The sequence below is a fragment of the Triticum dicoccoides genome, chromosome 1A (assembly GCF_002162155.2).
Source record: "Triticum dicoccoides isolate Atlit2015 ecotype Zavitan chromosome 1A, WEW_v2.0, whole genome shotgun sequence".
NCBI classification, from domain to species: domain Eukaryota; kingdom Viridiplantae; phylum Streptophyta; class Magnoliopsida; order Poales; family Poaceae; genus Triticum; species Triticum dicoccoides.
The window spans coordinates 371,990,462-372,062,550 of record NC_041380.1 but is presented as its reverse complement, the minus strand read 5'-3'; the positions used below and the strand labels follow the sequence as shown (position 1 = coordinate 372,062,550).

Below are 72,089 nucleotides of genomic sequence, written 5' to 3'. Positions count from 1 at the left end.
GTTGCTGCTCCAGCTCTTGCTCGCTTGCTCGCGCTGTTGCTGCTGCTCTCCCCCTCGCTCGTGCTGCTGCTCTGCTCCAATTTAGCTACACTTCAGTTGACTGAATCGACTTTTGGGTCAGTCGATTTTCAGGGGGTGGGGGGTCTAGCCGGAGTTAAGGAAGAACCACCCGCATCGGGGAGGGGGATCACCGGAGAGGTACCCCACTATCTATCATAGGGTTCTGGGCGGGGTGCTGCTCGCCGGCGATGGGGCGCGGTGGTGGGGAGGTGGCGTGGGGATCGCCAGAGAAAGAGCTTGGCGCAGGGGGGGGCTAGAGAGCTGGCCAGGGCGGCGGCAGACCGGTGGTGGGGAGTTGTTTCGGGGCGATGGCGGACCGGCAGTGGGGAATTGTTTCAGGGCGGCGAGGAGCATGGGGTTCGGCCGGTTGTGGCTGGCGGCTCAGGGGGTTGCAGGTTGAAGACGAACTACAGGCCCTCCCTAAACTATCCCATGTGAAGTGCCTCTCTGCTACCATTGCGTTCAGTTTCGACAGTAACATTCAGATTCCACAGTAAATTTCAGTTTCGACAGTTAAGTTCAGAGTCAACAGTTTTTACCTCATCTGTTGTAGTCAAGTGGTTTTTCGTGATATAAATTTTACATATACCACTTTTTGGTAATGCATTTTACATCATGTATTGGAGTGTGAAAGTGCGTTATATCGACTAGAGGGGGGTGAATAGGCGATTTTTATGAAATTCTTCACTGAGGAATTCGCCGGTGAGGAAATTCCTTAGCGAAGAACTACTAGCAGTGGAATAAGTACTCAACAGTAAACACAACAGAATACAAGCATAGTCATCATGATGAAATGAAGACAGGCACAGAGTACAGGAAGCCTAAGCACGGGATAACACGGCATGAAGACAAACAAACTGAAGAAATTGAACTGAGGAAATTGAGAAAGTCTTCAGTCAAAGTCTTCAAACACAGATATGAACAAGTACACAACTCAATTATGAGGAAATGGAAGAGTTGAGGAAATGGAACCAGTAAGCTTGGTGAAGACAATGAATTGGTAGACCAGTTCCAACTGATGTCTCAGTTGTACGTATGGTTGGAGCGGCTGAGTATTTAAACTCGAGGACACACGGTCCCAGACACCGAGTCTTGAACACGCAGCTCAGGACACCCAGTCCTCACCGTATTCTCCTTGAACTAAGGTCACACAGACCTCGTCCAATCACTCGTGGTAAGTCTTCAGGTGACTTCCAAACCTTCACAAACTTGGTCACTCGGCGATCCACAATTCCTCTTGGATGCTCTAGACCATGACGCCTAACCGTCTGGAAGAAGCACAGTCTTCAAAGGTAACAAGCGTCGGATCCACGCAAGATCAATCTCTTCAGTGATGCTCAATCACTTGGGGTTTGTAGGTGTTTGGGTTTTGGGTTTTTCCTCACTTGATGATTTTTGCTCAAAGTCCTCGGAGGATGGGTTGCTCTCAAATGACAAGTGTCAGTTTCTCTCGGAGCAGCCAACCGACTAGTGGTTGTAGGGGGCGGGTATTTATAGCCTAGGGAGCAGCCCGACATGATATGACATAAATGCCCTTCAATGATATGACCGTTGGGTGGATAGATATTTTGGGACAGCTGGCGCATAGCACAACAACGGTCAGAATTTTGAGTAGCAAAATCCTCGAGGCTATCATGTTCCTCACTGTGTAGGAAATCCGCACTGGCGAATTCCTAACTCCTCAGTTAGGACAAATTCCTTAGAGACCAGAAGAACTTCGTCTCTGTCACTGAAGAAATTGACTGAACTGTATGAGATTTCCAATGGCTTCACTCGAAGGGATTGGTAGGTGTAGGATTTTGAGTTGAGCATCACATGGAAATTTTTCCTTAGTATTTCCTCGACCCCCTTCAACAGTACGGTGTTTCCAATGACTCAAGAAAGAGAAAATGAAACTACGAAAACAAAAGTCTTCACGCTTCATGTTCCTCGAATGAATACCAAGTCTTCACGGTCACACCAATTTCTTCACTTTCAAAGTCTTCAGAAAGTCTTCAAAGATCCAAAGTCTTCAGTCGAAGAACTTCATTTTTCGGGGTCGACTTTCTCTGTAAATATCAAACTCCTCATAGACTTATAGTCCTGTGTACGCTCACAAACGCATTAGTCCTTTAACCTATAAGTCTTCAATACACCAAAATCACTAAGGGGCACTAGATGCACTTACAATCTCCCCCTTTTTGGTGATTGATGACAATGTAGGTTAAGTTTTCAAAGGGGATAAACATATGAAGTGTTAGTACTGTTATTGAGGAATTTGATTGCAAGATATAGAAGAACTCCCCCTAAGGATGTGCATAGTGAGGAATTTGCTTTTGAAGCAATGCACACTTGAAGAATTGAATCATGTAGATCTCCCCCTATATCTTGTAATTCATACACGCTTTTGACATATAACAGTGAAGAATTTGAAATGCATGATGAAATATGGCGACTGATGTAATTCAGCATGCGTGCAATAATATTTAACGAGGAATAAGCATGCAGAAAAACGTCTCAAAAGTATCAGAGCACCATCGGGTTTAAGATTACAACTCGATCCAATAAAGTCTCAGAAGAACAAGAGTTGTAACTTAACAAAAAAACGCCCATATAGAAAGACCCGCTTGAAGACTAACTCAAAATTCTCCCCCTTTGTCATCAAATGACCAAAAGGATCGAATATGAGGACTAACGCCCCTGAAGAAATTCAAGTTGATGAAGGAGCGCCAGCGTTGTTGGGGTCGTTTGTTGTAGTAAGGCCTGCCGCGGTGTCATCCAAGTCTTCATGTTCATCAGTGTCGCGTGATGAAGAATATGAGTTGGCCACCAGAGAAGGAACCTTGACCTTCTTGAATTTCTTTGGTGGAGGTTCAGACCAGTCAAAATCTTCTGTTGAGACCCATTTTCTTCAGATCGTCTTCACCATACAGATGTGACAGGATTGCCCAGGTGCGACCGAAGACTTGATGGAGGTAGTAATGGTTTTTCTTCACTGCATTGTGTGTGGCAGTCATGTTGTGAAGAAGTGAACCAAACTGACGCTTAACCCATTTGTGATTTCGATCCACCTTCTGGTGAAGACTAAGCAGAAGTTCACGGTCAGTCATCACGCGCGGAGCAGTGGCTTGAGGAGTGGACTTGGGTGCATTGGCAGAGTCATGTGTGGCAGAGTCATCATTCGTGGAATAAGATGCAGCTTTGCGAAACTGACCATCCAATGGATGAATGCCTTCATCTATTACAGCTGGTGCCTTGCCCTTTCCATGAACTAAGGAATATGTCTGCTTGAGGACTTCAATTGGGGGCAAGTAGCTGAGGTGATTCTGGAAATCAGCTTTGTAGTTGAGTAAAGACCTTGTCCTGACGAATCTCATAATCCAAGGTGCATAAGGCTTCAGCTCAAATGGAGATAGTGCAACATTTGCCATAGTCCTCATGAAGAAATTGTGATAATTGACAGGAATGCCATGAACGATGTTGAATACCAGATTCTTCATGATGCCAACAATTTCCTCATCAGATAAGTCATGGCCTTTGATAGGACTTATTGTCCTCGTAAGAATACGATAGACAGTTCTGGGCACATACAGCAATTCCTTCACGAGGAATTTAGTTCTTGGTGCTTGACCTGGCTTCAAAGGTTTCATCAGCACCTGCATGTAATGATGTGTGAGCTCAGGTTCACTGTAGATGCAGCGAGCTTCTTCAAGGGGAGGACTGAGTGGTAGAGCACGAAGCAATTCAAAGGCTGGTGCAGTGTAGTGAGTGTTTTCAGACATCCAGTCCAACACCCATGAATTCACATCTTCATCATCTCCGGTGATGTGCAGCATTGCATAGAATTGAAGAATCAGTTCTTCATTCCAATCGTAGATGTCAGAGCAAAAGTTTAGCAGTCCAGCGTCGTGAAGAACACTGAGGACTGGTGCGGAGCATGGCAGAGATTCCATATCCACGTGAGGAATATGCTCATGGTAGAAGATTTTCTCCTTGTTGAACAGCACTGAGGAATAGAAATTGGCTTGACTAGCAGTCCAGAAACGCCTCTTCCTAATGCGAGCAGAGTTATATGGGTTGTAATCTTCGAAGAATACGTGCTTGCCGAAGAAATCATCAGCCTTGAACTTTTGCTTACGTGAGAATGGATCCTTTCGCTTCGGTAGAGGAGTGTTAGTGAGTTACATCACGACCTCAGGAATCTCAATCGCAGGTTCTTCAGGCTGAGGAATTTCTAGTTCCTCCTCAGTGGCAGTCTGCATCGTTGGTTGTTCAACAGCACCAGTTTCTTCAGTGCTAGTGGCTGGAATTTCCTCATGGACAGATGCAGTGGGATGAGTTTCTTCAGAGCCCATTTGAACAGTTGGTGCAGGCGACTGAGGTATTTGCTGCAGCGGTGTGAACATTGGAGAGTTTTGATGTTGATTGTCCCAGAATTCATCACTGATTACGGGTGTGGAGCAGCCAACGTCCACATCTTCATCTTCCATTTCTTCAACGCCAGCCTCTTCAGCTGTGAACTGAGGCATGGGCGAGGAGATGATAGGTGTTGAAGGGATAGCATCCACTTCAATTTCTTCATCCAACGGCTCAGACGATGCAGCAGAAGGAGTTTCTTCATCAGATCCGCTGGGGATCACATATTCTTCATCAAAATGAACAAGGTCCTTTGATGGCCTGGTTGAGATGGGAACAGCATCAATGGGATTTGCAAATGAACTTGTCATAGGCTTCATTTTCTTTGGAGCTGAAGAATCTGAAGCAGCTGATGCTTTCCTTTTCTTCACTGCAGCACGCTCTGCAGCCTTGGTCTTCTTCACATCTGATGCAGATGGAAGGATTGGAGTTGAAGTTGGTGCATGAGCAGCTGAGGAATCTGGTTGATTTTCTTTAGGCACAACTGATGCAGTTGCCCTAAGTTCTTCATTTTCTTCAGGCGCACCACTAGTGGGTGCCCTGGCAATTTCTTCAGCAGCTGGAATGCAGTCATCAGCACCGGAACTCACATTTTCTTCAGCAGCCTGATTGTCATCAGCGGTGCTGGCATTTTCTTCAGTAGGCTGAGCAGATGCTTCAGCCTGAGGAATTTCCTGTTGCGTTGGAGCTGCAACATTGGAAGTGAAGTTATCCGCAAGTTTCACAAAACGAACCTTGGCTCCAAGCCAATCAGCGCGATATGTGTCAAAGTCATCACTGAGTTTCTTGATCTTAGTCTGAATAGTGACAAGTTCTTTAGTTGTCATAGAGACAACGTTTTTCTTCAGATAGCGCTCTTTCTTGTACTATGCTTTCTTGATCTGCCTGGCCTTCTCAAATTTCCACTTTTCTTCTTGAATGAAGTGGGTCAGCATGTGACTTTGGCCAGGAGTCAGCTTGAAGTCAGGCATGGGAGTGTTGGGGTCCTTGTGCCAAACATCAATGTAGTCAAGGATCAACTTGGGATCCAAAAGCAGTGGCACCCCTGTTCCTTTGGCTCTAGCGGCCCTGACTTGCCTGTCTCTGATGATTTCTGCAAGTTCATCATCATCAGCTTCGTCTTCTTCATACGGCACTTGGAAAAGCGACTTGTTTCTTCTGAGGAGTTGGGCGAGGACCTCGTCTAGCAGTGGCCTTTGTCTTCAGCAGTGAGGGGCCAGCTGAGGAACTTGGTGCAGCCGAGGAACTAGCTGAGACACCTAAGGCAATGGAGATGCTTGCAGTCTTTTGGCACGAGGCGAGATGCACAGGTGCTGAGGATTTAGTCGGAACAGCTGAGGGCTTTGGCGGAGGAGCTGAGAACTTTGGAGGAGCAGGAGCAGCATGAGGAATTGGCCGTGAGGGCTTTGAGGATTCTGGCCGTGAGGGCATTGCTGAGGAACTTGGCCTTGAGGGCATTGTTGGTGAAGCACTTGGCTTGCGCGCAGGCTTCTTTGACATAGCCTTCTTTGGCTTGACAGCAAAGGCCTCAGCAGAGGCAGCAGCAGCAGCAGAGTCTTTATTGAATTTCCTCACCGCTTCTTTGGCTTGCTTAGCCAACTTGGCTTGGCGTTTGGCCCATTCATCAGGATAGTCCTCACCGCGCTTGAGGCTGGTGGGATCAGCGATTTGGCCAGGTGCCAATGGAGCTCTTGGGCATGGAGGATTGAGTGCGAATTTCTTCATGTACTTTGGAGTTACATACATGTACTCTCTCCACTCTCTTGCCCATCTCCTTTCTATTTTCTGAATGCGCACCTTGCGCTCATTCTTAGTTTCCTCAGTAGGTGTGCAGTACCCAGCATATATTTCATCAGGGATCTCAAATGTTGTATTGACCTCAGGCCTCTTTCCTCCCTTCTGTGGCTTCTTACCGTCAGTCATTTTCTTCAATTGAGGAATTTGGACAGTTGAATTCTCTGAAGAAGTATGCAACTTTTCTTCAAGGAACGCTGCAAATGAGTTAAGTTGATGAGAACCTAGTGATTCAGCAGCTGACATGTGTACCTGTGAACAGAGTATAGTTGCGAGGAATTTGGAGAGGTCATATGCGTTCTCAGAGGGTTTTTCAAAAAGAACAAGTTTGAGGAATTTGGCCAGATGAGTCTTGAAGAATTTCACTAAGCGTTCTTTGTCTTAGGTTCCAGAGTTGTATAAATCAAAGATCCACACAATTGAGGAATCTTTAAGAAAAATGATGCTTAGAGAAACGAATCAAGAACAGATGACTTGTGAGGTGTTTAGTGTGTGAAGCTATGAAGAAAAACACCTTTGAAGATTTTGAAGATAATCATTCGAATCAATGAGGGCAGTAAAAGTAACTTTTAATTACCCTGGACGAAGAACACGACGAACTGGAGTGAGGAGATGTGAAGTTCGTCTGTGCAGATCTTCCACGCCCTAACTTGGCGGAGGAAGACGGCTATAGCGGCGGCGGAGTGAACATTTCCGCGGTCGGCGCAAGTACGTCGGCGACGAGGTAGAGGCAGTGAAGCTCTTCCTCACCGGCGGCGATGTAGTAGCAGCGGCGCTAGGGTTTGAGAAGCTCGAGCTGGAGAGAGAGATCGAGCGGAGTAAAAGAAGTGAGGAAGGGACGGAGGGGTATTTATAGCCACGGTGAAAAACTGCTCGCCCGAAGAAATTGACAGAACGTGCCCCTGACCCTTCTCATTCGCTTGACATGTGTCACCCACGTACTGAGAGGTGGAGATCGTGTTAGATCGTGGGTGAGTGGATAAGTATAACGTGGTATGCGGAACGGTTTGAGCGGCAAAGCCGAAAATTTCGAGAAGATAGGTTTTAAAGTTCTGTTCGCAATTTCTTCAGCTGACAAGGACACAGTGAAGATTTTGAATGAGTTTCAAATAGAACGCACATGAAGAATTTTTGAATAGATTGGGTTGAGTATAGCATAGAGGGGGAAGGGTCCGATCACACCAATTTCTTCACTTTCAAAGTCTTCAGAAAGTCTTCCGAGATCCGAAGTCTTCAGTCGAAGAACTTCATTTTTAGGGGTCGACTTTCTCTGTAAATATCAAACTCCTCATAGACTTATAGTCCTGTGTACACTCACAAAAGCATTAGTCCTTTAACCTATAAGTCTTCAATACACCAAAATCACTAAGGGGCACTAGATGAACTTACAAGATGCTATTAGAATCTCACTTGAGATTAACGATGTCTGTCTTGTGCTGCTTCAACCTTGACGTCTTATGGCTCACCGGAGCTGCTCCAACGACGGAACGATCCATCACAACAGAGCAGTGCCCTAGATGCCGTCTACAGATTCCTTAGACCTTCCTCCACACCTCCGACAGCCACCTATGCCTCAACTTCTTCAGCAACCAACCCAATGATGCTGAGGTCGACACGGCTACGACAAAGAGGTTGTACACTTGTCGCATCACTTATTACTCTAAATTCATGTCAAGTTTAGAGCCACCTCTGCCTCAACTTCTTCAGCGACCAATCCTATGCATGAAAACAAGTCCAAGTGCATTAGTGGCAGAATAACATTCTAACTATACACGCTTTCATATGGTTTCACTTTATTTTGGCCATGTTTCTTTGCATTCCTCTGCTCCTCCAATTCCTGTGAACCAAACACCCAAGTTGACAGAAATCCTGTGTTCACAAATGCTCTGTTTCCCATGTGCATTCCTATTCTATTCTGGTGTTTTTCCTCCTATCCCTGCGTTTTTAGAATCATGCAAGCCAAATGAGCCCTTACAGAGTTACTTCAGTTACAGGTAGGTGTCGAAGAAAACTTTGTGTGGTTTGTCCTGCTCCTGCCACGACGTCGTCCACCTCACCTGAGCTGCTCCATCGACAGAAGCATCCACCAAACCAGACATCACGACTCCTAACCGTCTTTCGCCACCTCAGATCTCCTTCCCTGTCGCCGGCATCCACCGTAACAACATCACCATCATCGACTCGGCAGATGAACCTAAGGAGTACACGGGTCCAGAAGAGAGGTCGCACTCTTTTGTTTCTTCTTATGTTATGCATTGCTTAATATTACCTGCTACTTTATTGTCCTGTTCACCTCTTAGACTCCAAGTTAGGTCCAAATTGATGTTCAAACTTGAGTTCTAAATTAGTTGTGGGGCACATACCGAGGCAGCAATGAATAGTATCTCTGTCTAATATCTGGTTCACCTAGGGTATGCCTATATTGTTCATCTTGGGTGGGAAACAAATAGTAAAGTAATCATCATCTATTTTTTTATTAAATTAAAGCAATCATCAGCTTGCTATCATTATTTTTGGATCCATCCACTGGTTGTTACCATTACTCTAGATTTCTGCATGCTCTCCTTACATAATCTCACTATTTTTTTTGTATGCATGTCAGATATTGTACACACTCATACACACTCATGCTGAATATGTAGAGAAAAAGAGAAGAGTTTTGCGCGGTAATACAATGTCATGTAGACATCGCTCCATGGTGGGTTCAATGGCAAACCCTCCCCCTCTCTCCAGATTGTAATCCAGAGGAAGATATATGTTTTGAGGCGGATTCAGACGCAGCTGACCACTCCTATTTACCCCCCAAGGTGTTTGCTCTTAAGTGCATATGTTGCCTTTAAGTGCCTACTTTTGACATCATATATGTCATCTACTTTGTTTAGACATGTTCTGTAATGCCACATGTTTAGTTCCAATATCATATATGAGAATTATGCAGTCTCATGTCTTTTAGCCAGCCATAATATATGTGAAATGTGCAATGCCATCCTGTTTAACCAGGCATCATATATTTGAATGATATCTAGCCCATCCTTTTCTTCATTAAATTTCCATTTGTCAACAATGTTTGTACATTAAAATACTCTTCTTGTGAATCAGCCATTTGAGTGGGTGACGGAAAAATCTGGAGTGAAAACAAAGCCTTCAGAGCAGACAGTGCTACCTGTCGAAGCAGATCTCTTGTTGGGTCCCGATAGCTCCTCAGACATGGATTCAGAGACAGATGACCAGTCCTATTCCCCCACCGAGGTATGTGCTCTAACTTGGCACGGTTCTACTGCTCATATCATGCATATGGTGTCTTGCATTGCATAGTTTAGACATCATATACATAATATTCAACACCATGTTCTTAGTTTAGACATCATATATGCGAATGCCCTCTGCTTAGCATATAAATCACATATGTGAATTAAATCATGCGATCCTGGTTACTTGGATAACATGTATGTGAATTATGTCATGCAATCCTGTTTAGTTAGTCATCATATCTTTGAATTATGTTATGCTATGCTATCCAGTTTAGATAGACATCATATATGTGAAATTATGTCATGCTATCCGTTTTAGTTAAACAATATACATGTCAATTATTTAATGCCCTCTTTTTTCCACACTATCTATTGCATCTATCTCTCATACAATGCCTGTACATTCAACAATGTTTCCTGTTTATCAGCCATTTGAATTAGAGCGGGTGATGGCAGTATCTAGCGGAGTAAAAACACGGTTTTCAAATAAAACAGTGCTACCTCTTGGTGGAGATAGCACCCCGGTTGTACATGCATGAGAACCAGCCCTACCACACATAATCCAGACTCTCGTAGGTTTTACCCCTACTGCGATGGACAGTGTCGGAGTAATGGGCCATGGGTAGGCCGACCCGAGGCCCAGAACCTTTCAAGACATCGGGGCAGGCTGCGCCCCTCAAGACCCCAAGACGAAGAGCCGCCTTCTAAGGAGCCGACGGCAAGACGGTCGACTGACCACTCGCGGCCGAGTCCCAGGGACGAGTGCAGGGTAAGCCGACTCCTGACTGGCGACTTCCAGAGAAGCCGGCTTTGGGGAGTCGGCCTGCGACTCCAACAAACCCCATGACCTCATCAAGAGGGACGGGGCAGGGGAGTGGCTACAGTGAAGCCCACTCCCGCCCCTTACCAAGGGCGGGCATGGCCACAGCACGCCGTACCCCGGAAGATCTCCGTGCGGCGTGGCACTGTTGCGATACCGGCCCTGACATCAGCACCACAGGATCGAATCATGTACCCACAGCGGCTTGTCTGTACGACCCAGAGGCGGTGGGTCCCACCAGTCAGTGAGACCCCAGGAGACGGCAAGAGGACCACCAGTCGAACCCGTCGGGAGTCGGCCCCAGGGAGTCGGCCGAGCCCTCCCCCGAGGCCCACGCACCATTAATCAAGATGTGATGGAGAGTGGCAATAGTGATCGCCCGCCAGGCGGTGGGGTTGTTGCCATGACCCCATGATCAAGCCCGCATCATTAGAAGCACGGCTACAGTAATTAGCAGCCGGCAAGACCTGCCCATGGCGGGCACGGCCTGTCGGCTCCGCACCAGGCCAGTCGGCGGGACCCACCAATCGGCGGGCCCCAGCAGTCGGCGGAGAAGACGGAGGCCAGAGGCGCTGGCAGCTGGGCCCGCGTCCAGCCGGATTACCATTGTACCCCTGGGGGGTAGGCCTATATAAACCCCCCAGGGCACCCATGCAAAGGGTTGGAACCCATTAGCTCTAGACCAGATCATATAAACCCCCCAGGGCACCTCTAGACCAAAGGGTTGGCATATGTCGCACCCAACCCCCGACATTTGGCGCCCACCGTGGGGCCTGGTGCACCGCCCTCCGGAGACCTGTTCTGGACGGGAACCCTTTTTCTCCCTGGCGAGCACAGCCAGCCAAGCACGCCAGACGGAGTTTGCGCCGACGCACTGCGCGGCGTTGAGATCGCCTGCGCAGCCAGCTGCCTGGCCGAACTTGTCAGCGAGGTTCGCCTCTCCGACGAACCTGCATCCAACGCAGGCACGGGCGGCTCCGAGAGCCTCCTCGCGGGCCTCCTCGATCAACTCCATGTTTCCGGCGAGCCTGCGTAGACTTGGAGTCTGTAGGCTCCACCGACCCGATGCTAGTCGACTCCGACACCGCGTCGCTCGATGCGTTCCCCACTAATGTGGTGGTCTACGACGAACCTTTCCCTTGCGTGGAGAGCGACGGAAGCACCGTCACCGAGGTGCTCGTCATCAGTCATGACGAGCTCCCCGATGGAGGAGCGCACGACTCACTCGGCGCGGCGCTACAAGACCTAACTGCGCCCATTCCGGAAGACGCTGACGCAGAGACGTTGGAGGCGCGCCGCCTTCAGCTCGTCGAAGGCGTGAAGAAGCTGGCCAGCATGAGATGCTTGTCAGAAGCCTACCAGCGGGAGATGGATCGCGCTGTTGGCGGCTCGCCGACCCCAGCAGGGCCCAGCCGCCTTGGCGCGGTCCAGCAACGCGGCATAGCCATCGCCAAGCTGTTCGGGGCCGGCTGCCCTGTGTACGCTACACGAGCGGAGAACATCCGAGCCGCCCAGGCGGCGGCGGACGAGCTGGACAATTTCGAGAGCGAAGAACGCCGCGTGATGATGGAGCGAGTCCAGCGGCTCCTCGACGCAACTGCAGCGCAGAACGAGGCCGGCTGCCGCACGGAGGCGCCGCAGCGGCAAAATGACGACCTTTGCCGAGATCAAGGCGCGATGTCTCGGACGCCGACTGGCGGCGCCCGAGGAAGAAGAGACAAGGATCCGGCTGTCAGCCACAGTCGGACTCACATTACCATAGAGCGCGACCGAGACGGCCGCCCGAGAGCAGTGGAACGACGGGACGACTGTCCGCCTCCCCCTCCTCGCAAGGAGAGGCGAGTCTCCCCGCCGCCTGTTGACCATCCGACTCTCGGTGACCGCCTTGGCCGCCGAGAGGGAGTTGGAGAAAATGACGCCCACCACCGGATCGACCGCCTTCACCGGTCCTTAGCACTGGAAGAAGAATACGAGCTGGGTCCGCCTTGTTTCGGGCCCCGCATTCGAGACGAGCCCTTTCCCAGAGGGTTCACGCTCCCAAGAGACACGCCCAAGTATACCGGCTCCGTGAAGCCGGAAGACTGGCTAGTCGACTACTACACGGCTGTCAGCATAGCAAATGGCAACAAGCTTGTCGCTATAAAGTACGTTCCGCTCATGCTCCAGGGCACGGCCCGGACATGGCTGAACATCCTGAAGCCCCGCAGCATCAACAGCTGGATCGACTTCACCAGCACGTACAAGCGTCCTCCCAAGCCTCGTCGGCTCTCCTTGTGCGTGCAAGGCCCCAACGAGTCGACTCGCGATTACCTCACGCGTTGGGCCGAGCTTCCGAACTCCTGTGAGGGCATGCACGAGGTGCAGGCCATCGAGTACTTCACAGCCGAGTGCAGAGAAGGCACCCTCCTCAAGCACAAGCTCCTCTGCGACGAGCCAGAAACCCTCGACGAGCTGCTAATCATAGCGGACAAGTACGCCACGGCCGACTCCTGCATGAAGGCGGAGAGTCAAATCAGCACAACTGGCAAAGTGGCTCTCAAGCTCCAAGGACTCCGGCGGGAGACGCCAATCGGCGACAACAGCAGGGCGACCACAAGCGCAAGGCCCCGCTGCCGGCTTCTAGCAGCCGGCAGGTCGCGACCGTCGAAGCCCAGCAGCCGGACGGGCAGCCTCCGCCCAAGCGACAGAAAGGCGGCAAGCCCAACTGGTTGTCGGCGTTCTCCTACGAGCAGACTTTGGATGGACCTTGCAAGTTCCATAGCGGCGCGAAGCCGTCGAACCACACCACCCGGAAGTGCCACTGGCTCACCAGGATCGCCAAAGGAGACGGCCTCCTACCTCCCCCGCCTGCTGGGCAACCGCCTCCGCCTCCGCCCCAGCAGCCGGCTGTCAGGCTAGTCGGAGCAGTACAAGACGAATACCCTGAAGAACATGGAGCCTACATGGTGTTTACCAGTATGGCTGATGATCGATGCAGTAGGTAGTGACACGAGGTGAATGCGGTAGCATCAGAGACGCCAGAGTTCATGCACTGGTCCGAGAAGCCCATCAGCTGGAGCAGGGCTGACCACCCAGAGGTGATGCCAAGTCCGGGCTCCTATGCCTTGGTCTTGGACGCCACCTTTGCTACGGATAGACGAGCCGCGCGTTTCTCGCGAGTTCTGATAGACGGAGGAAGCAACATCAATATCCTGTACAAGGACACCATGGAGAAGTTAGGAATCAAGCAAATACAGCTTCAGAACAGCCGGACTGTGTTCCACGGCATTGTTCCTGGGCTTTCCTGCTCACCAATCGGCAAGATCCTGATGGACGTCCTCTTTGGAGACAAAGATCACTTCCACCGAGAGTCCGTTTGGTTTGAGGTGGTGGACCTCGAGAGCCCATACCATGCGCTACTCGGCCGACCTGCTTTGGCCAAGTTCATGGCGGTCCCACACTACGCCTACCTCAAGATAAAGATGCCCAATTCCAGGGGAATTCTGACTGTGGCCGGCGACTACCGGAAGTCGTCTACCTGCGCGGCTGAGAGCAGTCGGCTGGCCGAGTCCCTAGTAATCGCGGCCGAGAAGCGGCTCCTCGAGCGAGTTGTGGCGATGGCCGGCAAGCAGCCAGAGGTATCACCCAACCCGAAGGAGTCGGAGGCTGAAGGTTCGTTCAAACTGGCCAAAGAGACAAAGACGATACCCTTGGATCCGGAGCACCCAGAGAGGTACCCTCTCGTAGGTGCAAACCTCGACAGTAAATAGGAAGGCGAGCTCGTCGATTTCCTCCGTGAGAATCGGGACATCTTTGCATGGTCCCCCAAAGACATGCCAGGTGTACCGATGGAATTCGCCGAGCACAAGTTACATGTCCGATCTGATGCAAAGCCGGTCAGGCAGCCCCTGCGCCGCCTATCAGAAGAGAAGAGAAGAGTTGTTGGAGAAGAGATAGCCCGACTCCTAGCAGCCGGCTTTATTATGGAAGTGTTCTTTCCAGAATGGCTAGCAAATCCGGTCCTGGTACTGAAGAAGAACAAGCAGTGGCGAATGTGTATTGACTACACGAGCCTTAACAAGGCCTGCCCCAAGGACCCATTTGCTCTACTGAGAATTGATCAGGTGATAGACTCCACAGCCGGATGCGAGTTGTTGAGTTTTTTGGATGCATACTCAGGATACCACCAGATCAAGCTGAACCCGGCGGACAGACTGAAGACCGCCTTCATCACGCCGTTTGGAGCCTTCTGCTACCTCACCATGACGTTCGGCTTAAGGAACGCCGGTGCCACCTTTCAGCGCTGCATGCAGAAGTGCCTCCTCAAGCAGCTCGGCAGGAACGCCCACGTCTACGTGGACGACGTGGTAGTGAAGACGGAAAAGCGTGGAACACTGCGGGAAGACCTCAAGGAGACCTTTGAGAACCTGCGCCGATTCCAGATCAAGCTCAATCCCGAGAAGTGTGTCTTCGGAGTACCAGCCGGCCAGCTCCTTGGCTTCCTGGTCTCTGAACGCGGCATAGAATGCAACCCAGTAAAGATCAAGGCCATTGAGAGAATGGAGGTACCCAGTCGACTGCTGGATGTGCAAAAGTTCACCGGCTGCTTGGCATCCATCAGCCGATTCATTAGTCGGCTGGGCGAGAAAGCTCTCCCCTTATACCAACTCATGAAGAAGACCACTTTTTTCGAGTGGAACCATAAGGCAGACGAAGCTTTTCTCCAGTTGATGAAGATGTTGACTACTCCACCCGTCCTGGCGGCTCTGACTCCCAAGGAACCTATGCTCCTGTACATCGCCGCCACCAGCCGGGTAGTCAGCACGGTCATTGTAGTGGAACGCAAGGAGGAAGGCAAGGCACTACCTATCCAGAGACTGGTATATTACCTGAGCGAAGTACTATCGACCTCCAAGCAGAACTACCCCCACTACCAGAAGATGTGCTATGGCGTACACTTTACTGCCAAGAAATTGAAGCCTTACTTTCAAGAGCATCCAATCATGGTGGTCTGCACGGCCCCGCTTGCCGAGATCATTGGTAGCCGAGATGATTCTGGCCGAGTGGCCAAGTGGGCCATAGAGCTGGCTCCCTACACCATCCACTACCAGCCCCGCACCGCTATCAAGTCACAAGCACTGGCCGACTTCCTCATCGACTGGGCCGAGACCCAGTACCTACCTCCAGTGCCTGACTCCACCCATTGGCGGATGCATTTCGACGGCTCCAAGATGCGCACCGGCTAGGGAGCCGGCATTGTCCTCACCTCTCCTAAAGGCGACAAGCTCAAATACGCACTGCAAATCCATTTTGCCGCCTCCAACAACATCGCTGAGTACGAGGCGCTCATTCACGGGCTCCGGCTTGCCAAAGAACTTGGCATCCGCCGGATCTTGTGTTATGACGACTTGGACTTAGTGGTCCAGCAATCATCTGGCGACTGGGACGCGAAAGATGCAAACATGGCGAGTTACCATTTCCTCGTGCAGCAACTCAGCGGGTATTTCGAAGGGTGCGAGTTCCTCCATGTGCCAAGAAACGACAATGACCAAGCAGACGCCTTGGCACGAATCGGCTCTACCCGCCAAGCAATACCATCCGGCACCGCCCTTCAACGCCTCCTCAAGACGTCTGTCAAACCTTCACCAGAATCAGACTCCATTTTTGTGCCGGCTCCTCCCAACGACGTCGGACCCGACTCCAGAGCCCCGGCAGTCGGTACGGGGATTTTGGCAGATGGCTCCAAAGCCGCCACAGTCGAACCCGGCCCGGGGACTGCGGCGGCGGACTCGAAGACTCTAGAACTCGACCCAAGGGTCGCGCCAGTCGGCCTGGAGACTTCATCAGCCCAGCAAGCGGTTGTTGACTCCAACCCGCCGCCTCCCAGCCCAACCGCCCTCATCCAAATCGCAGTTCTGGCAGTCGAAGAAATAGCAGCACCCTCATGGGCCCAGCCCATCCTCAAATTCCTGGTAAGCAAAGAGCTGCCGACTGATGAGACCTCAGCTCGGCAAGTACAACGCCGGGCGGCAGCCTACACCATAGTCAACAGAGAGCTGGTCAGGCGCAGCGTCACTGGTGTCTACCAGCATTGCGTAGAGCCAGAGCAAGGCCAAGCAATTCTCAAAGACATCCATCAAGGCGAGTGCGGCCACCATGCGGCTTCAAGAGCACTCGTCAGAAAAGCCTTTTGACACGGTTTCTTCTGGCCAACTGCCTTAGAAGAGGCCAAGGAATTGGTCCAAAAATGCAAAGGGTGCCAGAAGTTCAGCTCCAAGCCGCACCAGCCGGCTTCTGCACTCAAGACCATCCCCATTGCCTGGCCTTTCGCAGTTTGGGGTCTAGACATGGTGGGACCATTCAAGACAGCACGAGGTGGCTTAACTCACTTACTTGTCGCAGTGGACAAGTTCACCAAGTGGATAGAAGCGAAGCCAATCAAGAAACTGGATGGTCCGACTGCCATGACTTTCATCGCCGATATCACAACTCGGTACGGCATACCACACAGCATCATCACTGACAATGGCACAAATTTTTCCAAAGGCTCCTTGGCCCGTTTTTGCGCAACACAGGGCATCCGACTGGACCTAGAATCCATCGCCCATCCACAGTCAAACGGCCAGGTGGAGCGGGCAAACGGCCTCATCCTGTCCGGCATCAAACTCCGGCTGATCGAGCCCCTGGAGCGCTCGGCTGGCTGCTGGCTCGACGAGCTACCAGCCGTCCTCTAGAGTCTGCGCACGACTCCAAACAAGTCAACCGGCTTCACGCCTTTCTTCCTCATCTACAGTGCGGAAGCGGTCATCCCAACAGACATAGAGTTCGACTCCCCATGAGTCACCATGTACACCGAGGAGGAAGTAGAAGAAGCACGACAAGACGGCGTCGATCTGCTGGAAGAGGGCCTGCTGTTGGCACTCAGCCGGTCCAGCATCTACCAGCAGAGCCTGCGCCGATACCACAACAGGAAGGTCAGGCCAAGATCTTTCCAAGAAGGCGACCTTGTGCTAGGGTTGATCCAGCGAACAGCCAGCCAGCACAAGCTGTCGGCGCCTTGGGAAGGCCCTTTCATCATCAGCAAAGTACTGGGCAATGACTCCTACTACCTGATTGACGCCCAGAAGCCCCGAGCACACAAGAGGGATGACTCCGGCAAGGAGACAGAGCAGCCATGGAATGCAAATCTCCTCCGAAGATTTTACAGTTGATGCAGTATGTACCATGCTACCTTTTGTATTAAAGTACCAAGACTTCGGGCCCCCCGAGACGAGCTCAGGGACTGCCCTCTTTTATCTGTATGATAAAAATTATGCCTACAAGTATGTTACTCTTTTTTATGCCATTTGGCACCGGGCTCGACAAGTCGGCCCGGGGACTTGCCGCCTTGCACTATGAAATGCTTCCTGCAGTCGGACAAGTAGTGTGTAAATGCCTAAACCGTCTCCTGTCAGAAGCCACAGCTCGCAGAGCGATTGTACGGTGGGCAGAAGTAAGGTAGAATGGGCATTCGCATGAAAAATGGCTAAGGACTCAAAGCATAAAGCATAGTTCAAGATGGCTTCCAGCCTTTTTGCAAACCGACCCTCAAGTAGTCGGATTACCGCCTTCTATTCAACTTGCTCAAAAACTCTTAAAAATGGCTAAGTACTTGCCTTCCCAAAGTAGCCAAGCATTTGATCCAGCGGCAGTTCGCAGAGCGGCTGTCCGATTGGCAAGGCAGGCAACTAAGAGAAAGCGGCAAAGGAAAAAAGCCAAAAGAGCAATGAGCAAGAAAAGATAGAACTCGGATAAATATATTTACATAGCATAGGCCCTTGGCCGAATCTTCGAGCAGAAGTTCAAAATACACCCCGCGGGTGGAATTGTGTGAATTAACAAGTTCTTCAAAGACTACTGAAGCAGATAAAATAAAGGTAAAGCGGCAGCTTAGGAAGCAGCAGACGGATTCGGAGGGTCGGAGGAGGCGGCAGCATCAGGCGTCGGGGCGGCCGGCTGGGTAGTCTTGGCTTGATCGCCTCCGGCGGCAGTCGGGTCGGTCGCACGCGCCTCATTGCTGGAGGCGCGGTCGAGCTGAGGCTGGCCGTCTGCTCCGTCTTCTGGTGCCGTCTCGCCTCCGTCCTCCGCCTCGCCTTCCTCCTCGACACTGGAGCCAATCACCTCCGCCGAGTCCTCGCCGTAGTCTGGGTTCATCCCAAACCACTCTGGCGGTACCTCCTCGCCGTCTTCAGACCGCTCGGGAACGAAGATGCTGGTGTCGGTGTACTCGGCGATCGCCGCACCACGGTTGACGAGGGCGTCTTCCACAGCTGCCAGCTCCGGCTGGTCCTCCGACCGAAGTGTGGCCAGCCGGTCTAGATCCAGCCCCGGATACCATGCCTTGACGAACTCCAAGGCCCGGCGCGCTCCAGCTCGGGCCGAAGAACCCTTCCAGGCCTCAAGACGACCAGCCGCGACCTCTAGCCAGTCGGCCATCAGGCTGGGGGTGCGCGGAGCCTGCATATCCGGCCACAGGGCGGCAATCGCCTGGGCACCGACACATTAAAGCCTGCGCAGCATCCGGTGAGTCGGCCGAAGGCGAGCCTCGATGCTCAGGATGTGCTCGTCAAGGGTTCGGGGAGCGTCGGCGGCGATCTCTGCGCCTTCCGCCCTCCAACCTTCACGGTCAGCCTCGATGGCTTGGATGGCGGCCTGCGAGTGCCCAGGAAAGAAGTCTGCCAAGACGGAAGAAACAAAGAAGCAAGTCAAAAACCAGGAGTCGGCACGACTTATAATCAGCAGCTCTAAGAAAGAAAGTAAAGAAACTCACCATCAACGATGTCTTCAATCTCATGGAAGCCGGAGGCCAGCATCGCCTCCTTGTCAGGCCAGGAGGAGCGCTCGCTCGCGAACTCGGCCAGGAGGGCGGTCTCCGTCTCTTCCACCTCCCTCTGCGTCTTCACAAGCAGCTCCTTCTGCTCTACCAATTGAGTGGCCAGCCGATCGCGCTCCGTGGCGAGCTTGCTGCACTCCTCCCCTTTGGCGCGCAATGCGGAGTTGGCTTCGCTCAGCTGCTATTGAAGAGCAGCGTTGGCTCCTGAAAAGAAGGAAGAAAGAAGGTGTTAAGTCATCAATAAAGAAGATCGCCGGAGAGATCTGGCCCGACTGCTCAGTAGTCGGCCCGAATCTCGGGGACTATAGCCCGCGGGTGCGCCAGCGCACCCCCGCAAAGAAGAAAAAGGACTTACTCCGGCTCTCTGACAAATCGGCGGTCCGCTTGCCCAGCTCTTCAATGTTACGGTTGAAGGCAGTGACGCGGAGGTTGTGGTAATCCTGCATCAAGCATTTCAGACAAAAAGTCAATACCCAGAGTTCATCAATTGGAGTTCCAGGCTGCCTGCTCAGCAGGCAGCCCGAAACTCGGGGACTACACCCAGTGGGTGCGCTGGCGCGCCCCCATAAAGAGGAACAAGGAAACAAGGACCAAAGGAAAAAACATACCCGGACGGCTGCCCGCGATGCTAGGTATGCCTTGGTGCAATTCTGGAGAGCGTCGCCCTCAGCACGAAGCTTCGCCTGGACGTCCAGAAGCGCCTGGTTCAGCGGCCCCGTGCCCCTCCTCGCACCCACCCAATGGGCGCGGCGCTCATCGCTTCGGTGTCTGGGACCGCCGAGCTGGCGGTGCCGGCCTCCAGGGGGCGGGGTGCTGAAGTCGCCTTCTCCAGATGGCGGCGCGTTGGCGAGCCGACTTGGAGGAGTAACCTCGCCACGGCCTCGTCTTCGGTCGGCGGCACCAGAGGGTCCGCTGGCTGCTTGCCTTGCGCACTCTCAGATGGCGGCGGAGGCGGCGGCGGAACGATCACGTCCGGCATAGAGGGGTCGCCGCCTTCCCTCCCCACGATGGGGTTCTCGCAACCGGCTTCCCCAGTCTGCCCCGTGAACTCCGGAGGCGGCGGCGCGGAGTTCAGCGGGGTGACGAACACCACCGAACACCGCCGGCTTCCTCAGCCTGCCGCTTCGTCGCGGCGGCGGCTTCGGCCTCCGCCAGTTTTTTCTTGGCGGAGGCCTCCGCCCTATCGGCCTCCGCCTTCTCCAGGCGAACGGCTTCCTCTTCGTTGCGCTTCTCCTACGCATTCCGCTCTGTCGCCTCCTAGAGGTCAGCAGCGGGGTCAATCCGCCGAGTGGTGGCGGACGTCTCTGCTGACCCCATGACGGAGGCGGCGGTGACCCTCTCAAGAGTGAGGGGAGCCCTGAAGAAGGGAAGCAAGAAAAAGACTCAGGCAAAGCCACAAAGAAAGAATAAAGCATTGAGACAGAATACTCACGCGGAGACCAATGGCGGCTTCTTCACTTCCTTACGGAAGTGGATGGCCTTCACAGCCGCCTCGTCCCGCCGGGTCGCCGCAGCCGAACCCTTGGGCTTCTTCGGCCGACTGCCGAACAAGGTCGGCATGGCCCTGTGCTTCTTCCCGCCGCCTGGAGCACCCGGCGCGACAGAAGAGCCCGCGCGAGGCTGGCTGGCTCCTGACCGATGGCGGGGGGCGACTTCTCCCTCGGCGTCGTCGTCAGGCCAGTCGGCGAAAGTGGCTCAAGGCCTGAAGTCGCCTGCTCCTCCTCCTCCTCCCTCGGTGTCGTCCTCCAGAGCCGCCGCCCCCAGATCGGGGTTGTCGACGTTGCTCTCCACCCGGTCGGCGAGGAAATCGTGGGGCGGCCCCGAGGTGCCGGCTGGCGGGTGGAGGAGGGGATTCTGACCAAAGCCGACTGGTCAAAACAAACTCGGCAAGAAAGAAGACAATCCAAAGAAAGAAAGGAAAGGCAACTCACCACAGGCGGGGGGTTGGCGCGGGAGTACGGCTCCTTGCCGAACTGCCAATCCTCCAGGAGCTTGCTATCCGAGAGGTAGTTCACCATGAAGGCCACCTCCTCGTGAGGCATGTCCTTGGTGCACATCCGACTCGGGTCGCGGTGCCCGCTCATTTGGCATATCATATGGGGGCGGCCTTGGAGCGGGAGAACTCGGCGCGCCACGAAGGCGGCCAGCAGGTCTGGACCAGTCAAGCCCTCTGACTGCATCAGCACTCGGAGTCGCACGATGGCGCCGGCTCCCGCAGGCGTCAGCGACTTGGCCCGGTACGACCAGTTGGGCAGTCTCCCAGCTGGCGGGCCGGCTTCGAAAGCCGGCAGGTTGACCCAGTCGCCCCTCGTGGAGACGCTCCTGATGTAGAAGTACGATCTCTGCCACATCTTCACCGACTTTATCAGCGAGATGGGGGGAAGGGGTTGTCGGCCCCCGACCTTCGCACGGCGATGAAAGCGCCGCATTGAGCAGGCACGCCTGCAGCCTGGGTGCCGAGCTTGGAGAAGAAGAACTCCCCCCAGAGCTCGAGGGTGGGGAGGACTCCGAGGAAGCCTTCGCACAAGGCCACGAAGGCGGACAGCAACCCCATCGTGTTGGGGGTGAGGTGGTGCGGCTGGCGGCCGTAGAACTCCAGGAAGGATCAGAAGAAACTGCTCGCCGGCAGCCCCAACCCGCGCAAGCAGTGCGAGCGGAAAATGACCCACTCGCCCTCCTGCGGCGCGGGGGAAATCTCCCCCTTCGGCGCGAGATGCACCCGCACGTGATCCTCGCCGGGGAGCCGACGAGTCCGGCGGAGGAACTCGATGTGGTCGTCGTGAACTTCGGAGCTGACCCAGGTGCCGGAGTGCACCGGGGGAGGCGCGGCGGCAGAGGAAGAGCTCATCGCGAGCTGATCGCCGCGGCGTTCGCCGAAGCTTGGGCGCACGGCGGCGCAAAGAAGAAGAAGAAGAAGGAGGAGGAGGAGAGCGAGGAGCATTGAGAAGGAGGAGAGCGAGGAGTGGTGGGAAGGAGGAGCGCGCGTGCCCCCGTCTTTCCACTACTTATAGCCTTGTGGGCTGCGAAGCCGAGGGGGCGGTCGTGGGATTTACTGCGCCCACGGCCCCACGACCCCCACGTTCCACGACAAAGTTACTGCGCGCAGTAACTCCATGGGAATCCCAACCATCCGTCGAGGCCGCGGTGGATCCGCTCGAGCGCCGAGGCGCGGTAGTGGCGGGCCCCGTCTATGGGCCTGTCCCGTCGCACGTGTAGGCTGACAGAATGGCCCAGCCACGTGTCATCGCATGACAGGCCTAGAACGGGCGGCGGCCCGGAGGCTTAGCAAGCACGCTACTTGGATCCCGCCGCGATGTTCAAAATATTGTGCGAGTCAGAGTTGGGTGAGTCCGACTCCTTCTAGCCGGCCCGGCGGGAGTCAACCAAGAGCCATGTGTTGAGCAGCCGAAGAGAGAAACTGCTGAGGCTTCTCGGCCGAGCATCCGCGACGCCTCACCAGTTTCGGGGACTACTGTTGGAGTAATGGGCCACGGGTAGGCCGACCCGAGGCCCAGAACCTTTCAAGACATCGGGGCAGGCTGCGCCCCTCAAGACCCCAACACGAAGAGCCGCCTTCTAAGGAGCCGACGACAAGATGGCCGACTGACCACTCGCGGCCGAGTCCCAGGGACGATTGCAGGGTAAGCCGACTCCTGACTGGCGACTTCCAGAGAAGCCTGCTTTGGGGAGTCGGCATGCGACTCCAACAAACCCCATGACCTCATCAAGAGGGACGGGGCAGGGGAGTGGCTACAGTGAAGCCCACTCCCGCCCCTTACCAAGGGCGGGCATGGCCACAGCACGTCGTACCCCGGAAGATCTCCGTGCGGCGTGGCACTGTTGCCATACTGGCCCTGACATCAGCACCATAGGATCGAATCCTGTACCCACGACGGCTTGTCTATACGGCCCAGAGGCAACGGGTCCCACCAGTCAGTGACACCCCAGGAGACAGCAAGAGGACCACCAGTCGGACCCGTCGGGAGTCGGCCACGGGGAGTCGGCCGAGCCCTCCCCCGGGGCCCACACACCATTAATCAAGATGTGATGGAGAGTGGCAATAGTGATCGCCCGCCAGGCGGCGGGGCTGTTGCCACGACCCCATGATCAAGCCCGCGTCATCAGAAGCATGGCTACAGTAATCCGCACCAGGCCAGTCGGCAGGGCCCACCAGTCGGCGGGGCCCACCAATCAGCGGGCCCCAGCAGTCGGCGAAGAAGACGGAGGCCAGAGGCGCTAGCAGTTGGGCCCGCATCCAGCCGGATTACCATTGTACCCCTGGGGGGTAGGCCTATATAAACCCCCAGGGCACCCATGCAAAGGGTTGGAACCCATTAGCTCTAGACCAGATCATATAGGAGGGAGAGAGCTAGCCTTGCCCTCTCCTACCTCCAGGAAACAGCTCAAGGAGCAATCGTGTAAACACTTTGCCATAGTGATCATGCGGAGACCCCGCAGAGCAGCAGTAGGGGTATTATCTCCCTAGAGAGCCCTGAAGCTGGGTAAGATTCGCCGACGTGCATGTCTTCGCCTCATCCCGTTTCCAGGCACCGACGATGTTCTACTCGCCCCCACCATGATAAGCCATCCTTTGGCATATGTCGCACCCAACCCCCGACAGACAGAGAACCAGCTTCACCCAATCTAACCCCAACCCCAGCAGATAGTAATCCAGCTCCTGTTGACACAACACCATCTCCATCACAGAGCTCCCAAACAAGAGCAGTTACTAAGGCATCTCTAGTGCCCAAAGCGCCAGTACTACCACGGTGAACCCCAACTCCACCAGTTAGTACACCTATTCCTGTGGAGATTGCACAACCAGCCATTCATAGTTTAGCATCTATCGCATTTGATGCTGTTAAATCCTATGTGCGTATCTTCCCATCATGGAAATATTATACTGAAGATGAAGAAAAATGCCAGTTGCAGGTGTTTGTCCAGGAGTTATGTGTAAGTAATGTTATTCATGGCCATTACTTACTTTGTCCCATACATTCTACCTCCATGATGGTTATAATACAGTAAATTTTCCCATTTTTCTCTATAGATAAGGGCCAATTTGGAAACTCAGGATGAGGTAACCTGTGCTAATACCTCTGCTATCTTCAAGAATGCTTGGTGGTAGTATCGGAATTACCTGAAGAAAACGCACTTCATTGGCAAAGAAACTCATCAAATTCCCTTACGTTCTCCTGAGACACATTTATTGGACGATGACTGGGAACGCCTTGTTTTTGCTGGTCCCGAACCAAGAATGTGGTAAGGTCTATGAGCTTATTTTATTTTAGGTACTATATGCTTGCGTCTTACTGTACTCTGTTCATGTAGAACAAGTGCTTAAACCTGAAGAACAACTGTTCTCATTTAAGATTCCATTGCTATCGTGCATACTGCTTTGCTCTTGTATCACTGTATTTACTCATACAAACTTACTTTTAAATTGAACTATCCAATGGAAACTCCAATGGCACAACAGGCATATTTACGCATGTTTCTTTAACAGGTTTGCTCTTATAAATAGCTATGTTGATTTCAATTTCAATTGTGTATACAGTTGACTTCTCATATCATGCACATTACTAGCATCATAACAGGGCCAATAGTGTTGTTGTACATGTGGACTCGTGGTACCCATCTGAAATCTTGTTGTGTCGTTTAGTTTCCCATGCTTTGTATTCTTTTAGTGTTGCTTTCTTTTGAACTGGTATGATTTGAACCGTGTCTCTATTTTGATTTGGCAAGACAATGCAGTGACCATAGGACATAGATATATGTTTGTTTGATGCTTTTATAATGTACTACTTGGTAATAGAAGACTTGGTAGTTTAACCTTGTCCACCTTACTAATGAACGGGTTCACCGAAATGAGTTTCATATACTAGTACATGCTAAACCTGTTATGTGTCTGCTTGTTTCTTCTTTTAGAATGCTGACAAAATATTGGGGAAGAGTGCCTTATTAAGCAATGATAACGGAAGTAATGCAGATAAGGTTCAGGATCGTGAGACATCCTTGTTGGTCTCCAACAAAGCTGATAAAACAGCTAAGGAAAACTATCTTGAAGACAGTGAGGCAACCCCAAAGTCTTGTCTTGGTTTACTGTTCGAGTTACTGGCCACTACCGCTTGCACAAGCTATTCAAACTCACTGTCTGAATCAGTTCGGTTTCTTGAGTCTCAACTACAAGCTGAAAGACATTGATCAGCTATGCTGCGACAAGAAGCAAAAGGACCACGGAAGTCCCTGGAGCATTCAGATGCATACTTTTTGGTGCAACAGCAAGCGTTGGAGGATTTTAGTGCCAAACAGGACAAAGCTAATAAGCTTACTAAGCTTATTGCTAGCATGGTGGATACCCAGGATAACGTTTCTTGAGCTCTTCTGAAGTTGTTTCAGTTATGGACTTGTTTTGCTTCCGCGTTTATTTGCACTAGTGGCCAATTTTGACGGCCAGTGTATGTAATATGCTGTTTTGTTCCCCATATTTGCACTGGTGGCGAACTTTGATGCCCAGTGGATGTAATATGTGTAATAGCTATAATAGGCTAGCGTTAGTTGCTTGTTTTATTTCCTTATTGTCTTGTTTAGTTGTTTGCTTGTAGTCACTGCAGTTCTTTTTCTTCGTTTTTCTAGTGGCCACAATAACCTATTTTTGGTAACTAGGCCACAACAATCATGGCAACACACGGACTGTTGTAATCATGGGCCTCCTGCAGGCCGTAGGATCCATGGGCCTTCTACAGGCCGTAGGATCCATGGACTTTCTATGAGCATTATGATCCATGGGCCTTCTACGGGCCGTAGGGTCCATTGGTCTTCTACAGGGCGTATAATCATTTCGCCAAACATGGGTCGTACTATTCATGGACCATAACGGGCCGATAATAGGCCGTATTTGATAATGCTATGAAAACAGCCCAACGGGTTAACGGGCCACAAACGGGCCCAATGTAAACACGGGCTGAATTTGGCCCACAAACGGAACAGGCCAGTAACGGACCATAACTGACCGAATTCTCGAAATGAGCCCAAGAATAAATGGGCCCTTAGAAGGCCAAAAGTTAACACGGGCTGGAAACGGCTAACGGAATAATGGGTCGTTAATGGGTATAAAGTGATACACTGTTCATTATGGGCCAGTTTCATCTCGGGCCTTCATTGGGCCCATAGTTACGAAGGGCCTCATATGGGCCGAAAGACATCATGGGCCATACATGGGACGGAAGTAACAACATGCTGGAATCATATTGGACGGCCCAGATGAAGCTACCGGGCTTAATTCCGATAGGTCGTAACGGGCCGGGAAATAGCGAGCCGTAAATGGGCGATATACGAACAGGCCGTTGACAGGCTTTCCCTGGGCCGGCCCATTACCTTTTGAGCAAGTCAAACGGGTCGGCCTTTGCACCGAAATGGGCCTCTATTGGGTCGTGCCACGTGTCAACGTATCATAGGTGCCTCATGTCCAATGAATGGATGACATATGTCCCAACGGTGAGCCAACACGTGTTTCCTCTAGCCAATGACAATTTTACACGTGGAAAATCCTGATTGATCCGGGCTGTTAACGAGTTATTGGATCAAAAACCGGACCTGATAGCGTAACGGCGACCCGTTACGGTGGATGCCACGTGTCGGTCACCCTTGACGAAAGCACTTCTATGACACGTGATTTATCGTCATGGAAGTTGACACTTCCGTGATGATAATTTTGGTAATGTCATGGAACACTTCTACGACAACACAGGTATGACTATCTTGATTCTTTCATAAAATTGTCATGGATTTACATGCATGACAGAAAACGTGGCCTAATGTGACAAACACGTATCATCACGGAAGTGTCTTTTTTGTAGTGATCACGGAGGGGTTCATCATCCTCATTGGTGCCTCTCCGATGATGTGTGAGTAGTTCATTGTAGACCTACGGGTCCGTAGTTAGTAGCATCTTCATCTCTGTCTTTTGATTCTCAATACAATTGTTCTTGGAGATCTATTTGATGTAATTCTTTTTGCGGTGTGTTTGTGGGGATCCGATGAACTTTGAGTTGATGATCAGATCTATTTATCCATGAAAGTTATTTGAGTTTCTTTGATCTCTTATATGCATGATTACTTATAGCCTCATATTTCTTCTTCGAATCTTTGGTTTAGTTAGGCCAACTAAATCGATTTTTCTTGCCATGGGAAGAGGTGCTTTGTGATGGGTTCGGTCGTGCAGTGTTCTTTCCTAGTGACAGAAGGGGTAGCAAGACACGTATTGATCGTTGTTATTAAGGATAACAAGATGGTGTCTATTCCTACATGAATAGATCTTGTCTACATCATGTCATCGTTCTTATTGCATTTACTCCGTTTCTCCATGAACTTAATACACTATATGCATGCTGGATAGCGGGCAATGTGTGGAGTAATAGTATTAGATGCAGGAAGGAGTCGGTCTACTAATCTTGGACGTGATGTCTATATAATGATCATTGCCTAGATATCGTCATAATTATTCGAAGTTGTATCAATTGCCGAACAGTAATTTGTTTACCCGTCGTATGCTATTTTTCTCGAGAGAAGCCACTAGTGAAATCTACGGCCCCCGGGTCTAATCTTTATCATATTTTCTTTGAGATCTATTTTTATTTGCTTTTGTTTTCAGATTTATTATTCTATAAACCCAAAAATACCTTGCTGCACTTTTTTATTTATTTATTTTATTTTGTTTTATCGCAAGATCTATTTATCCAAAATCATACAAACCAATCTATCTTTTACCCGAGAGGGATTGACAACCCCTCTTACGCGTCGGGTTTGCAAGTATTTGTTCTTTGTGTGTAGATACCGTTTACATAGTGTTGCTTGGTTCTCTTACTGGTTCTATAACCTTGATTTCATAACTGAGGGAAATACCTACCATAGTTGTGCTGCATCATCCCTTCCTCTTCGGGGAAATACTAACGCGGACACAAGCCATCACGGTCCAAATCCGATCTTGCAAAGCTAACCATGCAAAGAATTTGATTTTTGGGGGGCGCCCAAACCTTCCAGACCATGAAATTCATGGGGGGGAGTCAACCCAAGGAACTAATCCTTGTAAGCAGTGTTCGCCGAGTAGATCCCATCATTCGAGTGCTTCCAAACAATTTCATCCTCAATATGTGCCTCAAGGCGGAAGTCATGAACGAGCATCTAGAGAGTGAAGAATTCCCTTGATGTGGGCGCCAGTGATGATGGCTGGGAGATTGATCTTAAGGATCCAAGCACTCCCATAGAAGGCCTCCCGCACCTTCCAATTTTTTCTCCTTGATGCTTCGTGAATTAGTGGGGCGATGTCCTTGGGTTTGCACCCAAGCAGCTAGGGGGCATCCTAGAAAGGAGTTTTGGCGCCATTCCCAATGGTGATTGTGGTGGAGGAATAGATGAAATCGAGGTCCTCCTCGGTGCATGGGTTACCAAGCCCTACCCAAAGTTTGTTTGGCTCTTTCCACTCGTACCAAGGCCATCTTAGCCGCAACGCCCCTGCAAACTTATCGGTGTTAAGCACCCAAGACCATGGTATTCGCGTGGTCGACACACTGTCTCCCAATTGGCCTTGCACTTGGCACCGGTCGTTTTTCCGATCCAGACCAAGGAAAAGCCCTCTCAATCTTGTTAAGGTTTTGCAAAGAGCTCGGTGGAACGATGAGAGGCATGATGGAGTACACTGCTTGAGAGAAGATGACTGATTTAACAAGAGTTGTGTGCCTGATAGTGGTGATGTTTTGCCCCTCCCAAGTGACCAATTTTCCCGCCACTTTTTCTTTAAGGTATTGGAAGTCGACCTTCTTAAGTTGCCACACAGAGAGTGGGAGACCCAAATATTTCATAGGGAATGAAGCTCTAGTTGTCGACATGCCATGAAGGATGTGTCCCAGGTTGAGATGATTGCATCGAATGGGCACCACCGAGCTCTTACAAAAGTTTGTACACAGGCTAGTGACCTCTCTGAAGCCCTTGAGGATGACATAGAAGTTTATAATATCCCTTTTAATAGGGGCCAGGAATACTGCCGCATCATCCGCATAGAGTGAGGTTCTCATCGTGGCACCCCGACCACGAATCTTGTGAAGGATGCCTTTACGGGTGGCCAGGTCGAGGACATGTTGAAGGGGGTCAATCACAAGGACGAAAAGTAGGGGAGGCATCAGATCCCTTTGTCGAAAGCCTCGTCCATGTTTGATGGGCAGGCCAGGTAACCCGTTGAGAAGAATGCACGAGGATGATGAGGAAAACACGCCGCCACCCACGTTCGGAACTTGTTTGGGAATCCCTTACGTTGCAACAGATCAAGGACATATTCCCACTTGACCGAGTCAAAAGCCTTTTTGATGTCGAGCTTGAAGAGTAAGGCGTGGGTCTTGCATTTGTGAAGCCGGCGGGCAAAGTTCCAAACATACACAAAGTTGTCATGAATGCTTCTCCTTTTTATGAATGCACTCTGGGTGTTGGAAACAAGCGCATCCATGTGAGGGGCAAGCCTTAAAGAGAGGACCTTCGCAATGATTTTGGCGACGACGCGGCTGAGGCTAATGGGCATGTAGTCGGAAATGCCTTCCGCACCCTCCTTTTTTGGTAATAGCACGACATTGGTGGAGTTTAGCCATTGAAGATTGGAGCTGTTGAGGGAGTCAAAACCCTGGATGGCCCTCATGATATCACGCTTGATAAAACCCCAACACTTCCTGAAAAAGATGTCGGTGAATCCATCCGGTCTGAGAGCCTTGTCACTAGGCATTTCCTTAATTGTGTTCCAAACCTCGTCCTCGGTGATGGGCGCATCAAGGTCATGTAAGTCATGTTGCTCACAAGGGAGCTCATCCCAATTAAAATCCTTGTTGCTCGAGGCCCCTCTTCCCATAACCTCCGTGAAGTGGTGAAGTATAATCTTCTCTTTTTCCCGTGTTCGGTTATCCAACCATGCCCATGCTTGATCCTATGAATGTGATTTTTTTTCTTCTCCATGCATTGATGCGGCGGCGGAATTTTTTTGTGTCTACGTCGCCATCTTTCAACTTTGCAATCCTCACACATCGGCTTTTCCTAGACCTTTCTAGCAACACCATGCTGACCACTCTCCACTTAAGGCGGGAGCGGAGGTCAATCTCGTCGGGGGAGAGTGGACGCAATTCTTACGCAATGTCAAGGCAAAGAATGACGAGCAGAGCCGCATGAAGATGAACTTTTGCCTTCGAGAAGAGCTTCTTGCTCCACTCGGCGTCATGGCAAAGAATGACGAGCAGAGCCGCATGAAGGTGAACTTTTGCCTTCGAGAAGAGCTTCTTACTCCACTCGGTGAGATGGAGCACGGTTTTCTTCAACTTGTGGTGCAAGACTTGAAAGGGCTCTGAATGGTTCGCTCGCTCATTCCACGCCTTCCGCGCCACGTCAATAAACCCAGGCAATGAGACCCATAAGTTCTCAAACTTGAAAGACCGCGGCCCCTTGTCATCGATGAGCAGGAGAGGGCAGTGGTCAGAATGACGACAAGGCATGTAGAACATGTGTATCGGATGTTGTATCCCATTCAACATTACAAAAGAAGTCTAGCTTGCATAGAGTCGGGTTCACCCTCTCATTACTCCAGGTGAAACATCTATTTTAAAGGACTGCAAAGCGGCACGGAACCAGTTAATTCTGCTCCGGTTGATGTTTCTTTTGTTCTTGTCCCTAGCCCGATAGATCTGGTTGAAGTCTCCGGAGGCCAACCAAGCCACCCCACGCAGCGGTTTATGGCTAATCAACTGGGCAAAGAAGGCATCTTTACAAGTAGAGACGGTAAGTCCATAGATGTGACCTTAAAGCAGACATTTGTTTTGCGGATCCGAACCATGGCTGAGGGACAGTAGGTCAAGGCGACAATGTTCGTCACATCCAGGAGGTTTGCGTCCCATAGCATAAGAATTGTTTTGAATCAGAATGATCGAATCCTTTGATCGATGGTTACAGGCCCCCTTTTATATGTCCCGAAGAGACACGACGATCCCTCGAGGAGGCGTCGGTTCCAGGAGATCGAAGGGAGACGTCGGTTGCGGGACAAACCACAACGACGGTTTTGGGCAAGGGGAGATTTTCCCCTAATTACAGAATTATTTTTAACACTCCCCCTAATCTATGCTTGACCATGTAGATCATCTTCACGATTGTCCGGGAAGCTCTATCATCTTAAAAGATTCTCCTTCAAAAGTTCTTCATAAAATCTTTGATGAGATCCTGAAACATATACTCACAAAGAAAGATAGCATAATGTGATGTCATTAAAACGAGGATATCTCAAGAAGAGACTCCCCCTGACACCTGCAAGTCCCTAAGTCTTCGCATACCAATTCCATGAACACATTTCTGGAATGTAGAATTTGGTAGAGACTTGGTAAATAAATCAGCAAGGTTGTCGCATGATTTGACTTGCAGAATGCTTATTTCCCCGCTTTTCTGAAGATTATGGGGAAAAACCATTTAGGAGAAATATGCTTTGTGATATTACTCTTGATGTATCCTGTTTGCATCTGCGCAACACAGGCCGCATTATCTTCGTAGATAATGGTAGGTGATTTTATCGAACCCATTCCACATGACTGTTGTATGTGGTTTATCATTCTGCGAAGCCATACACATTCGCATGTTGCTTCAAATAATGAAATTATTTCAGAATGATTGGTAGATGTTGCCACCAGAGTCTGTTTCGAAGACTTCCATGATATAGCAGCGCCACCATGTAGGAAAACGAAGCCGGTCTGAGATCTGGCATTATGGGGATCAGACAAATAGTCAGCATCTGCATATCCAATCACATTAGAGTCCTGATTTTTCTAGAACTGGAAAAATAGGCCAAGATCCTTTGTGCCTTGGAGATATCGAAAGATATTCTTCACTCCAGACCAATGATGTTTGGTAGGAGCTGCGCTATGTCTAGCAACTAGATTCACTGCAAATGCAATATCAGGTCTTGTGCAATTTGCAAGATACATAAGCGCTCCAACAGCACTAAGGTATGGAACTTCAGGTCCCAACACCTCTTCTCCATCATCCCTTGGTCTGAATGGATCTTTCTCTACGTCTAGAGATCGAACCACCATGGGAGTTTTAGATGGATAGGATTTGTCCATATTGAATTTCTCCAATATTTTCTGGATATAGGCAGATTGGTGTACCATGATTCCTGAGGGAAGATGCTCAAGTTGAATACCTAAGCAAAATTTGGTTTTACCCAAATCCTTCATCTCAAATTCCATCTTTAGTTGATTGCATGCTTCATCAATGTCTGGTGTGCTGCCAATGATGTTGAGATCATCAACATACACAGAAATGATGCAAAATCCTGTAGAGGACTTCTTGATGAAAACACATGGGCAATCAGCACTATTGGAGTAACCTTTCCGAAGAAGGAACTCGCTGAGTCGGTTGTACCACATCCGTCTCGACTGCCTTAAGCCATATAGTGACTTATTTAGCTTTACACAATACATGTTGCGTTTTGCATTTTTATTCGGGACAGAGATTCCATCAGGAACCTTCATATATATGTCCGAATCTAGTGACCCATAAAGATATGCGGTCACGACGTCCATCAACTGCATAGATAGACGATTTTGCACTGCCAAAGCTATAAGATATCGGAAAGTGGTTGCACTCATTACTGGAGAATATGTTTCAGTGAAATCACTGTCGGGTTTCTGCGTGAAACCATGTGCTACGAACCTTGCTTTATATCTCACCACCTCATTGTTCTCATTCCGTTTCCGGAGAAAAACCCATTTGAATCCCGCAGGGAAAACACTGGGAGGTGTAGGTATTGCTTCAGTGAATACCTTTCTTTTGTTAAGCGAGGCAATTTCTGCTTGGACTGCATCCTTCCATTTAGGCCAGTCGGAGCGCTTTTGGCACTCAACGATAGACCTTGGATCATGATTAGTGAGAAGGGTATCTACAATCTTTTCAGCAAAATATATGTCGACAGTCGTAGTCTTACGGTCAAATAATTCTCCAGAATCAACATAGTTGATGGAAATTTCCTGCACCCCTAAGGACTCTTCGTGATTTCCCAATACGATCGAGTCTCGGTGTTCCGATGTCCCAGTCAGTTTTTGCACACTGGAACTGGGTTGTGGAGGTTGCCCTTCCACTGGGTGTATACTACCCATCAGGTGTTTGTCAACGTTGAGTTGACCTGCATTTAATGACTCCGAGGTTTTTCTCCTCGATTTCCTTTGCTGCTTGCTAGAAACATGCTCCGGGTCAGAGGCCGTACTACTCCCCCTCTTTTTAGGGATAGGGAGTTGAGTGGTTTTTATTGATACCTCCACTCTTTCCGGCGCGTTTCTGGCCGGGTTTAAGGATTTTGTAACACCTTTCAAATCAGTAAATGAATCTGGCAGATTATTTGCAAGATGTTGCAAATTAATGATCTTTCGAACTTGAAGTTCGGTCTCATGGGTACGTGGATCAGAGGATGAAATGGAATGAGCATTCCAATCAATTTCCGAGCATTCTTTCTGGTACTTGAAATCTCCCCCTAATGCCGGAAAATGTTCCTCATTAAATATGCAATCAGCGTGACGGGCTGTGAACATATCCCCGGTCAGGGGTTCCAGGTACTTAATAATCGACGGCGATTTGTACCCCACATAGATCCCCAACTTCCTGTGTGGGCCCATAGATGTCCGCTGTGGTGGTGAGATCGGGATGTATACAGCACATCCGAACTTACGCAGATGGGAAATGCTTGGAGGATTTCCACGTACCAATTCCAGAGGGAAAGAACTGTGATATGCAGTTGGCCTCAATTGTATCAAGTCAGCAGCGTGCAAAACAGCATGACCCCAACAAGAGATTGGCAAGTTGCAATTCATCAACAAAGGTCTTGCAACTTAATGACTTGCCTCATTATCTTGGCAAATGCATGATTTCGTGTGGATAGAAGACACACATATGACCATCGTGTATATGCGTCAATCAGAACCATGAAATACCATAAAGGTCCAGACATGTGGATAGAAGATACACATGTGACCATCGTGCTGATAACATGTTTTGAATCAGAATGATCAAATCCTTTGATCGATGGTTACAGGCCCCCTTTTATATGTCCCGAAGAGACACGACGATCCCTCGAGGAGACGTCGGTTCCAGGAGATCAAAGGGAGACGTCGGTTGCGGGACAAACTGCAACGACGGTTTTGGGCAAGGGGAGATTTTACCCTAATTACAGAATTGTTTTTAACAAGAATGCCTCCCCTAGTTCCATTTGCCGGCCGTTGCGCAAGAAACAATTGGTGTACTGGCGTTTCACCTTCAGTCGTCAGAGGTTCTCTGCAGGTTTGACATCGTCGCAGCCGCTAATTTAGCTTTGCAAGAGATTATAGATTCTGTCTAAATATAGAGAATAACAGAAATGGTGGACTACTGATTGGCCACTTCATGCATCTGTAGAGAGTTTATTTGTGTGAGGCTCAACCTTCCGGCTGATTAGCTATTTGGCTTGACCTGACCGCCGGTTGGAGCAGCGAACCCCGGGCAACCCAATGTAGAGCTCCGTCTCCACGTCCTCGTCGCTCGGTACCGGTTCCTGCTCTGGTGCCAGCTGGCCACGTGGCTGCAGGGGCGTGACGCAGTTCAGGGCAGGAACCACCAGCGAAGCCTCAAGGTCGCGCTGCTGCAGCGACAAGATCGACGTCAGTGACTTGGTAGAATTCCATACATAATACATGATGGGTGCGAGACTAATTTGCTATGTTCTCTGTCTCTTGCATATAAGATATCAGGTACTCTGCAGTTTTACTTGCAAACAAAGTATAAGAAGTCATCACCTTTCCACGCAAGTCTTCGTTGTCTTTGAGAAGCGTCCTCTCCTGAACATAGTACAAGAAGCATGCAGAATTAGTTGGCGTGTGTACTGTGAGTTATTTATGTATATAGGCTGCTGTAAGAAAAGAAAAAGGCCATAAGTTAGTCTGGCCTTTGGGGTTATGCATCAGTTGGGGCCTTGGGGGTATACCTTTTCTTTCAGGTTAGCTATCTGCTGTTCGAGCACCTGGGTCTGATGGCAGTGGAGTCAACACATACACAGATTCAGGTTAGTTTGCGTAAAATTGAGCAGCTCACCTGTTTTATAGCAATTCAAGAGTTTTTGGCTAGCCAACCTTCTTTCCTCTGATGATGCGGAGACTCTTCTCAATATTTACTTCCAGACAGTTCAGTTCTTCAGCAGAGCACCCTCCTAAATTCTCACCCAAGATCTTTCTGCACCTCATATAATTAAGCATTATTTTTGGCTGTTTACGTATAATCTAGGCTTCAGAAAGTGACAAGATTGCTTACAGCTTCGAAACTTCAAGAGCTTCAAGTTTCTTTGCCAAGCTTACAGTATCGGCTTTGACTTGCTACAGTTCAGAATCCAGATGATTCAGCATAAGAATGTGTGTCGTCACATCACATGCCATACTATAATGCCCAGAGCTAACATTTAAGTCCTTATTATACTGAAAACTAATGGGCAGTATATAACTACATATCATGTTTTTGCTATTAGCATGTGTCCATGTGATATTGCAATAGTGAGCTGGCATAAGTTAGTTGCAACAACAGCTATAGCTCCTGATTTTTAATTGGTTAAATGAAGAATTGCACAATCTTTGAGGGTTTAGATGCACGACCATTCTATTAACATTTGTTTTGCTGTATTCATTGAAGGTGTAGAAGAGTATCCAGTCATTGGTCAACATGACAAATACAGTATTAAAGAGAGCATATTGTGATCATGTTCCTACATTATATACATTATAAGGGTCGTGCAGGTTTTAATTTAGCTATTACGTATCAATTGAATATACAGTGGCGTGTATCAATATATTTAGTTGTCACGCAGGTCATTGACAAATTAATATACTGATGTAAGATACAAGCAAATTGCATCACTGCTATACTGTGTTATGGCTATATTCTGAAAAAGAAGGCCTTAATATATACAAAATGGAGATGTACTATAACTTGATATCACTTGCCAGATATTCACATGATTGTAATGGATTATTCAAGTCTTAATCAACAAAAAAGTTGACATATTAGGATCTTCACCTGTATATCTGGCTGTACTGTCTTGTTATTAACATTATTATCCTTCCTATAAGCCTTATAGCGGTCAATCGATTTCTGCAAGCTGAATCACACATATAATAAGAAAACTAAAGTTAGAACTTAAAAATTATTTTTCTGACAAAAGAAATAAAGATGTTACACATATTTTCTTGAGCGCCAAGAATGCAATCTTTTGTCAGAGGGATCAAGGACATCAAGATATATGTTGGAAATGATAAATACTTCTGAAGGACAAATAAAAACGATAATGAGATATTGAATATAAAACGCCAAGAATGCAGTGTCTTGTCAGAGAGTTCATGAACATCAAGATATGCAAACAATATTGGAAATGATATTTAGTTTTCAAGAAAAAATAAGGTCAATAATGAGATGCTAAAGAGTGTAACATCTGGCTTAAGCTATCCTTCTTATGACGTGTGTCACTTTCATGTTGATGTTTTAAGCCATACAAATTACTCCATAATCAACACTGGTACTCTCTCCGTTCCAAATTACTCGTCGCAGAAATGGATGTATCTGGAACTAAAATACATCTAGATACATCCATACCTGCGACAAGTAATTCGGAACGGAGAGAGTACATGCTAACTCTCAAAATGGTGTTGGTGATTGTCACAACCTAGATTACGGTGGGGATAATCGTGGGATGTTGGAGGGCGGGGGAGAGGCTGTTTGGGCTCTGGCTTATTTCTTACTCCCTCCGTTTCGAATTACTCGTCCAAGAAATGAATGTATCTAGATATATTTTAGTTGTAGATACATCTATTTGTGTGACAAGTCCGAACGGAGCGAGTAGATACCAGATTACTTGGCATAGCTGCTCGCAACTACAGTATGTAGGAAGGAACGATCCAATCTAGTAAAGAAAAAGGAATGACCCTAACAGAATCCAAACTAACCAAATTAACAAGACTTGAAGCTCTAGATAACATTAATCTTAGGATTTAGCTCTTGATGATGGTTTGGCAGGTCCTGGACTTTGTAGTGGTGGTAGTGATATAGTTACCGGATTAGAAGAGGCGTCGAACTCCGAATCTCCGATCCCCATCGACCTATCCAGATCGGGGTTCGAATTCGCCCCGACCGTCCTGTGCTCGCTCGCCGATTCGCCGAATCCACAATCGATCCGAAATAGAGCGCTCACTCCTCTGCCCATCGGTGTACGAGGAACACGCGATGGGGCGGGGGATACTCGTTGGCCGGCGCGAGGCAGCGGCTGAAGCATCGGTGCTGGAGACCTGCGCACAGATGGGTAGGTACGTCCGGTGGTTCTCGCGGAGTGAGGGGTGGCCAGGAACTTGAAGTTGGAGGAAGAGGTGGCGGAAAACGGGAGACGGATGTTTGTGTCATGGTGGCGGCCATGGCGCTGTAACTGCGCGTAGCGAGAGTGCAGGGGTTAAATCTCATTTTCCCCATTTTTTGGTACTCCCTCCGTAAGACTAGCCACAATGAAAAGTAACATACACTAGTAACATATATATATCCCTAGACTATATTACTACCTTCATAGTGGGTAGTAACATAAGTGTGGTAACATGTAAATCTTTATTTATTATGTTATAGACTCATATTGTATTGAGACATGTGATGTTATAGTAACTAGCTAAGTTACTACTACTACCTCTTTCCTCATTAACTAATTGCCACATAAGCAAATTTGCTGAGTTGGACTCGATGTTACTACTGAAGTTACTCCCACTATGGATAGTCTAAGAAAACATATGTACTACCTTGGTCTTGATTTATTGGTTCTCTTAATAATTTGTGCCAAACTTTAATCTTAGATTTAACTAACAAAATGTTAATGCATATCTAAAAAATGATATCATTGAAAACTATATTCAAATACGATAATTTTTGTGACATGCATTAAAATTTTGTTAGTTAAATCTATGATCAAAATTTAGTACAAAATACGAAGGAGACGGATAAATCAGGATGGGGATAGTAGTACGATTTAGACATAGGATCTGTCCCGCTCCCCTCAAAAAATTTAGGCATATGATTTTCCTTTTATCGAGTTTAGGATCTTCCATTGTTGTTAACCATGTGTTCTATATAGCTATAACCGTGTTGCCAATCGAAAACCGTAAAATCGCCAACCCAATCTCTTATTTGCAAATCAGAGATGTATAACCCCTAAGAAATCCCATTTGTATGAGGTAGCGAATTACGAACCACGAGCTCGAATCGTGAATAGAGCGAATCACGAATCTGGTAACTACCGCGATACTGCTTGCCCGCACATGGCACTACTCCTCCCTTCAACAAGTTGCTCGTCCTCAAGCTTGAAAGTGATCAACATTGAAATTCTACCATGTTTTCCCAATTAGCTTCAGAAGCAGCAGCTCCTTCCCAATGACTAGGAGGTGATGGAATGACCCTTCCATGATCTATCGCGGGTCGAGGAGGTATACGTTGTGATTCACCATGGTAAACCTTTAGGGCATTTCTAGCCGCGCCCCCAGAAAGGCCTCCCCAGGAGATTTTTCCGCGCCGGCGCCGAAAAAACGGCCCAGTCGCGCCCCAGGAGCCCGATTTTCGCCGGCTTGGGCCGAAAACAGCGCCGGCGGACCCAAGGCGAACCCGGCGCGTTGGGGAGCGCCCGGGGGCGCCGGGGCAAGCTGTTTTGGCGCAAAAAAGACGTGGGCCAGCCGCGTCAGCGACTCGGCGCCTCGTCTTCCCCCAACGGCCTCGGTTCCCGCGGGGAATCCATGGCAAGGCTGCCGCCGGTCAGCCTTGCCATTGATTCCTCACGTGCGGCGCGTCACGGGACGGCGCGCCGACGCCTCCCCTCCCTCGCACGCGTACACACGGGCGCGACCCGGCTATATAAGCCGGCGGCCTCCACTCGCCTGTGCCCACACCAGCCCCGCCCCTCGCCGCCGTCCAGCCCCTTCCTCTTCCTACCTCTCCCGAGCGCCGCCGCCCAGCCCCTCCCTCTACCTCTCCCGAGCCCGCCCAGCCCTGCCGTCGCCATGGAAGAACGCTTCCCCGGAGACGAGGCGGCGGCCAACGGCTTCGGCCGCCGTTCGCTCCGCGAACAGGAGTCCTGACTCCTGTTCCAGGCGAACATCCCAGCGCCGCCGGACATGCGCGCCGGGCCAACAGGGTGGAGACTCAGCGCCGGGGGAGTGCCCATTCCCCCGTTGCCCGACGGCGTGGCGAAGCCGAAGTACTTCGCCGAGGAGGTCGAGATCGTGCGCGCGTCCCTCACCGACGCCGAACTCTCCCTCCCCCAGTACGCCGCTGACAACCACGCGGCCTGGGCGGCGTATTTCGAGCACCGCCAGCAGCAGCGCTTGGCGTCCACCAACGGCGCGCCGGTGGTCGGCGGCCGGCAGAACAGCGAGGGACGCCACCTCTGGTGGGGCGTCCCCGGCCGCACACTCGAGGGCGTGCTCACGTACCTCGAGGGCGGCAACGACCCGCCGTTGGCGTACCCCCCGGCGAGGGTGGCAGCCCCGGCGCAGCACCGACGCGCCGGGCCATGGGCGCCAGGGAGGTTCGGCGCCTCCTCTTCTTCCTCCTCATCACGCTCTTCTTCACACTCCTCCGGCTCTCCGGCGCTGCTCGGCGTCAAGGCCAAGCCCGCGGCGGAGATGCCGCTCAGCCGGCGCACTCGCAGCGCCGGCATCGTCATCAACGAGGGCGGCCGGCGCGCCTCCTCCTCGCCGGCTCCCCCACGCTTCGTCAAGCCAAAGACGGAGCCGGGGCTGGCGCCGGTGAAGGCGGAGTTCGCCGACGACGACGCGGCCCTCGAATGGGCGCGCCAGGACTCCATTGCGATGGAGAAGGCGCGCCGCGAGAAGGAGAAGGAGCGCCAGTGCGCCGCCCTACGCCGCTTCAAGGAGCGCCGACGCGGCCGCGAGGAAGGCGGGGACGTCGTCTTATGCGACAGCGACGACGACGACACGCCGCCGCCTGTTCGCCATGGCGACGCCGGGCAGGGGTCCAGCAGGGGCACCTGCGTCAAGGAGGAGAAGGCCGACGACGACGATGGTGGCGACGGCGGCGACGACTTCAGCCCCTTTCTTTTTTCAGATTAGATTAATGTAATGTTTGGCCGAATTTCGCTAAAATTTGCCATGTTTGGCCGAAATTTAACTAGTTTATATCATAACTTCGCCGAACGGTTCTTTTTTTAGTACGCGCCTGGGGGCGGCCCTGGGGGCCGACGGCTGGGGACCGACTCGCCCCCAGGGCCATTTTTTGCGCCGGCTCACCCCCAGGCGGTGCTTTTAGACGCCCCCTGGGGGGCCAACGGCTGGAGATGCCCTTAGCAAGGTAACTTGAAACATGTAGTGGAGACAGACCATAAGGGCAGCTGTAATTTGTAAGGCACTGAGCCAACTCTAACCATCGGAGTTATTTCCAGCAGATCCCTCAACAACGTATCTCAGCTAGACGAGTAGACTAGAGGGGAACAAAAGACGGGTTACCTAGGTTCAGGCCCTCAAGGTCGAGGTAAAACCCTACTTCTTGCTCATGTATATTGATTGATGTAGGTGTACAATGGTGATTGAGGGATTGAGAATAATCTCTAGGTTCTCTCTACCAACTAGCCTAGCCCATCTGAATGGATGGCAAATCTCGTGTTGAATTGTTGGTGTAGACAACCAAACTCCTTGGAAATCTCTTCCCGCTAAGATGATTTCCACGGGTCAATTTCCCAAGGAACAGTTACCAACATTTCAAATGGAGGTCCAACCTAGGAGGAGGACAAGATCAGGCTTTGGTCTAGCTGCTTGAGATAGATAACCTTGGTAGCGCTGGCCATTGGTCAACCAGGCGTGCAAAGGACCATGGGCCCCATTAAGGCCACGCCCCATCGGTCATTACAACTTGACCAGACAGAATGTCTCATGCGCTAGCGTCATTGACGACACACCTTGATTCCTGCATGCCTTAACCATGCGTTAGTGGGAAATGGGTAGAGTTAACTTCCCGCATGACATGGTGTGCCCACTGCCGTTTCCCCTTCGTTAGAGCTTTATGAGGGAAAGATCCTGAGGAGCACAACATAGGCCCATTTCTCTCCATCTTCTTCTTCTCGCACCCTAGTCTCTATTGTTCTTCTCCAAAGTTCTCCCTCCCTCTCTCTCTCTCTCCCTCCCTCCCTCCATCCCAACGACAATTGATGGCTCCTAAGCTGACCAAGGTCCAACCGACAAAGTGCGGAGCCGTGGGCAAGGAGGCCACTGCCAATGGTAATGGGAACTTGAAGGTCATATCCAACATCAAAGGGAAGTGGATGGCCTCCACCACCATAACCATGCAGCTCCAACATCTCTTCGAGCAAGGGTATCTGCCACCGTCAGGGGTTGCTAACTGCCGCTCATCGGTGCTGATGACTGCCTAGGGAGAGGTCAAGGAAGTTATCCCAAAATCCATAGGAGGATGAGTGGGTATGCTTCATACCATTCCTCCTCCGTGGCCTCAGTTTTTCTAGCACATCATTTCTTCTGACAACTCCTACATTTTTAGGTTCTTCGGCTTCACCACCTCACCCCGACCAGCGTCCTGCACATTGCCCGCTTTATGGCTTTCTGCAAGTGCTGCCATGGCATCGAGCCCATTTCGTCCTCTCGTAGTGGTACTTCCAAGTGAAGATCGAGAACAACATCATCGAGATCAGCGAGTGTGGCGGAGCTGCCATTACAAAGAAGTCTGGATCCAGGTAACTCAAAGGACCCGAGGAGGAGTCCAACAAGAAGTGGCAGGAGGGATGGGTCTACATCCCCGATCTCAAGGTTGAAAATCCTCCACAGACCGGCTTCGTCGAGGCCTTCACCTCGGTTCCACCCATCCAACACAACTCCTGGAGCCCAAAGCTCGCCAAGGACGGTTTGACGATGGTTGAAGTGATGATGGCAGTTATGGAGCGGGGCATCCAACCACTTAAGGCCAGGGAACACCTAATGTACATGCACATCGATGAAGGTGACATCATTGGAAGCCTCCGGGACAACTACTTCAAGGGGAAGTCGAGATGATCTTGATGATGTTTAAGGGGATACTGCAGATTTCTCAGAGGAGATCCAGTTCCTCGGCTTCCTGACCAACGACCAGCCATGGTGCCTATTGTAGGTGCCATGATTGAGGGTCCTTCTGCCAGCTCTACAACGGGAGATGATGAAGACGAAGATCCGGACCATGAGGCCAGGGATAATAAGCCAGCCTTCGGGGATCCACTTGCGCCAAGAGTACCACAGGAGTCGGTCATGCCCCGAGCGACGTAGGCCCTTTCAGCTCTTCCAGTAGTTTCATTAACAAGGCCAACCGTTGAAGCCAGAGCCATGGTGGTTGTGCAAGCCTGGCGAGCCATCCCATTCCCCTCTGCTAGTGCCGCCTTTGGGCGCATCCCATTGGACATGTTGAGTGACTCCTTGGAGGCAAGGACAGTGCTTCGCCAGTGTGCGGCCAAGAGAAGGGAGGGAGAGGGAAAAGTGGATTCGTGGTGGGGTCCGAGACTGAGTTGGCGGTGTCCGTGGCCATCCGGATCTACCCTAACCCCTTGCCCCGCCCCAAGTTTTGGGATGGGTTGTGGGATTTCAGACGTTCTTACCAATCCGTAGATATTTGGTGAATATCATTGGATGGCTAAAACTGCCTGGATTGTCCAGTCCGTACATATGTGGAAAGATTTGGTGACCCAATTGGAGATACCCTAACTATCTCTAGGGGTATGCAAGCTACATGTAGTTTTGGCGTACCATATGGATGTGGTGACAACTTGCCATGATGTATCAAAGAAACTACTGAATTGTGTGTAGGCCAAGCCAACCTATTGACCGACATTCAAGGATAGTGTTCACAATGCTTGGCATCATAATATTACTGATCATGATGTTGGGCCTGGGCAAGACGATCTTAAGCATTAGCAATGAACCCATCTCGATTCATGAAGTAATTAAGAAATCAACTACTCGTATGCAGGCTGCAGCAGTATCATAGAACCATAGAGTTAGGGGGCATGCGTAAACACAATCTTGAAGGAGTAGGCCTTAGAGCAATATGAAAGGATGTATAGCATAATTCTACCAAAGGAAGCCATTCGAGCCAAGTGTGAGGATGATCGCTCATCATACAACGTAGATACATCGCAGTTACATGTTTGACAAACATTTTTTGGTCTCCAAACTGACAAATGGAAGGCAGAGTTCGTGTGGAACTGAACCATAGCGAGGCGGGAGTGTTCTAACCAAAATTGACTTGTAAAGACAAGGTCTCGATCAGATATTATCGTCTCTGGTAGGTTATGAAGCCAAACAATGTCGGTGAAGAAAGCATGTGCGACTTTTACTGTCTGGTAGGGGATGAACAAGAAGAATGAAGTGTGCCATCATTGAGAAACGATCCACCATTGAAAGAATGACTAGTTTTCCGCACTCCCATGAAAGGCCATGCACAAAATCCATAGAAATATCAACCCATATATGGTATTGGTTTGGCAGTGACTGTAAGAGGCTTCTTAGGTGCATATACTCAGATTTATTGTGTTGGAGAATGGGAAAGCATGCACAAAGTTCTCCATAGCACATTGAACACTCATGGCCAGTGTCATGCGCCAAGCCAAATATGGTGGGAATGGCGGAGAGGATGGCGGGATGTAGATTGTCCACCATATCTTAGAAGGCCATCAATGCAATCCCAAGGATCCCTGAGGTTACCCGCCTCTTTCTATTGTTGCCACTCAAATAAGTGTCGGTTACGTTATCATAGTTGCGCACAAGTGACAAGAACACGAAGGAAATGCTAGACAAGCTGTCAACAATCTTTGGTGTTCCTTCCAACGGAACAAGGCCCCAACCACAATGTTTAACTTTCCCATGCATTGAATAAAGAAATAATAACCGAGGAGTTTTCTAAACGGTGGTGTTGAGGGATGGTGGATAAGCATTGATCGAGGAGGTACTTCAAGCAGTCACGACCTAGATTACAGAGGGGATAATCGTGGGATGTTGGAGGATGGGGTGAGGTTATTTGGGTTTTGGCGTCATGGCACCAAAAATTCGATCTAGAGGTAAACCATCCCCTTTTCTGTTATTTCTTCGAAGCCAGTTTACACGAGGATTGCCTTGCTTTAAAGCATAGCTACGAACTAGGACGGAGTACCCAAACACAATCCAAACTAACAAAACTAACACGACTTGAAAACCATGAGAACTCTAATCTCAGGATTTATCTACAATGGTTCAGTTGGCTCCAGGACTTTGTGTTGATGGCGGTATTGCTTGCACCCACCACATGACATCGTAGACGAGGCCGGTTGATAATTTTGATTATTGCCAAGCACCCACATTTCTAACCCCTCGTTAAATGGGCTTACGAAGAAAAATAAAATGAACTACCTAACTTTCCGGCTGGCACAATTAATCAGAACATATTTTCTTATAGTTGAATGGTTACCGAACGGTTACCAGAATTTAAATTACTTAGAGAATTGATGTAACTTTTCCGTGTATTCCTCCTTGAGTAAAGAGAAGTTCATTTGTTGGCCAAAATTTGCTAGTAGTATGCCCGTTCTTCAAATTACAATATCGAAGAAGGCTTTCGCCCCGCTTTATATATAAAGCATCGACCCTCGTACAACCGAACCATACAACACATCACCCAAACACACACACACACACACACACACACACACACACGCACACACACACACACACACACACACACACACACACAACAAGATACAAAGGTGCCGGAGATCGGCTAAGCCAACTCGAAGCGAACAACGGATGTACAACAAGCATCGCTACGAAGATGACGGAGCCCTCCACCGAGAACAAGATGTACAACAAACATCACTACAATGGATGCATGAAACTACTTTAGTGGTGATTTATCAATTTAAACCCATTTTTAGATGTTATTTTGCTAACTTAGTTCAGCCGTTGTATATCATTTGATGAAGCAGATTCGAAAGTAATGTGACCATGTGAGATCGCATGGCCAAAGTAACACATCCAAGAATAAATAAGGACTTGTTTAGCTCAAAGCTGACTTTGCCATAATGAATAGTACCACGTGAGAAATCCCATGCAACGTTCCTTAGTTTGTACTCGCTTAGGCAATGACATAGCAAAACAGGAAGCAGAATAGAAGCAAGTATATGTGTGCATGAATCCAGATTAATACATTTATAAGCCAAACCAGTTTCATGAATGAATGCCATAGCTAGCTTTGATTGGTTAAACTATCAACAACACTGAATATTCAATTGCATGTTCAAAGTTACATAAAAATTACCCCGAAAAAAAAGTTACATGAAAATTATAGTGTTAGATTGTGAAATGTAATTTAATAATGGTTTTTTACGGGAATAATTTAGGCGTCAGTTAGGACAAGCAATCTGCCAACAGTGCAAGGAAAATCGGAAAGGCGGGGTAATATTTATTAAATAATACCCACTATTACAATGTACCTTACATTTTTTTGAATATAAATGTTGATAAGAATAAATTAAATATTAGCCTACCAAGCTAAGACCAGATAAGATGAGGAACAAATGATTATTATTTAAGGAAACAAATAATCATATTCAATGAAAAAGATAACTTCGTTTGGATATATAATCATCATAACTAATGCTCAAAGTTTAGTCCAATACTATAGTACCATTGGCACAATATAATTTTCATTCAAAGTGGACAGGAACACTAATTTTTGAATGTGATATTGATTAAAATAGAAAATAATATACGAAATAAACATTTTATATTCTTATAAATATTTTCATTAATAATTTTCCATATTGAATAAAAAACGTAGTATAGTGAAGTAAGTTCATTCAGTGTGTAACTGTTCAAGACCTATCATTAACTTATTGGTAAGCATATTGTAGGGAAATCAATACTTGATCTTACGAAATATAGTCTAATTTGTCCATAGACTACTGTGAGTAAACATCTGAAACTATATTTGTGAATTAAAAGAATAGTCCAATCACATGAAATTTTAGCAAGACATAGGCAACACTCAATTTTAGGGTAATATTATTGGATTCATTTATCAGTAGAGTTGCCTAACAGATAACATGTCTGTTTCGATGTGTGTGAAACCTATGACGGATCGTCTTGCGCAATCTAGAAATTATACTTGCCATGCCAAATGATTTATGCATATACAACCCTAATATTACTACTTAGTTCTTTGAATATATATTTTTCATGGTTGCCTGCTATATATCGAGTTATTAATTTGAGAGGTATCTTTAATAAGATTTAAAGAAAAGCAAGAATTAGAAAATTAATAGTAACTGCATAAAAAGGGAGTTTCATGTTTTCCATGGAACTTTTCATATTAATGAATCTCGTTGTTAAAACAGTTGCTTTTTTATTTCTAACAACGACGGGTTATTTTAAATTACTCCATATTTACAACGGAGTGATAATCAATTACGTGGTACTAATTAATGAATCTTAAGGAAAACAAAGAAAGTATATCATATAACCCTCAGTGAATAAAAGTGCCCACAAAGTTGAATAACTCTAGAATCAATTCACTCCGCTCTACTCTCTCTCTCTCTCTAGTACTAACTACTAACACATACACACATAGAAAAGATATGCTTATCCATACACACTTCATATTTACTTCTACTACTCTTTTTTGTGCGGGTATCTACTACTCTTTCTTACCAACATGAAACATCTAACTATATGTCGAATGCGTGCATACATCCCTAACTTGCACATACTATTTGGCCAGTAAGGCTGTAGAAAATATCCTTACCCTCATCATAGTCTCCAAGCCGACATGCATTATTGCTAGCTATTTCCTAACATGCATGCATATATAACTATACGAGAAGATTACTAATTTACTACTAACAAAAGGGATGCACTGTTATTCTCGCATTTACAAATTGGATATGTATGAAGCTATCTGAAAGCCTGTCTGGTATGTTTGAACACATTGTTTGGTTCACTCACACTATAGCCAAATATTAAGACATGCCTACATACTCCCTCCGTCCGGGTTTATTAGGCCTAAAGACAACTTCTCTTAGACCAAGACACATAGTAATTTGCTCACATTAATTATTCCATTTCACTCCCAATGCACTCTCTCACATGCATGCAGCCAATGAAAAAGCACACATGAAGTGTATTAACTTTTCAGCCATGGCACCAACAACAATAGCTTTCAATACAACCAATGAAATGGTTGCATGCATGCACCTTTCCAATGCGGGGCCTTATAAAAGGGGACATGCTTGTGATGCTGAGAGGCCTAATAAACCCGGACGGAGGGAGTACTTGGTTGTGAGAAGTGATGTGTTTGACCGTCTTGACAGAAAAATTCTACCAACATAGAGACAGGAAGTTAACCAAATATGACTAGATCATATGTACTGAACGATTGTGCCCAATCACAAGACAGAAGTTTAAGGTTGATTAGCCTACAGTGTACCAAAGTAAGCACTAAATCATACACCTAAATGAAACCAAAACAGCCGATGAGAGTGAACTCATAAATTTCTCCAAACCCAGGAGAAACATGCAGTTTTCATGCTCACGATTAAACTACAACTCGTCAAATGCGAAGGACACCCGGCCCTGATCAGAAAGCACGCCGAAACAGTATCGCATGTACTACCACACAACCTGACCAACAGTGCGGACCCCAATAAAACAAGCAAGAGATCTACTGTGACAAAGGTCACACAGCCGAATCACAGGCCATACCTCGAACAGAACTGACGCGATTAAAAAATAACCAGCAGGCGCTCTTCCTCTTCATCAAGTAGGAATTTTGGAGTGACTTATTTGGAATATTTTAGTGCATCAAAATGTCCCCGTTCTGCTCAACTTATCAGTTCAAATTTCTTGGATATTAATTAGCTCAATGTTCGTACTCCTTCCGTTTCTTTTAACTCCGTTAGATTTGTCTGAAATCAAACATTGCAAAATTGACAAAACTTATATTAAAAATTATCAACACCAACAATATCTAATAAATATAATATGAAAGTACATTCCCTCATGGATCCAATGATATTGATATTGTATTGCAAATGTATAATTTTTTATATAAACCTGGTCAAACTTTGAAGAATTTGACTTCAGACAAACCTAATATGTGGAGGGGAAAAAACAAAAGGAGTACTTGGATTATCTTGTCAACTTATTTCATTGGGTTAGTCAGTCTGTTTTCCTGGCATCTATTTTTAATAAATTGGCTGTATCTTTCTGATTGTTCTTTTGCAGTACAATATTTCTACCGCACAGAATAAAATCACGACAGTAGGAAAGAGGAAACAAAGTACATATGACCCTTTTTTTTTGCGGGGTCCTAGAGGTTGCGTCTATATCCACCTCAGTCATAAACAACATGTACTCCATGCTATCAAGATGTGCTGTGAACCTCAATAACAGGATAACTATCGCTGTCCAACCTCCACCCCCACCCCTCCTCAACAGTTTCTTCTTTTATTTCTGAAACACTGACGAGTTATTTTAAATCGCTCCTTAGTTACAACGGAGTGATAATCGATTACACAGTACTACTAAAGAATCTTGGAAGGTAAAAAGAAGAAGGTACATCATATGGTGCTTATAATTCCCAACGAATAAAAGTGCGGACAAAGTTGAACGACTCTAGAATCAATTCAGTCGGATCTACTATCTCTCTCTCTCTCTATCTATCTAGTACTCACACATACACATATAGATAAGATATACACACTTCAACTTGACTTCTAATACTCTTTCTTACCAACACGAAACATCTAACTATGTTGAATGCATGCATACATACCCCTAATTTGCACATATTATTTCGCTGGTAAGGCTGCAGAAAATATCCTTACCCTCATCCCAGTCTCCAAAGTCTTCTAAAAAAAACCTTTTTGAAAAATCCTAGTCTCCAAGCTGATCGACATTCATTGTTAGCTAATTTCCTAACATGCATGCATATATAACTACCCCCTTTGTCCCAAATAAGTGTTGTTGATTTAGTACAACATTGTACTAAAGTATGTACAATTTGTTAGTACAATGTTATACTAACTTTGTACTAAATGAGCGACACTTATTTTGGGACGGAGGAAGTATCTGACAAGGTTAATAGTAACAAGAGGGATGCACTGTTATTATCGCATTAACAAATTGGATATGATGAACCTATCAGCTGAAAGCCTGTCTGGTATGTTTTTACATAGTTTGGTTCACTCACACTATAGTCAAACATTAAGACATGCCTACATACTTGGTGGGGAGAAGTGATGTGTTTGACCCCGTTGACAGAAAAATTCTACCAACATAGAAATAGAAAATTAACCAAATATGACTAGATCATATGTACTGAACGACTGTGCCCAAACATAGAGATACATGCGATCAACCTGTCATAATATATAGTATAGTAAAGATCGAAACATAATACTAGGATTTCGTACAGAAGTTTAAGGTTGATTAGCCCACGCTGTACTAAAGTAAGCACTACATCGTACACCTAAATGAAGCCAAAACAGCTGAGGAGAATGAACGCATAAAATCCTCCAGGCCCAGGAGAAACATGCAGTTTTCCTGCTCACGATGAAACTAAAACTCGTCAAATGTGAAGGACGCTCGAATCAGGAAGCTCGTCGAAACTACAGTATCGCATGTACCACAAAGCGTGACCAAGGAGTGCGGATCCTAATAAAAATCAAGCAAGACATCTGCGTACGTACGGTGGCTATTGTACTGACAAGGGTCACACAGCCGAATCACAGGCCATACCTCGAACAGAACTGATGCTATTAAAAAAAACGGAACAGACGCGATTGGAGAGGGGAAGAGAAAGCATATCAAATCAGCGGTACTGCGAAGTGCACACAAGAGAAATTATTACGAGTACTTTGCTTTTATGGGTGAAGCTCACTGTCCTAGTCCGGACATCACATGAAATTTTTTCTCCATTTGTAGCCGTAGCCTTCCTTCCCCTGCCGCACCGTAATTGCTGGGCACGCCTGCACATTAATTTCGGCATTGGGCTCCAGGTACTACCAGCTGGCTATTATGTGTGTCCTTCATTTTTCAGGACCTCTTTGAATCGCTACCGCCTCTGATCGAACGGAAAGAACGGAGAAGAGGCAAGAGAGAAGGCAGCGAGGCTCCATGAGATAATGCGGGGGGAGTGAGAGGGAACTGGAGAAATCGAGGGGGAAAGAAAAAGCAAAGGCCAAAAGGTGTGTGTGGCGTGTGTGAGAGACGGAGACAAAAGGAAGAGCAAGCTAGCAAGAATGTGCTTTTCGATTAGCCGTGTGCATCGAGTCCGTACGGATACATTGGGGTAGAATGGGCAGCAGCTACAAGAGTTCTCGACCTCCAATAATAGTAAATGGCAACCACAGCATTGCAAACGCCCATGAACCCAAATACCCAAGCAGTAACCAGATTTCAAGCAGCAGTAGCAGCAGCAGCAGCAGGGAAACTAGATTTAAAGATTTGCCATTCGCGTGGGGTTACCTGGTGGCGCTGGAGAACTCGTAGAGCCTGCCACGAGGGCAGAAGACGGCGAGCGCGACCTCGACGTCGCAGAGCACGGAGAGCTCGAAGGCCTTCTTGAGCAGCCCGTTCCTGCGCTTGGAGAAGGTCACCTGCCGGCTCGTCTCGTTCTCTATCCGCTTCATCTCCGTCTTCCCCCGCACCATCCTTCCTGCCTGTGGCGGAGCTCGATCGATCCCCTCTCCTCCCGAAAACAGACCAATCAACAACTACACAGCGCGGTGAAAAACGAAGGAATTAAGTGAGTAAATTCGAGCCAGAGGAGATCAAAAGCGACCAAAGTTGATAGATCTGAGAGGGCAGTGCACTCACCAGAAATGGCTAAGCGAGGAGAAGGAGGGACCGCGCGGCCGCGACTGCGTCCCTGCCCGCGTCGCGTAGCCCGGAGTGGAAAGGGCGTGGTGTGAGGTGGGTGCGGCCAGTGTGCACTGGATTTATAAGAGCATCTCCACTCGGCCCCTCAACAGGCCCTAGGGCGTCCTTTTTAGTATGGGCAACGAAAAAACGGCTCAGCGCGTCTCACATCCTCGTTTATCGCTGGTTTAGACCGAAAGTACAACGTGTGAACTCAAGCCAAACCCGGCGCACCGGGGGCATGGGCCTGCACTGTCGGCGACACCGGCCGATTTCCCGACGTTTTCTTCCCGCTTTCCCTTCATTTCCTCATTGTCCCCCCTTCTTCCCCGCCGCTCCCGCCATTCTCTCCCCAGATCCGCTCGCCATGCCACCGAACAAATATGCGGCTCCTCGCCTAGCTACAACGACGGCCAAGAGTTCAAGTTCCTTCATGTGTTCACCAGGATCGAGTCGTGCGAGAAATGGATAGAGGTCCGGCTCGCTCTTGCCAAGGCGAAGGGCACCTACAACCCGGACGCGCCTGCCCCGACAGCGGCAGAAGGGCGCCCTGATGGCAACAAACGAGCCAAGGCGGCGAGGGACGCGGCACCCTCCACCGAACGGCTGCAATCCTCGATCGAGCAGTGCATCACCGACACCAAGAGCAACGCCGCAAGGAGGGAGGAGAAATCCGATGCGAGGTGGTCGGCATTGATGACGAAGCAGGACGCCAAGCTCGACCTTCTCAGGACCAACGTCGCCGCAAAGAAGAGGAACACCGACCTGGTGTTCTTGATGGGGGGAGACACGTCGACAATGGACAAGCAGGTGAAGGCGTGGTACCTGGCGGAGCGCGGCCTCATCTTGAACCAGATGTCGGGACCGGCGGCAACCATCGCTCCTACGCCCACGCCGACGCCGATCCCGAACACTGAAGCTATGCCCACGCCGACCCCGAGCCTGACACTGAAGCTGCGCCCACGCCGACCCCGAGCTCGAGCACTGCTGAAGCTGCGCCGTCGTTGACGCCGACGCCGACCTCGGCCTGCCCTACGGCAGAGAAACCTGTTGTTTGATGAGCTCCATGTCTATTGTTCCTACCATTTGATCGCCGGATTTTGACTATGATGATCACTGACCTGTGGTATGATGATCGCCGAACAGTGTCGTTTTTGGTAGCCGGAAAACTGAACTTTGAATTTGTATGCGTTTGGGGCCGAAACCTGGGGGCGCGACTGGGAACTCGATCGCCCCCAAGGCCAAAATATCGCCAGCACAAACGCCAAAAACCCTTCGTCGGGTGCGCTGGGGAACCAAACGGCTGGAGATGCTCTAAGACTGCCCATAGTGTGGGGAGTAATTTAGACCAGTAACATGCATATGTTACTACTCATAGTGGGGAGTATGCTACTATCTTTATAGTGGGGAGTAAGGCCAACTCCAATGCGCAACCTAAACGAACGTCCGTTTTGTCAAGATTCATCCGTTTGGTTCGGCAAAACGGACACTGGTACGTCTTCGACGTATCTATTTTTCCAAACACTTTTGCCCTTGTTTTGGACTCTAACTTGCATGATTTGAATGGAGCTAACCTGGACTGACGCTGTTTTCAGCAGAATTGCCATGGTGTTATTTTTGTGCACAAATAAAAGTTCTCGGAATGACCTGAAAATCAACGGAGAATATTTTTGGAATATATAAAAAATACTGGCGAAAGAATCAAGGCCAGGGGCCCACACCCTGTCCACGAGGGTAGGGGCGTGCCTCCCCCCTGGGTGCACCCCCTGCCTCGTGGGCCCCCTGGTGCTCCACCGACCTTAACTTCAACTCCATATATTCGTGTTCGGGGAGAAAAAAATCAAAGAGAAGGATTCATCGTGTTTTACGATACGGAGCCGCTGCCAAGCCCTAAACTCTCTCGGGAGGGCTGATCTGGAGTCCGTTCGGGGCTCCGGAGAGGGGAATCCGTCGCCATCGTCATCATCAACCATCCTCCATCACCAATTTCATGATGTTCACCGCCGTGCGTGAGTAATTCCATCGTAGGCTTGCTGGACGGTGATGAGTTGGATGAGATTTATCATGTAATCGAGTTAGTTTTGTTAGGGTTTGATCCCTAGTATCCATTATGTTCTGAGATTGATGTTTCTATGACTTTGCTATGCTTAATACTTGTCACTAGGGCCCGAGTGCCATGATTTCAGATCTGAACCTATTATATTTTTATGAATATATCTGAGTTCTTGATCCTATCTTGCAAGTCTATAGTCACCTATTATGTATTATGATCCGTTAACCCCGAAGTGACAATAATCGAGATACTTACTGGTGATGACCGTAGTTTGAGGAGTTCATGTATTCACCATGTGTTAATGCTTTGGTCTGGTACTCAATTAAAAGGAGGCCTTAATATCCCTTAGTTTCCAATAGGACCCCGCTGCCACGGGAGGGTAGAACAAAAGATGTCATGCAAGTTCTTTTCCATAAGCACATATGACTATATTCGGAATACATGCCTACATTACATTGATGAACTGGAGCTAGTTCTGTGTCACCCTATGTTATAACTATTGCATGAGGAATCGCATCCGACATAATTATTCATCACTGATCCATGGCCTACGAGCATTTCATATATTGTTCTTCGCTTATTTACTTTTCCGTTACTACTGTTACAATCACTATAAAACCAAAACTGCTACCGTTACTTTTGTCACCATTACCACTACTATCATATTACTTTGCTACTAAATACTTTGCTGCAGATATTAAGTTTCCAGGTGTGGTTGAATTGACAACTCAGCTGCTAATACTTGATAATATTCTTTGGCTCCCCTTGTGTCGAATCAATAAATTTGGGTTGAATACTCTACCCTCGAAAACTGTTGCGATCCCCTATACTTGTGGGTTATCAAGACTATTTTCTGGCGCCGTTGCCGGGGAGCATAGCTCTATTCTTTGAGTCACTTGGGATTTATATCTGCTTTTCACTATGAAGAACTTGAAAGATAAAAGAACCAAGATTTTTTCCTCAACTACGAGGGGAGGTAAGGAACTACCATCTAGCTCTACACTTGATTCACCTTCTGTTTTGAGTAAACTTGCGACTCCTACTCCTGCTATTCATTCTGATATGTCGCATGTTATTGATGATGCCACTTCTGCTTTGCATGATACTTATGATGAAACTACTTCTATGCTTGATAATACTGTGCCACTAGGTGAATTTCTTGATGAACAACTTGCTAGGGTTAGAGAGAATGAAATTATTGAAACTGATAATATTGATGAAAATGATGATGAAGATTCTCCCCCTAGATATGAATTGCCTATTGTGCCTGAGGGTTATGTTATGGATGAAGAAACTGCTAGAGACTTCTTAGCTTGCAAGGATATATCTGATCTTAAGAAATTATTAGCTTAGCTGAAAGAAAAGTCTTTGAATGCTAGAATGAAATATGACCTTGCTTTTGCTACTTCAACTATCTTTATTTCCGATAAGGACTATGATTTCTCTGTCGATCCTGAGTTTAATTACTTTGGTTGAATCTGATCCTTTCTATGGTTATGAATCTGAAACTGTTGTGGCACATCTTACTAAATTAAATGATATAGCCACCCTGTTCACTAATGATGAGAAAACTCGCTATTATTATATACTTAAGTTGTTTCCGTTCTCATTAAAGTGTGATGCTAAAACATGGTTTAATTCTCTTGATCCTGGTTGTGTGCGTAGTCCCCAGGATATGATTTATTACTTCTCTGCTAAATATTTTCCATCTCATAAGAAACAAGCTGCCTTAAGGGAAATATATAATTTTGTGCAAATTGAAGAAGAGAGTCTCCCACAAGCTTGGGGAGGCTTCTCCAATTACCTAATGCTTTGCCTGATCATCCTCTCAAGAAAAATGAAATACTTGATATCTTTTATAATGGACTAACCGATGCTTCCAGAGACCACCTGGACAGTTGTGCTGGTTGTGTTTTCAGGGAAAGAGAAGTTGATCAAGCTGAATTGCTATTGAATAATATGTTTACTAATGAAAATAATTGGACACTTCCTAAACCAACTCCTAAGCCAACTCCGAAGAAAAGGGGTATTCTATTTCTCAGTCCTGAAGATATGCAAGAGGCAAAGAAATCAATGAAAGAACAAGGTATTAAAGCTGAAGATGTTAAGAATTTACCACCTATTGAAGAAATACATGGTCTTGATAACCCGACACAGGTAGTAAAGGTAAATTCTCTCTATAGATATGATAAAGTTGAAATCCCGCCCACTAAGTTTGCTAGTCAATGATTAGATGAGTTTGATAATTTTATGGTTAACCAAGAAGACTTCAATGGTTATGTTGGTAGACAATTGAAACGTAATGCTTATATGATTGAACACTTGAGTGATTATATGGCTAGTGTTAAAGGTGAACTTAAACTTATTAGTAAACATGCTTCTATGGTAATCACTCAAGTAGAACAAGTACTTAAGGCTCAGAATGATTTTCTCAATGAATTCAATAATAAGAAAAATGTAATGCTGCTAGAGTTATGACTAGAGGGGGTAAGATGACTCAGGAACCTTTGTATCCTGAGGGCCATCCTAAGAGAATTGAGTAAGATTCTCAGAGAACAGATGTAGATGCAGCTAGTCCTTCTAAAAGGAAGAAAAAGAAAAATGATAGGACTTTGCATGCTTCTAGGGAACCAGTTGTTGCCTCACATGAGAATCCCAATGGTATTTCTATTTCTGATGCTGAAACACAATCTGGTAATGAACATGAACCAAGTGATAATGTTAATGATGATGTTCATGTTGATGCTCAACCTAGCAACAATAATGATGTACATATTGAACCTGCTGTTGATCTTGATAACCCACAATCAAAGAATCAACGTTATGATAAGAGAGATTTTGTTGCTAGGAAGCACGGTAAGAAAAGAGAACCATGGGTTCAGAAACCCATGCCTTTTCCTCCTAAACCATCCAAGAAAAAGCATGATGAGGATTTTGAGCGCTTTTCTGAAATGATTAGACCTATCTTTTTGCGTATGCGTTTGACTGATATGCTTAAAATGAATCCTTATGCTAAGTATATGAAAGAAATTGTTACAAATAAGAGAAAGATACCGGAAGCTAAAATTTCCACCATGCTTGCTAATTATACTTTTAAGGGTGGAATACCAAAGAAACTTGGAGATCCCGGAGTACCAACTATACCTTGCTCCATTAAAAGAAACCATGTTAAATCTGCTTTATGTGATCTTGGAGCCGGTGTTAGTGTTATGCCTCTCTCTTTATATCGTAGACTTGATTTGAATAAGTTGACACCTACTGAAATATCTTTGCAAATGGCTGATAAATCAACTGCTACACCTGTCGGTATTTGTGAGGATGTGCCTATTGTGGTTGCAAACATTACTACTTTAACGGACTTTGTTATTCTTGATATTCCTTTGTACGATAGTATGTCCATTATCCTTGGTAGACCCTTTTTGACTACTGCAGGGGCTGTTATTGATTGCAACAAAGGCAATGTCACTTTTCATGTTAATGGTAATGAGCATACGATACACTTTCCGAGGAAACAACCTCAAGTCCAAAGTATCAATTCTATTGGAAAATTTTCAACAATTACTATTGGAGGTTTTGAATTTCCTCTTCCTACTGTTAAGAAGAAATATGATATTCTTATTGTTGGGGACATGCATATCCCCGTTGAGGTAACCTAGTGTTATTCGAAATTTCTCCGGTTTCATGCAATTCGGAATGAGTTTGTTAACAAGATTTGATCAACCTTGTTAGTGGATTCCTTTTGATGAGCATGAGACAGATGAAGTTAGAAAGCACAACCTTCTGTACCCTCTTTTTACTTTCTGTTATTTATATTAAATAAAACAAAAATAGTATTTTCTGTCTGTTTTCTGAATTATCCTTGCAATAAAAAATACTCCGAAAATAAAAGTTCTCCAAATTGCCTGGAAATTTAATATGATTTTTTCCAGAATATTTAAGAATTATTGGCACTGAGAACATATTAGGGGGACCCACCATGTGCCCATGAGGGTGGAGGGCGCGCCCTACCCCCTGGGCGCGCCCCCTTGCCTCGTGGACCCCACGTGGGTCCCCTCCACTTATTCTTGCACCCACACACTTTGTCTTGCTCCAGAAAAAAATCCCCACCTAGCTCAAACCCGTGTTCTAGCTCATCTTGCTGCCATTTTCGATCTCCTTGCTCAAAGCTCCATTCACAAAACCGCGTTGGGGGATTGTTCTTCGGTATGTGACTCCTCCAATGTCCAATTAGTTTTTGTTCTAGTGCTTTATTTATTGCAATTTTTTTGCTGCTTAGGTGACCCTGTTCTTGAGCTTGCATGTCAAATTTATGTGGTCAAAAGTAGTTTTAATGCATGATATGGCCTCTAGGCACTTGTAGGAGCAGTTGCTATCAATCTTATTGAGTTTGGTTCACTTTTATTTTGAGTCACTAAAAAATTTCAGAAATTTTTTAGAGGAAGAAATATGTTTAGGAAAATGTACCAAGGTGGTTCCTCAAGGAAGCAAGGACCAAGGCCCGCGATACATGAGTCGGACCATGAACTACCAAGAGAAGCTCAAGTGCGGCCTTGTGAATGGCCGTCAAAAAATTTCATGGTTCAGGCAGGAATTAAGGAGGAATTTGAAGCATATGTGCGTAATGCTGAACTCGAGGACTTCATGTCAGATAAGTTCCCCCAACATTACTACCTAACCGACTCCTTTGTCAGAAGGTTTAAATTCACATCATCACGCAATTCTCACATGGTCCTGTTTGATCTTTATGATAAATCTTATACCATGGATTTAGAGGATTTTAATACTGCTTGTAAACTCCCGCAGTGGGGTAGTGCTAGTGAACCCCGCAAATCTGAATATAAAGACTTTCTTGCTAGTATAACTATGGGGGAATCTAGGGAAATCACACAAGCCACCATAGGGAGCATTCATTTTCCTGCCATACATTATTTTGCTCTCTTTATAGGTAGACGCATTAATGGTATGGACGAGGCATGTCACATGTGCGTTCCCGATCTTAGTGTTCTCAAAAGTGCTGTATTAGGAGATAGACAATATAACTTGGGGGCCATTGTTGCACGTAGGTTGCATAATAATAGTATTAATGGAGATTTGTTCGATGGAATTTATGCAACCCGTTTAGCTAATTTTCTTGATATACCCATACGTGGGGATGATATTGAGTTGCCTCCTGCTTATCTAGATTATAATGCTATGGTTCGTCATCAGTTTGTTGAGAGGAACAATCGGTCCCTCCAGTACCGAGTACCGACTAATCTTTGACAGACGGCGCACCGTCCATGTTGCTCTCCCTGCTCCTACTTTATTTGACTTTCAGGAAAGAAGGAGATATGTTATAACCAGGGAGGAGGCGAACAAGTACGAGAGGAGGACGGAGGCAGCCCGCCTCCAAGCTACAGCTCTTCAGGTAGTAGCTGATGCATCTCAGTACAACCCCAGCTTCAATTTCGGATATCCACCAGGCCATCCATGGGCATAGACCAACTTAGGCGAAAAGCCTAAGCTTGGGGAAGTACGTATTCCTCACTGACATTGCATTCATGTTCACACACTCATGCCAGTTGTCGGTGCTCATACTTTTTCATTGTATCATCCATGCTAGTTTCTTTTCTTTTTAAGCTTTCTTCTTGTGTGTTTGAAAAACCTTAATAAAAACCCAAAAAATTAGTTGTAGCTTTTAGCTAGTTTACTTTCCATGTCTGTAGTAGTAATTAAAAAGAAAAACCCAAAAAGATTTCTCGTTCTTCTTTTGCTTGTTGGGAGCTTTCCCGTGTAAATAGTTTTATTTCTTTCTTTTCTTTGGGGGTCGAGAGGAGAAGACCATGATGAAAATGTTGAGTGGCTCTCTTATGCATAATTGTTGATCTAACAGAGAGCCCATATTACTTTGTCTTCTCCCTTGAATTGAATGCTTGCAGATTCCATCTTAGTTCAATGCACGTGCACTATTATTATTATCCACACCGTTTGGCCGTGCAAGTGAAAGGCAATAATGACGATATATGATGAACTGATTGAGATGAGAAAAGCTGGTATGAACTCGACCTCTCTTGTTTTTGTAAATATGATTAGTTCATCGTTCCTAATTTAGCCTATTATGAATGAAACATGTTTGCAATGACAATTAGAGATTATAGTTGCTTATGCCATGCTTAATTAGCTAGGAGTTTATAATGGTTTACCTTGCGTGCCAACATGCTATTAAAATGGTTGTGATGTGGTATGATAGGGTGGTATCCTCCTTTGAACGATTCGAGTGGCTTAACTTGGCACATGTTCACGCATGTAGTTGAAACAAAATCAACATAGCCTCCACAATATTTATGTTCATGGTGAATTATATCCTACTCTTGCTTGCATTCAGTGTTGATTAATTTTAATGCATGTTCATGACTGTTGTCGCTCTCTAGCTGGCCGCTTCCCAGTCTCTTTCTAGCCTTCACTTGTACTAAGCGGGAATACTGCTTGTGCATCCAAATCCATAAACCCCAAAAGTTGTTCCATATGAGTCCACCATACCTTCCTATATGCGGTATCTACCTGCCGTTCCAAGTAAATTTGTATGTGCCAAACTCTAAACCTTCAAATAAAAATTCTATTTTGTATGATCGAATAGCTCATGTATCAACTAGGCCTGTCTGTATCTTCCATGCTAGGTGGGTTGTTCTCAAGAGGAGTGGACTCTGCTCCTCACTCATGAGAATATGGCTGGTCACCGGGATGCCCAGTCCCATGCTCAAATCAAATCAAAATAATTGCAAACAAAACTCCTCCTGGATTATTGTTAGTTGCAGGCACCCGTTGTTTCGGGCAAGCCATGGATCGTTGCTTGTTGGTGGTGGGGGAGTATAAACTTTACCATTCTGCTTGGGAACCGCCTATAATGTGTGTAGCATGGAAGATATCGAGATCTCTTGGTTGTTATGTTGACAATGAAAGTATACCGCTCAAAATATTAGTCATCTCTATTTCAAAACTGAGCTCTGGCACCTCTACAAATCCCTGCTTCCCTCTGCGAAGGGCCTATCCATTTACTTTTATGTCGAGTCATCATCCTCTTATTAAAAAGCACCAGTTGGGAGACCACCGCTGTCATTTGCATGCATTACTATTAGTTTACATTGAGTATGACTGTGACTGGATCTCTTTTACCATGAATTACAATTTCCAGTCAGCCCTTGATCTTCAGGGCTGCTCTACATTTATGTTTTGCGGTCTCATAAAGGGCTAGCGAGATACCATCTTGTTATATGATATTATGATTGTTTTGAGAAAGTGTTGTCATCTGAGATTTATTATTATTGCTCGCTAGTTGATTATGCCATTGATATGAGTAAACATGAGACCTAAATGTTATCATGAATATGTTTAGTTCATAATCTTTGCTGAAAACTTGAATGCTGGATTTACATATTTACAACAACAAGAGCAAACAGAGTTTGTATAAGTTTTTCTCTATCGCTTTCAGTTTGTCAACTGAATTTCTTGAGGAAAAGTAAATGTTTAAGCTTGGGGGAGTGTCTCCAACGTATCTACTTTTCCAAACACTTTTGCCCTTGTTTTGGACTCTAACTTGCATGATTTGAATGGAACCAACCCGGATTGACGCTGTTTTCAGCAGAATTGCCATGGTGTTATTTTTGTGCAGAAATAAAAGTTCTCGGAATGACTTGAAAATCAACAGAGAATATTTTTAGAATATATAAAAAATACTGGCGAAAGAATCAAGGCCAGGGGCCCACACCCTACCCACGAGGGTGAGGGCACACCTACCCCCCTGGGTGCGCCACTTGCCTCATGGCCCCCCTGGTGCCCCACCGACCTCAACTCTAACTCCATATATTCGTGTTCAGGGAGAAAAAATCAAAGAGAAGGATTCATCACGTTTTACGATATGGAGCCGCCGCCAAGCCCTAAACTCTCTCTAGAGGGCTGATCTGGAGTCTGTTCGGGGCTCTGGAGAGGGGAATCCATCTCCATCGTCATCATCAACCTTCCTCCATCACCAATTTCATGATACTCACTGCCGTGCGTGAGTAATTCCATCGTAGGCTTGCTGGACGGTGATGGGTTGGATGAGATTTATCATGTAATCGAGTTAGTTTTGTTAGGGTTTGATCCCTAGTGTCCATTATGTTCTGAGATTGATGTTGTTATGACTTTGCTGTGCTTAATGCTTGTCACTAGGTCCCGAGTGCCATGATTTCAGATCTGAACCTATTATGTTTTCATGAATATATGTGAGTTCTTGATCCTATCTTGCAATTCTAGTCACCTATTATGTGTTATGATCCGTTTACCCCAAAGTGACAATAATCGGGATACTTACCGGTGATGACCGTAGTTTGAGGAGTTCATGTATTCACTATGTGTTAATGCTTTGGTCTGGTACTCTATTAAAAGGAGGCCTTAATATCCCTTAGTTTCCAATAGGACCCCGCTGCCATGGGAGGGTAGGACAAAAGATGTAATGCAAGTTCTTTTCCATAAGCACGATGAGTATATTTGGAATACATGCCTACATTACATTGATGAACTGGAGCTAGTTCTGTGTCACCCAATGTTATAACTATTGCATGAGGAATCACATCTGACATAATTATTCATCACTGATCCATGGCCTACGAGCTTTTCATATATTGTTCTTAGCTTATTTGCTTTTCCGTTGCTACTGTTACAATCACTATAAAACAAAAACTGCTACCGTTACTTTTGTCACCGTTACCACTACTATCATATTATACTTTGCTACTAAATACTTTGCCGCATATATTAAGTTTGTAGGTGTGGTTGAATTGACAACTCAGCTGGTAATACTTGATAATATTCTTTGGCTCCCCTTGTCTCGAATCAATAAATTTGGATTGAATACTCTACCCTCGAAAACTGTTGCGATCCCCTATACTTATGGGTTATCAGACACGCTCGCCCGCTTGTGGTCATGCGGCCGTCGATGCCCCCAACGCGCCCGCCGTATCTCAAACTATCTATTTTTTGGACTTGAAATTCTATCCCCAAAAACCAAATAAATATTGCAAATATTTAAAACATTAATATAAACATTAAACATCCACAGTAGTCAAGTTCAACACATTAATATAATCTAAAACTTAAAAAAACTATATAAGGCATGTCGCCGTCGCGGCCGCCGTCATCTTCTGTAGCCATAGTTCTACATGTTGTCATCATCCCCGGTGAGGTCGACGTATGGCGGTGGCCGATGAGGTCGGCTACTATAGGTAGGGTCAAGGACCCGTCATATGGGGTCCACCTAGGGCGCACACCATCATTGGTAGGTTTCAAGACCACACTCGCATTTGGATGCGTATACCAGGAGGTCCACTTGGACACCTCGACGTCACTCGGCGACCACTTTTCAGTCGACATGACCACCATCATTCGGACAAGGGAGGTGAAGGGACGACGTGGGAGCTGCAATGGTAGATGAATCCTTAAAGTAGACTCATAGCTACCATTACCTGTAACTGTTGTAGTTGTGGCGTTTTACACCTATTACTATTGTAGTTATGAGCATTAAGTGCCCCAATGACATCGGAGCGATGGAGGTTGCAGCGCACTCTATATAAGCCGCACTCCTCTTGTGGTGGGGTGAAGCAATCACTGTAATCATACCCCTTAAGAAAACCAAGCCCCCGGGCACAAACGTAGAGATAGTACCTCCTCCGAGAGGGGTCTGAACTCGCTAAACACCGAGTGTTACACCTACGTTGTATCTAGGCTTCACCCCTCTTTCGTACCCCCAGTACTCATTGTCAGGATCGTAACCCCGACAGTTGACACCCACCTTGGGGCTAGGCGTCTAGCAAAGTTTCACGGCGCAGGTGGAGTTTCATCATCATCATGTTAGTCGGCAGCGAAATCCATTTCGGGATGCTCAACTTCATCGCCAATGACTCAGCATGGCTTCTCGAGGCCCCGCTAGACGTGGAGGCGCTGCCCGTCCGCGGTGCAGCACACTTCCGCGCATCATCGTATGGAGTCCTTCTCCGACAGCCTTCAGGTCCATACCGAGTGGTCCCTCACCTTCTCCAACAACCTTCAGCTCCGGAAGCTCACGGTTGCAGTGCTGCATCAGGCACGCCGTGGCCTTCATGCCACGACAGACCAGGTGTCGGCTCTCGAGTTCGATGAGCCCTCCCTCGACCTCTCTGATGGTCTCCTCGACGTCTCCTCTGACAGGTCCGAGTGCGAGAGCGATGAGTCGACTGCTGAAGTCCTCATGACGGACAACACCGAGCATCGTGCGCCCCTGGGGTACATGATGACCCACAAGTATAGTGGATCAATTGTAGCTCTTTTCGATAAGTAAGAGTGTCGAACCCAACGAGGAGTAGAAGGAAATGACAAGTGGTTTTCAACAAGGTAATGTCTGCAAGTGCTGAAATTGTAAGTACAGAGTAGTTTGATAGGAAGATATTTTGTAACGAGCAACTAATGATAATAGTAACAAAAGTGCAGCAAGGTAGCCCAATCCTTTTGAGGCAAATGATGGGCCAAAACGGTCTCTTATAGTAAGCAAAGCGTTCTTGCGGGTACACAGGAATTTAATCTAGTCACTTTCATCATGTTGATTCAATTCGTGTTTGCTATTTTGATAATTTAATATGTGCGTGAACCGGTGCTTAGGTGTTGTTCTTACTTTAACAAACCTCCTACATATGATTAACCCCCTCGCAAGCATCCGCAACTATAATAAAAGTATTAAGGATAAATCCTAACCATATCATTCAACTTTTGGATCCAATAGTTCCCTTACGGAATAACGCATAAACTAGGGTTTAAGCTTCTGTCACTCTCATAACCCATCATCTAATATCTACTCCACAATGCACTCCCTCAGGCCCAAATATGGTAAAGTATCATGTAGTCGACGTTCACATGACACCACTAAGGGAATCACAACATACATACTATCAAAATATCGAACACATATCAAGATCACATGATTACTTGCAACATGATTTCTCCCGTGAACTCAAGAACAAAAGTAACTACTCACAAGTAATAAACACGCTCAAGATCAAAGGGGTATTAAATAGCATAATGGATCTGAACATATAATCTTCCACAAAATAAACCATATAGTAATCAACTACAAGATGTCATCAACACTACTAGTCACCCACAAGCACCAATCTATAGTTCCGGTACAAAAATTGAACATAAGAGATGAACTAGAGTTTGAGATGAGATGGTGTGGTTGAAGATGTTGATGGAGATTGCCCTCCCCAAGATGGGAGATTTGTTGGTGATGATGATGACGACGATTTCCCCCTCTCGGAGGGTAGTTCCCCCAGCGGAATCGCTCTGCCGGAGGGAAAAAGTGCTCATGCCCAAGTTCCGTCTCGAGACGGCGGCGCTCCATCCCAAAAGTCCTCTCCTTATTTTTTCTAGGTGAAAATGACTTATATACCAGAAGATGGGCACCAGAGGTGGGACTGGGTGAGCACAACCCACCGTGGCACGATTGGGCTCCCTGGCACGCCCAGGTGGGTTGTGCCCACCTGGTGGGCGCCCTCTGGTGCTTAATGGCTCCAATATTCCTCATATATTCCATAAAAAATTTCCATAAAGTTTCAGCTTGTTTGGAGTTGTGCAGAATAGGTAGCCTGACGTAGCTTTTCCAGGTCCAGATTTCTAGGTGCCGGAATTCTCCCTCTTTGTGTGTACCTTGCATATTATGAGAGAAAAGGCATTAGAATTAATCCAAAAAGCATTATTATGCATAAATACATCATAAATAATAGTAGGAAAACATGATGCAAAATGGACGTATCAACTACCCCAAGCTTCGACCTTGCTTGTCCTCAAGCGAAAACCAAAATCGAAAAACATATCCACATGCTTAGAGAGAGAGGGGTGTAGATAAAAAGAAAATACTGGCATAGAAGCATCATGTGAATTATTATAACAGCAACAAACTTTGACATAAAAAATTATCATAGAACTTTTATCATAGACCTCTCATGAATAAGTAACAATTCATCACACTATCGAAGTATAAAGCATAAACTCTATTAGAAACCAACAAACTATATTCTCAGTCAACTTTGGAACTACAATTCATCATCTTCTCAGGAAGGGTCATGTATCAGAGCCTTTAGGAAAGTCCACATACTCAACCATCATTTAGTCTTCTATGATTTGTAACACTCACTGCATACACATGAGCAAAGCGTTTCAACCGAACACATAGAAAGATAGGGGCTTATAGTTTCGCCTCCCAACGTATTCGCCTCAAGGGTGATGTCAACAATAATAAATTATGCCACCCATATTCAACTGGACATATGTGCCTAGATCTTTCCTCAACACATGATGCTTGCCAAAGGAGAAAATTAAAAAGGAATAGAGATAAAAACTTTGACTCTTGCATAAAAGTAAATACATAAAAGTAAAAGATAGGCCCTTCGCAGAGGGAAGCAGAGGTTACCATGCGCTTATTTGTTTGTATTCTCAACCCCTTAGTGCAAAAGAATGTCACATTGTATTGCCCTTTGTGATGGTAACCTTTATTATGCAGTCTGTCGCTTTTCTTCTTCACCATCACAAGTTCGTACAATGCTCAATTTTCTCTTACACTAACTGATCTCGCACTTTTAGAAGCAATTTTTATTGCCTTATTGCACCGATGACAACTTACTTGAAGGATCTGACTCAATACTTAGGTAGGTATGGTGGACATTTGAAAATAAGATTTGGGTTTAAGGGTTTTTGGATGCACAAGTAGTATCTCTACTTAGTGCAGAATTTTTTACTAGCAAAGATGGGGGGCGAGCACCACATGTTGAAGGATCTATGACAATATAACTTCTATGTGAATATGAACAAACATAAATCATTAAGTTGTCTTCCTTGTCCAATATCAACAATTTTGGCATATAATATTTTGATGGGGGCTCACAATAACAAAAGATTTCCAGGATACTGTATTTATATGTGAATCTTCTCTTCCCTTATTAATTCTTTCATGAGTTGCATCATTGACCAATGCTATGTTTGTCAATCTCTAATAAAATTTTCTTATGTGGTGTCATCACCGACCATAAGATTAGCATATGATCTTATTCATTTATTTCCTTTATTTTTATTGGAACATGAAAATAAAGAAAGAAAAAACTCAAACTAAAAATTTATTATGTATCTCGCACACGATTACAAGGATAGATCACTAAGCAAACTCTCGAAAAGAAAGGATCGAACTAAACTTTTATTTATATAAAGCATATGATAACTATGGATCAAACTAAAATAAGTAAATGCAAAATATAGTGGGGGTGATATGATACCGGGGCACCTCCCCCAAGCTTGGCTAAAGCCAAGGGTAGTGCCCATACCCGATACTCAATTTTCTTTTGGTGATGAAGAAGGTGGTGGTGATGAAGTAGAGATCTTGTCCCTCTTCCTTAGCTTACGCTTGAGGATGGAATTTTCCTCTTTCAGTTCACTGATCTCCTGCTCAAGCTCCAATACCTTTTTCATAAATCTTGCTTATTTTCCTGTAAAAGGCGGAAGGGTATAAACTGAACCTTAGGCCTCTTTGCTTTGTTGGGGAGGCTTAACTTCTTGAATTCCACATGCATGTCCCCAGGTTGAGGGAACGAGGTTTCATCCTCATCTGAGCTTGTCTCCTCCTTCTCCCTAGGATAATAGTCTCCCTCTTCCTCCGAGGTCCAGCCATAATGCTCCACATCCCCATAGGACTTGGGGTTATAGCTCTCACCCTCAGAGTCTTGGGATGACATATTTTCAGATCTATCAGGAAAACAGCAGGAGAAGAAAATAGAGGATTTCTCTGCAATACGGTGGTCAATAGGTTCGGGGGGGGGGGTATATAAAGATTTTTTTATCTTGGGAAACAAGCAAGTTGTAGAAAAACGGAGTCCGGAAGGTACCCGAGGTGGGCACAAGCCACCTGGGCGCGTCTGGAAAGGCTTGCCCTAGTGTCTTGTGCCCACCAGGGTGCAGTTCCTGAAAGTTCCTTATTTTCCTAATTTTTGTTATACTCCAAAACTGACAGAAAATATTTTTGCGGATTTTTCAGAGTCTGTTTACTTGCCGTATCACGTACCTCCTCTTTTTAACGATTCTGGAGTGTTCTGGAAGGTCTCTTTTATGTGTTCTTCCGGTGTCATAGTTTGGATAATATTACTTTCAACATTAATGGGATTACCTGAGATATAATGTTTTATTCGTTGCCCATTAACAAAATTCGGGTTAGTACCTTCGGCATTATTTATTTTGATAGCTCCAGACCGATAAACCTCCTCGATAACATTGGGCCCTTCCCATTTAGAGAGGAGTTTTCCTGCAAAGAATCTGAAACGAGAGTTGTACAAAAGAACATATTCTCCAACTTTAAACTCACGCTTTTGGATTATTTTATCATGCCATCTTTTAACATTTTCTTTAAATAACTTGGCATTTTCATAAGCTTGGGTTCTCCATTCATCTAAAGAGCTAATGTCAAACAACCTCTTTTCACCGGCAAGTTTGAAATCATAGTTGACCTCTTTAACTGCCTAATATGCTTTATGTTCTAACTCAAGAGGCAAATGACAAGCTTTTCCATAAACCAATTTATAAGGAGACATACCCATAGGATTTTTATATGCTGTTCTATAAGCCCAAAGTGCATCATCTAATTTCTTAGACCAATTCTTCTGGGGCCTATTGACTGTCTTTCGCCAAATTAATTTTATTTCTCTATTGCTAAGTTCAACTTGACCACTAGACTAAGGATGGTAGGGTGATGCAATTCTATGGTTAACATCATACTTGACATGCATTTTACGAAAAGCACCATGAATAAAGTGTGAACCTCCATCTATCATTAAATATCTAGGAACTCCAAACCTTGGGAAAATAACTTCCATAAGAATTTTAATAGAGGTGTTGTGATCAGCACTACTAGTTGGAATATCTTGTACCCACTTAGTAACATAATCAACAACAACCAAAATGTGTGTATACCGATTAGAGGAAGGAAAAGGTCCCATGTAATCAAATCCCCAAACATCAAATGGTTCGGCAGCAAGTGAATAATTCATAGGCATTTCTTGACGCTTACCAATATTACCTATTCTTTGACATTCATCACAATATAAGACGAACTTACGAGCATCCTTGAAGAGAGTAGGCCAATAAACACTACAAGAAATATGTCAACTTGTGAGACCAGCACTATTGGTCACTGAATGGTCACTGTTTTCAATTTGTGACCTTTTTGTGACCAAAAACATAAGGTCAAAAGCTGGCGGTCATAAACTGACTATAGCGACATTTCTTCTGGAATGGTCGTAGACGTTTATGACCAAAATACGTCTACTGTGGCATTTTGGTCACTAGCAACCTCCCCAGGCCACGTAGGCATCCAGCGTGGCAATCTGATGTGGCACAAGATTCAGCCCGGTCCAATTCGATTTTCTACATGGGCCTAGCCCAACAATTCGGCCTTTTTACTGTATTTTTTTCTTGTTAATTTTTGCTAGCTACATGGGCTTGGGCCATTAATTCGGCCTTTTTTCTAAGATGCAGCCTTTTATAGTCTGTTGATATTTTATTTTCGTCCTTTTTTTGCCACTAGTCCCACCAATCAGATTGGTCCCACTTGTCATGCTTATCACAAAATTGATCCCACACATCAAAAATTTCAAAATCTGTCAAACAACTATTATAACTTGGACCCCCTTGTCAGGTTTCCATTCGACAGGTATTCAATACACAATCATTATTTCAAACAATCCAAATAGCAAATGAAATTCGTCCAAAACAACACGGCATTAGTCTATTACAAACATTACAGTATACTACAGCCGAGATAAGCCTACTACTGCCTACATTTACAACACATAATATGCTAGTCTTTGTTGATATGCTTCACAGCTTCGAACTTGGATTTGCACTTCACCTATGCAAAAAACAAGAATGAACATATAAGAATAAGAATCTGTACAAAACATCAAACAGTAGCCAATGAGGGATCCAATAACTTATAAGCAAGAATTGATAGCAAATGAGATGTACATAAATAGTATGACTAACACTAACCAGTATGTGTTCATGGAGTGACTAACACTAACTAGCATGGAGTGACTAAAATGTTCTTACTAGTTCAAGGCTATTACAAGCATGTACTCCCTCTGATCAAAAATAAGTGTCTCGGCTTTGAATTATGGAGGGAGTACATAGAAACCAACAACCAGTAGATTAATATAAGTTCTTCCATTATCAGAAAAGACCATGAAACAGACATTCTGAAACCAACGAAAATCTAATATAAGTTCTTCCATTATATTTACCAACCTACCTATCGATTTCTCAACACCAACAAACAGTCCTCAATTGGAAGTAACAACCAACAAAAATTCTATTTAGCATGTGTGCAAACTGGAGTTGTTTCAGTTCATACAGTAGATACACGAAGGAAATATGCAAATGTTTGATCTATAATTCAAATCATAGCACACAAGGGGGCTAAATAACGGCAACCTGATTACCATCAGGCACAAAAATTAAGGCAAAACACATCCAGCAGACATAATGCCGAACCAGCAGCAGAGAGAAAGTGAATAATACCGAGGTGGAGATGTTCCTCTTGCCATCGGTGGCGCAGACCAGGCACCGGTACTCAACAGGCTCCCCCTTACTCGCCATCTTCTTCAACCTAGCCTGGCACTTCATCGACACTACGCACATCGAACAACTCGTCACATCAGAGTTGTTGAACCCATCAAATCTACAACCCACACCACACGAACTAGCTGTAAGGGTAGGGGGTCTCTCACATCGCTTCATGGTGACCCACATAGAGCCCTTCTCCGTGCTCCTCTTGCACATGCTGGTCAGCTTGGTCAGGAACATATCTACCTGCATCAACACCTGCACAGAACACGCAATGCGGGCAAGCATGGTCAGAAACAGTTCAACAAAGCAGGGCAGAATTTCCTGCTATCTGATGAATTAACAAAACAAGAGTGGACATCTCACAGTGAGTTAACTATCTGATGAATTTAGTAAAACACATACTAGCATTCACTGACTTGTCCTATACTAGACAGGAGGTCCAATTAACATTTGGGTACATTAATAATCAGATTACAGGTGAAAAATAGCAGTCAGAGGAGTATTCAGTAACTAGATGAGATGAGAGAGGGACCTGCTACGCAATCTCCCTGGTAGGGCAGATGTAGATGGCCTGGGGAGTCCTGCGGCTGGGGTCACCACCGTACACAGCCGCCATAACACCGGTCACCTCGTTGATCTTGTCCTTGAAGTTCTCTGAGTTCTCAGTTCTTATCATACGTTTATGAACTTCATCACGTACCCGTCGCCATCAGGAATGTTGCTCCTACAGCAGCAACAACAAGTAACCATTTATAAATTAAACGGATAGTCCAGCTATAAAGTGGATGGCACAAACAAGTTGGCTACTTACCTATAACTTTCTGCAACAACAAATGATTTTCATCGTGACCCAACATGTAAACATCAGTCACTTGCCGCCGCATCAGCTTCGGGCACCTTCTTCTTGAAGATTTCTTCTTTGCCCCTGAAGAAGCATCCGCCAGCAGCCTCGGCGTGCCTACAATTTGCATCATCATGCATGCAAAAGTGTGTTAATTTCAATATAGTAGGCTAGCTTTATAAGGAAGAAAGGAACACTCCATGCATCCATCTGATGCAAATATTTGCACTAAAACTATGATGAACCTGCACCCAGAATTATATCTCTAGGAGAGAGGGCCCCGCTTGTACAACAACAATACCAACTAACATGAGCTAATTAATAATCCTACTATATACTAGCATAAAGGTTTTCTAGTTATTAACAAGGCAAAAACTGATAAGTAGGAAGCTAGTCACATCAGGTAAAAAGTTAAGTAGCACAATTTTCCATTTTAAGAAGCATAAATGCAAGCCAGTCCCAGATACTGTTCTTGGATGTTATCAGGACTCAAGCATTGGGATGGCATAGCTAAATATAGTGTAGTAATGACTTCAGAACAAATATTCCCCAAAGACTAGATGCATGCTAAGGAGGAAACCAATAACTTGTTTGATTGTTTTCCATTCTGAACCATAAATACACTTGTTCAGTGCAAACATATGTACTATAAGGCTTCCTTAATTGGAGTGACATTAATCAGGACCATACATATATAGGCCGCTAGAAATAGAAGTTACGAGTCGAGTCGTGGATGGACTAGTCGATATATACGAGTTGAGCGACTCAAAAAGAGAGTTGCATCAGCTGGGACGAGGCGCCGCCAGCACCCACTCCCTACGTCCGAAAATACTTGAAATAAGGGTGCACATTTGCGTAATAGCTATCTGAACATACAGAACCCAAGTTCCTACCGATGTACTATGGAAATTTGAAATTTTGAGTCCTAGCTTTTACTACTGAAATTTCCATTGGTAGTTCACCACTGAACTCTATTTTTGTAAGCCCGGGAACTCCACGCCAGCCCTGTCAATCCTAACAGTGTGAATTAGTCAGGCAGGTTGCAGAACAAGAGGCTATATTCAGTTAACAAGCATTGAATTCGGTATCTTCAGTGTGTGCACTGCACCACCAAATGCAGCTGGCTGCAGAACATCTCAGTTCGTCCAGCAGGCAAGGACGAAATCAATCCAAGCCGCCATCTACCTATTTCAAAGTCAGGTAACACTGGAGTGCTATCTAACACCATCAATTCCAAGCCGGCTAATACTACTAGCAAAATCAGGCCTGAACTCTTAACAAGTTAGAGACCACTCCAAAATCAGGCGAACTCTTATACCTCATAGAACGCTGGCAGAACAACACAAGCATCAGGTATGCTAACAGAATAAATCACAGGTAAAACCACTCTAAAAC

General features: G+C 46.7%; 1 protein-coding gene across 3 annotated transcripts; it reads right to left on the bottom strand.

The window, feature by feature from the left end:
• Positions 1-34,207: 34,207 nt before the first annotated feature.
• LOC119274111 (MADS-box transcription factor 56-like) lies at positions 34,208-51,198 on the bottom strand. Of its 3 annotated transcripts, XM_037554840.1 has the most exons (9): positions 51,112-51,198; positions 50,761-51,008; positions 36,275-36,356; positions 35,519-35,580; positions 35,341-35,440; positions 35,196-35,237; positions 35,008-35,049; positions 34,656-34,853; positions 34,208-34,510 (listed from the first exon to the last, which is right to left on the bottom strand). In XM_037554840.1, exons 2-8 carry the CDS (start codon positions 50,943-50,945, stop codon positions 34,671-34,673), a joined length of 696 nt encoding a protein of 231 aa, XP_037410737.1. In that variant the 5' UTR covers positions 50,946-51,008; positions 51,112-51,198; the 3' UTR covers positions 34,208-34,510; positions 34,656-34,670. The 3 variants fall into 3 exon arrangements, with proteins under 3 accessions (XP_037410737.1, XP_037410736.1, XP_037410738.1); XM_037554839.1 differs by having other exon boundaries at positions 34,208-34,853; XM_037554841.1 differs by having other exon boundaries at positions 34,208-34,850.
• Between the last annotated feature and the right edge of the window lie 20,891 nt (positions 51,199-72,089).

What these genes read in the sequence shown, in the direction of transcription:
- LOC119274111 (XM_037554839.1), bottom strand. Translation starts at nt 50,945, where the DNA reads ATGGTGCGGGGGAAGACGGAGATGAAGCGGATAGAGAACGAGACGAGC. An exon ending in CAGTACAGCCAGATATACAG is followed by an intron (nt 35,581 to 36,274) that starts GTGAAGATCCTA and finishes TCTGAACTGTAG; the next exon opens with CAAGTCAAAGCCGATACTGT. An exon ending in GCTCTTGAAGTTTCGAAGCT is followed by an intron (nt 35,441 to 35,518) that starts GTAAGCAATCTT and finishes TATGAGGTGCAG; the next exon opens with AAAGATCTTGGGTGAGAATT.